This window comes from Muscardinus avellanarius, assembly GCF_963383645.1.
Source record: "Muscardinus avellanarius genome assembly, chromosome: 1".
NCBI classification, from domain to species: Eukaryota; Metazoa; Chordata; class Mammalia; order Rodentia; family Gliridae; genus Muscardinus; species Muscardinus avellanarius.
In genome coordinates, this window is record NC_137786.1 from 153,813,732 (window position 1) to 153,885,820 (window position 72,089).

Genomic DNA, 72,089 nt, shown 5'->3' on the forward strand with positions numbered 1-72,089 from the left:
AAAAGTTAATAAAAATTTCCAAACAATTATTTCTTCACTTGTTTTAGAAACAAGTATATCCGAAACGAGTATTTCAGAAGCATTAACTAGTTATGGCAAGGAGTGGAAAAAAATGTTATAATGGTGAAAAACAAATGTGGAAACCTAAAAATACATTTAATTAGAATTTTATGATGTATTTAAACATGTTAAATAAAATTTGTAGAGGAATATTAATAATTGAATAAAAACATTTCTGAATGATTCAATATTGCAAGATGGGCATTTTCTTCAAATTAAATTTAGAGATATTAGCCGGGCATGGTGGCGCACGCTTGTAATCCCAGCATTCGGGAGGCTGAGACCTGGAGGATCGTGGTTTGCGGACAGCCTCAGCTACTTAGTGAGGCCCTCTGCAACTCAGTGAGACCCGGTTTCAAAATAAAGGATAAAAAAAATAAGGCAGGGTACCATACTCATATAAAACTGAGTTTTTCATATGAATGTATAATTTAATAAGAAATGAAAAGTAAACAAAACATGAAAAGGAGAAAGGGGGAGGGATTGGGGTAGTAATTCGGTAAGGTCTAAATGAGTGGTGTGTGCATGTATGCCTTTACCATCTTGTATTCCTTTAAGATGGATGACTACAATGCACCAACAAAAATTTTTAAAAATGATATATGTGCATATATAAAGAAACACTATACCAATTACACACATATATATATTTATATATGTATATATACACACACACATCATTCACTCTCAGGAAATCTATTGGATAGCAACAGGATTATTTCCTCTTCAAATCTAACCAAAGATTTAACTCATGATACTTTTTTTGAGTTACTATATAGTCTAATACTTTATTTGGGGGCATAAAATGAAATTGATACTTGCCAATGTGTAACAATGATATTTAAATTCTTGCACTAATATTTTTGGCTTAACTATCAAGTGGGATGATTGAGAATGTTTAACATTAAGTACAGCATGTGCTTTAGAGAATTTCCCTCTTCCCCCTCCCATCCATAAACAAACATATCAAACTCAATCACTAAGCCAACCATGGGAAGGAGGATGGGGAGGGAATGGGGTAGGGATAGGGTAAGGGCTAATTGGGTGATGTGTGTATGTATGTTTACACAAGTGTTTTGTATCATTAAGATTTATGACTACATTGCACCAGTAAAAAATTATAAAAGAGAATGTTTAACTTGGAAAAACAGTTTGCTCTCTTCCATAAAGTAAAAGGTACAACAAAATGCCTAATTATCAAAGAATTATATAATTTTATCTTTTTGTATGCCACATTGTATCACTATTAACTCTTGATTTCCAGGAAATATATAAAAATGACAGTTTACTGTAGCAAGAACTATTTATTTAAATATTACTGTTTCACTTTATTTATTCTGTTTAGATCCTAAATCTATGTTAGAGAAGATAAAATTCACTTGCAGTCATTTTCATACATTTTTAAAAAGGTCCTATTCCTAAGTTACCAAGGAGTTTCAAAATCAGTCTTGATCAAGTTACAAAAACTCAGATATTTTCATATTTGGGGTTAGTGGAGAGCATATTAAAAAAAACTGTGACACTAACATGTTCACCAGAAGACATGTGTAGGCATTTAGTGCAGTCATTTTAGAAGAATGCATAAAATTAATAACAAATAAAGTATAAATGTTGTCAAAGTGTTTTTTCTCCTAAAAGTTATAATAATCCTATAAGTAGAAAGCCTTATGTGAGTATAAAGTACTTTTAAACATAGAACTTGTTATTCATATATAGTATTCTTATAATTGAGTCCTTGAAATCAGTCATGTTATAGATTAAACAGTTTTTATTTCACAATGTATCTATTTAAAAATTGTCTTGGAACAATAAAGAGTTCTTTACTCATCATGTTGGCAGTGCACACCAGTAATCCCAACTACTTATCAGACTGAAACAGGAGGATTCCAAATTTGAGGCCAACCTTGGCCATTTAGTCAGATCCGTCTCAATTTTTTTTTTAATATATTTGGGACAGTATCTCAGTGGCAGTGTTTCTGCACTTAATTCCCCGTACTGGGGGTGGGAGGAAGACTTTATCATTACCCATATTCTTAATATTTTTCTAAAGAATTGTATGAAGAGTGTTATTTGTGTCCAAAAATAAATAGTAGAAATTTTTACAAAACCAATAATATTATAACTATTTTGACACTATAATTAGTGTGTCTATCTGATGGCTTTAAACATTATTATTTCAAGATACCAAGTAGTACTTTAACTGAATTATCTATAAACACATTGATCTTAACTATTGACCACATATGTCTCAGTCTTGAAGTTGAGAAGAGGAAACTTGCTAGTTTTCATGTGATAACATTGTACTAGAAATGTGGTTGTTCACATAGAAGAAAATGTAAATATACACTATATTTCACATACAAATTATTCTTATTATATAGGACAGATGTTACTAACTTTCATTTCAAAGGGTTAGGAATTACTTTTGTATTCAAAAAAGGAAAATAATTTGTTTTATATTGGAGCCACATATTTTGTATGACTTCAAAAGAGTTGACAAGTGGGTGCATTTTTTTTAAATGAAAAAAATTGAAATTTAGCGACACATATCAAACACAATTCATTCTATTAGCTTTCACTTTAGATATCAAAAGATTTTTCAGGGTAATTACTAAAAGCAAAGCAAGTCTACGTAAGAATCAGAAGAAGCAATTTATCTTCATAAGGAATTTAGTGGAAGTACTGCCTCTTACTTTGTGGAATGGAAGGTTTATAGAAATAATGAAAATAAACATGTATACTTCAAACAAAGAGAGGTGTCAGAATTGCCTGCTCTGACAGTGTTAATTAATTCAAATAGTTGTGCTATGTCTCAGATTGTGTGTCAGTCACTGTGTTGGAAGGAACAAAACGATCAACATGATTTATAGCTTCAAGAGCTCAATTTGATGAAAGAATCAGAGAAAGAATAAAGTGATGTACAAAATGATCTTCGAAAGACACACGAGCAAAAATGTGTTATTTTTCATATGTTACCTTATAATATGAAGGCATATAAGCTGAAAGAAGGAGTAGAATTATTTGTAATAATAGTATTTTCAGAAATGAGAGAAAAGTATCAAAGGAGAGGAAGAAGATATATCTGTATAAATGAAAATATCCATTAGGGCATATGAATAATTGCATGCCTTGCATGTCTCTATGAAACCTGAGGCAATATTATTTAAAAGAATGAGAAATTCAAGTCCAGTGTGTTGGTATATGCTTGGAATCTCAGTATTTGGGAAATTGAGAGAGGAAATTCAGAGCTTCAAGGTCATCCTCAGCAATTTAATAAGACCCTTTAAAAAACAAAAAGGGCTGAATGACCATTTTGATGATATTTATTTTGCCTATACACGAGTAAGGGAGATCTTTCCATCTTCCAAGGTCTTCTTCAATTTCTTTCTTAAAATTTTAGAGTTTTCTTTGTAGAGGTCTTTTACATCTTTGGTTAGGTTTATTCCTAGGTATTTTATTGGTTTTGAGGTTATAGTGAATAAAATTGTTTTCTTTATTTCCTTCATTGTGGATTCATTGTTGACATAAAGAAAAGCAACTGATTTATTTAGGTTGATTTTATAACTGCAACTTTGCTGAATTGATTAATCAGCTCCAATAGTCTTTTGGTTGCATTCCTTGGGTCTTCTAGATAAAGGATCATGTTATCTCCAAATAAGGATTGCTTTAATTCTTCTCTTCCTTCTCTTGTCTTATTGCTGTGGCAAGAGTCTCAAGGACTATATTGAAAAGGAGTGATGATACTGGGCATCCATGTCTTGTTCCTGATTTTATATTTTTAGTGGTAGTGGGCTTCCTGGAAGCCCTTATACCTCTGGGATACACCCCCAGACCTATTTTATACTTTTAAAAAAAAATTTGGAAACAGGATCTCTTAAGCCAGAGCGTCTGGCTTCGAACCTGCATGATCCTCCTGTCTTCGCCTCCCAAGAGCGGGGATTACAAGTGTGCGCCACCACGCCCGGTTATTGTTCCTGATTTTAGAGAAAATCCTTGCAGTTTTCTCCCATTCAGTATAATATTGGCTTTGAATTTATTGTATATTGCCTTATGAAATACATTCCTTCTATTCCAATTTTCTGCAGTGTTTTTTAACATAAATGTGTGTTGGGCTTTGTCAAATGCTTTTTCAGCATCTATTGATATGATCATGTGGTTTTTGTTCTCAGTTCTATTTATGTGGTGAATAAAGTGTATTGATTTGTGTACGTTGAACCGGCCTTGCTTTTCTGGGATAAAAATGACTTGGTCTTGGTGCACAATTCTCTTGATAATGTTCTGAAAGCGTATAGCTAGTATTTTGTTTAGAATTTTTGCATCTATGTTTATCAAGGATATTGGTCAGTAATTTTCCTTTCTTGAAATTATTTGGTTTGGGGATTAATGTACTACTGGCCTCATAGAAAGAATTTGTGAGAATTCCATCTCTTTCAATTTCCTGGAGCAATTTGTGAAGTATTGGGATTAGTTCTTCACTGAAATTTTTATAGAATTCAGCTGAAACATGAATATCCATGTTTATGACAGAACAGTTCACACCAGCCAAATTAAGAAACCAAATTTAGGTGTACATTAACAGATAAATAGATTACAAACTCTGGTATATACATACAGTAAAATTTTACTAAGCCAGAAAGAAAAAACAAAATTATGTCTTTTGGAGGAAATTATAAGGAATTCAAGCACATTATGTAAGGTAGATTAATCAGAAATTCACTCAGAAAGTCAAGAAGGATTGTATATTTTTTCTCATACGTGGAAGCTAGAGAGAAATTAGGAAACAAGAAAGAGATCATTTGAATGGTAGAGAAGGTTTTGGGAGGGAGCAGAGGAAGATGAGGCTAGGTGAAGTAAAGAGTTTAAATAATGCTATGTACATAGGCAAGCTTATCAATACCAATCTCAATAATTTGTAAGAGGGAGAGGAGGAAAACAACGAAGTTCTCTGTGCATGTATGTTTCTAATACTGGACTTCATTATGATGTTAAATTAAAATGCACAAATAAAAGTATATATAAAATATCAAAGGTAAAGAGAGCTTCAGGATGGAAGACAATGGTGATACTAAAATAAAATTTATTTTATTTTAGTTTTTTCCATTTCCTCTAACTTTTTAAAAATATTTTATTGTTACATTGTAGCCATACATCTTAATGGAGTACAAGATGGTAGAGGCATACGAGCACACTTCACTCATTCAGCCCTTACCAATTCCCACCCTATTCCCTTCCACCTCCCTTCTCATGTTTGGCTTAGTGATTGATTTTGCTACGTTTGTGAATGTATATTAGGGAATTTCCTTCTTCCCTCTTCCCATCCCCCTCAGTGAGGTAGCCTTATTTGGTCATCTATGATTTCTCCCTAGTCTAGAGTTCCTCCTATGACCCTTTTTCTCCTTAGCTTCATATGAAAAAGGGTTTTGATTTTTAAAAGAAAAACAAATAACTTGCTCAAAGTGGTACAATTTTTAAATCACAGAGTTATGCAGAGGAGTAGTTTATACTCTTAATCCTTAGGTATTCTGCCTCTTTACTGCTGAAATACCAAATTTATTTATTTTTTGTTTATCTATTTATTTACTTATTTTTGTGGTACTGGAGACTGAACCCAGGGAATTCTATCTCTGAGCTACCCCTCTAACCCTATTTTGTTTTTTATTAAAACAGGGTCTCACTAATTTGCAGAAGGTCTCACTAAGTAACTGAGGCTGGTGGCAAACCTGTGATTCTCCTGTCTCAGCCTCCCAAATACTAGGCATGTACCACCACACCCAGCATGAAATAGCAAAGTTAGACTAGGAAAAAGAATCTTGGGGTAGTGAAAGTGGAATAACAGTATCAAGCTAAGTGAAAGCAGGGAGTTGGGAATATGATCAAGACAAAAGAAAAGTCAAAACTGACTTTTTTTTTTTTTTTGGTGGTACTGAGGTTCCTGGAAGCCCTTCAACCTCCGGGCTACGCTCCCAGACCTATTTTATATTTTTATTTGGAAACAGGGTCTCCTAAGCCAGCGCGCGCAGCTGGCTTTGAACCTGCGCGATCCTCCTGTCTCTGCCTCCCAAGTGTGGGGATTACAAACGTGCGACATCACACCCGGAAAAACTGACTATTTCTAAGAAAATTTGAGTGTGCCTCTGATTCCAAGTTCAGGATAAGAATAAAAATTACTTATATTATTTGACTAGGTTTAGAAGACATTTTACACTTTGGGAACAGATGGGCACTATTTATGGGGGGTAAAAATCTCACTATGTTAGTTTTATTGAAGTTTGAGGATAATATTATTACACAATATACAGTTTTTATATTTTTATTAGCAGCATCACTATAAATATAAAATGTACTTGAATATTCTGTAGAGTGGGATTGGTAGTACTTGCAATTTCAGCACATCTGCCTCATATTTTGAAAATAAACAATTATTATTTTGAACCCAGACCTGAAAAAGTTGCTGGTAGCTATATCAGGGATGATAGCTGACCTTGGAGTACAGAGGCCCTGAGCCACAAATCAAATACACATAACTTTTTGCTTATTTCAAATGATGCCAAATATAGATCTATTTAAAAGTGTTCTGGTAGCTGGGCATGGTAGAACACACTTGAAATCCCAGTACTTGTGAGGCTGAGACAAGAAGATCTGGGTTCATGGCCAGCCTCAGCTACTTAGTGAAGCCCTCCACAACTTAGTGAGACCCTGTTTCAAAATAAAGAATAAAAAAATCTGGCTGGGGTGTAGGTAGGAAGTAGAATGCCTCTGGGTTCAATCCCCAGTACCACAAAAATAAATAAATAAATAAATAAATAAATAAATAAATAAAATGTTTGACAGTGTTCGATTGTAAACTTTATTTGAGTATGGCTTTAATGAGTAAATTTTTTAAACCTTTACTTTTCTTTCAATATTTCAATTTAAATAAAAGTATGCGTTTTCAATATTTAGATTATATATTTTGTATCTTCTTAATATTTGCATCCATATTTTTTGCAGTAGTGGGGATGGAACCCAGGGGCATTGTACCTCTGTGCTACACCCCCAGCCCTAGTGTCTAGACTTTTTCTTAAAAATCTAGACACTAAATTTAAATTTAAATTTAAATTTAAATTTTTGAAACAGGGTCTCACTGAGTTGTGAAGGGCCTTGCTAAGTAGCTGAGGCTGTCCGCAAACCGTGATCCTCTGGTCTCTGCCTCCCAAATGCTGGGATTACAAGTGTGCACCATGACTCCCAGTGTGTCTATAATTTAAACTTTTGTTTTTATTTCTAAATCAATGTGAGTATCTACTTTGGAAAAAAGTGATAAATTAGTTAATATTTGTTTTTGAGGAAATAGAATATATGTCATCAAATATATTTTTATTATATAAAGTAATAAAAGAGAGTTATTTTAAAATTTGTCCCTTGGAATATAACCCAGTATAGACTAATAAAATAAAATGAAAAATGGCTTGATTTTTATTCATCCACTTCATTACAGAGTACGTACATAAATGAATTTGGGTGGGTAGTCTTGATTGAATTCATTGGAAAGAAAGGAAAAGTTATTTTGATTGGAGTAGAATGGAGGACCATAAAGATAAAAATATAAATACCTGACTATTAAGAACAATCATTCTAATTTACTAAGAGTAGAACCCAAAGGTTGGCAGGTAGATTAGGAACTTGAATGAAGAATTTGAAAAATATTCTATGGAGAATATAAAGTGAATTGAAAAGAGATGAATAAAAGACTATCAACTGGTAATTAAAACATGTATGAAATGATAGAATCTAATGAATTTACAGGAGTACTGAAGCCAGCTATCATATATCTATGTTAAAATCGTGGATCTACCACATCATAAATATGCTGTCTTAACTCATTTCCACTCGATTAAACAGGTCTCATTTAAGGATTAGTGCCTAGTGTATAATTGTAAAAGCCAAAGTTCAGGAATAGTTTATTACATGCTCTGACTCCTTATAAGTCTTCTTAAACCATATTCTTGGCTCAGATAGAGACAGGATGGGCCCAGTATATAGTTGATCTTAGACATTGTAGTATGCACAATGAAAGTGTCAACTATTAAGAGTGGGGCAGAAGGAAAGCCTACATGTGTGCTTAGTCAGTGTTATTACTGCGGTGACTCAAAATACCTGATGACCACAACTTAGAAGAAGGAAGATTTACTTTCTAATGGTTCTGGAGGTTTCAGAGGAATCAGTTCATGTTAGGCTGGGTGAAGTCTAAAGAGCTGAGGGCATGGTGATGGGAGAGGGAAAAAAAGAGGGAAAGGGAGAAGGAGAGGGAGAGGGAGAGGGAGAGAGAGGGAGGGAGGGGGGAGAGAGAGACAGAGAGACAGAAAGAGAGAAAACAGAGAAAAAAACAAAGGCTCTGCTATCACATAATGGAGACCAGAAATAGAGAGAGCTCAGAAGAGGTGAGGGTGGACATATCTATATTTCCCAAGGTCATAGACCCAATAAGCCTTCATTTTCAGTCACTATCTACCTGCCTAGGTTACCACCCCATAAAATCATTGCAATGGATTTATCCATTGATGAAATTAAAATTCCCATGATTCAGTTATTTCATCTCTTAACAGATCTTCAGGGGACATTCTATATCTAAGCCATAACAACTGGTCTAATAAGAACTCACAGGATGGAGACATAAATTCTTATCACACACCAGAAAGTGAACCAATAGCTATGTATGTTGTGTTTTGTTTAGCAGCATTTCTGACAAGAGTTCACCAGTATGCATACTGAGCAAGGCTAAGACAATCCTCTCTTCATTTCTCTATCTCAAAGTAGATATAAAGCTCACATCATAAGAAATAAAAATTAAAAATTAATAAAATAATTACTTAATATATTTCACAAAAAACAGTATTTGTGAAGCATTATCTTGATGACTCAGGGAATATATAACAAAAAGCAACAGGAATTTTTAAGTTTAAAAACAAAGAAGAACCAACATTGAAATATACATTAGTGTTTACTGAGAACATAATTAATTCTGAGTCTTAGAAAATAAAGCATAGAAAGCTTGCCTAATGCCACAAGATAAGCACAGTAAAATACTAATGCCTATTTAATACCTAAAATAGGCAAAAAAAATCTAATTATTCATATGAAAGAAGTTGAGTGCACATAAAGAGTTGGGCAAGAAAAAACACGGAGAGTGAACATTTTCTTTTGTGGATTACATATTAAGTCCAAAAACCTTAAAAAAAATAGTACAAATTGAAAAAGAGTGAAGAATTAACAACCTTTAGTTACAAATTATTATTCCTATTTATTGAAAATTTCTGGTTAATAGTGACAGAGATGCAGACTATTTGCTTTAGTCTATTGCCTTTAAATTATCTACAAAATGTACTTTATCTTCATCATTACCCAGAGTGTTTTTATTATACATAGTAGCCTAATCTACCTTCACAAATATGATCTAAAAAAGTTGCTTTCCTTTTGTATTCCTCACCAGGAATATGTGTAAGTGGGAATCATGCTAAAATAACAAAGATAACTACACCAAGAAAGAATACTACATGAGATTCCAAAAATAGAATGTCAAAAATAGGACAAAAGTACAGTAAATTTCCAGAATAATAAATATTTTAAAAATTTCCAAAATTGATGCTATGACAATTTAACTCACTTTCTATTCATTTAATAAATATGTACTGATTTCTACTATGAACCAAGTAATATCATAAAAAACTGCACACAAAAAGCCTGATTCTACAGAAAAAACAATGTGTGAAAATTAAATTCTAGGAATAATGTGCAAAACATTACAAGGAACTATAACAAAGTTAATAGATTAAATATACTTTATTTGAAATGTAAGCATTAAATATAGTTACACTGCAAAATACACTCTAAATGTGTTTGCTAGTATTGCTACTATCACATTAGGTATAAGAAATATTTGTTCTTGAAGTAAAAACAACAATTTAAACTATAATAAAATACATGAACGTTGATAGTCTTTTGGGAGCAACAAAGGAAGCTGTGGGAACCTCAAACAACTAGGAGGACAGTCAAGCTGTGAGAGGAAAAACAAATAAGTAAACAAATCATCTGTCAGCCAGCTTCCCACTTGACCCTCAGGTTGACTGGTTCTGAAAAAGGCTTCCATAGTTTACTCAGAGTCCTGGCTTGTATTTTTAATTTGCATTCACATTACTTTTTTGCATATATTTTTTGTTCCTCAAGCTATTTTTTAGAACAGGGGCATTCTACCACAGCTCTGTTTTTTATTCTTTATTTTGAAATGGGGTCTCACTAAGTTGCAAAGATCCTCACTATGTAGCTGAGGCTGGCTTGGAACCTGTGATCTTCCTGTCTCAGCCTCCCAAGTACTAGGATTACAAAAGTGTGCCACCATGACCAGTTCAAGCTATGTTATAATTTTTTTAGAAGAAGATCTTATAGAATATCTGGGTATATTAGGCATGGCTCTGTGTCTTCAAAAATTAAAAACAAAGCAAAATTCTGTTAATGTTAACTTACAAGCAATAAACTATGATTTTTATGATTAGTATTGTCCAGAGTCATCATTTGGAGTTATATATTTTGAGGTGGAATGGATCAATGACCAATCTCTAATCGTATCTAATTATTTTCCATAATTAGTATCTAATTATTTTCCATAATTAGTATCTAAATATTTTTCATAATTATTATTTATTGAGATCTTCAAATGGGTAAATAATTTTATTAAAACCTTTCAAATACCCCGCCCTAAAGCAAGAAAGCATTTGAAAGGTTAACACCAAAAATGTGCTTCACTGCCCAGCTCCACAGACAGGCAGAAGCTGACCTGTCAGCCTAAGATAAGATAAATTTAAAACCCCAAAGTTACAGATCCATGGAGAAGTAAAAGTATTAAAGAAACATTATGTATACTCTCAAAGAGTCACAGGTGATATTAGACAAAGAACAGACAAAAGAACAAAACTAGCCTCTTGGAGTATTTGGTAACAAAAATAAAAATGTTAAACCTTAGAAGGCCATGAGCTTGAGAACTGGACTTGAGAAGAAAAATTATCCTTTCACATGGATGCTGAAAAAGCGGGTTGAAATGGGCACCCTTATTTTATGCTGGCATAAGCAAAGAAAACAGGACTGGAAAAACAAGGTAGGGGTAATTTTTTTCAAGGGGTGTCTCTCTCTCTCTCTCTCTCTCTCTCTCTCTCTCTCTCTCTCTCTCTCCTGTCTTGCATTTAATTTCAACTGATCCCAGGTGATTAATTCTCTGTCCAAGGGAAGAGCTTACAAAAGGGTGGGTGGTATGACTACCTGAACCATAACACATTGTGTGTGTTCAGGGAGAAAACCACTCCATATTCAAATCCAAATGTCTCAAGCTATTAAAATTTCTACAGGCTTAATGTCCAGATCAAATCTATAGATGAGCCATACAGTAAACATATACACATAATTGTATATAGCAGGATTTCAGTGCTTATAATCCAAGGAAACCACCATATTTTTCTGTTCTGTTTCAAGGTACTAGCAAGACAGAGTCATAATATAGAGAGAATGAAGAAATGATTTTAATGCTTACCATGACCTGTGAATATGTATTAATCTATTTTCCAGTTTTGACGTATATCTTCATACTTTCCACTCTCAAAATACAGCATCAAAGAAGATGATTGGTCGGTAGATTTGTAATTTAAAATGAAAGTTTGAATCTCTTTAGAAAAAATTGAACATCTAACATTATATAAACCATTTCCAATGCTAACATGTGATTGTTTATCCCCAGTTCCCCTGGATGGAACAGCTGTTTAGTTTCATAAAATGAGCATACTTCAAAACACTGTGATTATGCTCAAAGTCAGAATATGATACTCTCAAAATGTATATGCTGAATACAGAAATCACTAATCGAGTCCAAGAAACACTGCACATTTCTGCTGGGTAAGCCACCCTGTATTCTTCAAGTCTTCTTTTAATGTCTGCATCTGTCTGCTTTAATATGGAGGAAAATTGCAAACCTGGTTAAAGAAAGTAGTAAAGAGAGCATCAAAATTGCACTATATTTATTACAATATTATGACTTTTGAGGATCTGTTATAGTTTTTTATTGCAGTTTCATAGGAAGAATTTTATTAAAAATCAACACATCTAATTTTATTTTTAAAATGTTATTTAAAGTATATAGGTGCATATTAAGACAAGGTTCTAAAGAAAGGAAGCACACATTTACCTCCTTGATTATTCTGTCTTTATGTATTCTGATTTATTTACAGAAAAAATTAATTTATAATATTACAGGTAAAAAGTTTCCATTTTATTATTTCAGCAGCTATAAGCACTTTCACTTAAATAAGTACTATAAATCATGCAAAGTAATCCACAATGTATTAAATATTGTTATTTTTTATATATATTTGAAGGATTGATTGTTTCAAGTATTATATACTCATTACATCATGACCATCCTGGAATACAGACATTTTTTTAAGTATACTTGGTCTAATTGTTTATGTTCTCTAGAATAATTGTTCCTACATATTCAGACCCAATCTTTATTTTATATAATTTTTTAACATATTTTTTGGTGGTACTGGGGTTCCTGGACACCCTCCTACCTCCGGGATACACTCCCAGACATCTATTTTTTATATTTTTATTTGGAAACAGGGTCTCTTAAGCCAGTGAGGCTGGCTTTGAATGTGTGCATGATCCTCCTGTCCCTGCCTCCCAAGCGCGGGGATTACAAGCGTGAGCCACCAGCCAGGCCAGTTCCAATCTTTAAATCAAGGATTCAGCCTCTCTGGCTTAAGAGACCCTGTTTCCAAAAAAATATATAAAATAGGTCTGAGAGTGTAGCCCGGAGGTAGAAGGGTTTCCAGGAACCCCAGTACTGCAAATTATATATATATATATATATATATATATATATATATATATATATATATATGATTCACCAATGAAGTAGCAGTTAGTGCAAATTATAAATTCCAGGTAGTAACAAAAAGTAGGTATATTCAGTTCTACCCACATTCCTTGGAGGATGTTAAATCTATCCTTCTCTTTCTTGAGAAACACTGGCATTCTTGATTTTCGAAAAGAAGAATGCACTTTATATATTTATGCTCTACTGAGCACAGTACTAATTGAGCCCATTTAATAATCATTTTGTAGTAGTGAAAACATGGTGAGCTAGCTTTTCTTCTGGGGCACAGCAATATAAAGTCCATTCATGTCAGTAAAGACACTGAAAATGTTTCTAAATCCATTCTTGCTAACGTGTGGAGTATTTTGCAAAATGTGAAGGAAACACAAAGAAAATTATTCACTCTTTTCTCCTCTAATTTTCTCTCATTTTCTCACTGAAAAACATAATACAGACTACCAGCTTCAATTAAAAGATGGCTGAAATGTTTTGAGAATAGATTTAATGGGTTACTAATCTTGATGGGAAGAATTATTACATAAATCTCAATGTATACACTTTACCGAAGACTGTAACTGCACTATAAAGTATGGTATCCATGAACCAGGTAAATTATTTAATTTAAAATAATTAATGCAATGTTTAGATACTTAGTCACAAGCACTATTCTAGTATTTCTTGGCTACTATTACTAATGACTATAGCATTGAACAATACCAACAGAGCATGTTTTGAAGTTGTAGACATAAGTTTAAAAAATGTCTCAGCCGGACAAGGTGGTGCACACTTGTAATCCCAGCATTTGGGAGGCTGAGACCAGAGGATCGCAGTTCACAGCCACCCTCAGCTACTTAGGCCCTTCGCAACTTAGTAAGACCCTGTTTCAAAATAAAGAATAAAAAAGAGGGCAGGAGGTATAGCTCGGAGGTCAAATGCCTCTGGGTTCCATTTTCAGACCAGCAAAAAAGAGTATCAAAATCAGAAGTAAATTGAAATAAAAAATGTGATTTATTCAAAATTAATTATACTTACAGAAATAATCTGGCATTTAGCCCAATTCTATTTTAAATTGCATTTTTAACAGGGAGTGCATCATAGTTTTAAGGAAAGTAATGTGTAAGGTGCACTTTGCACATTTTGAGGTTAAAAATTTCTTCAAAGTGTTAGCACGGTGAAATATTCACACATGAAAAACGTGTATTCTTTGTCAAAGGGAGCAAACTGAAACAGAATAAAATGCTACAACAAAAAATTTCATTTTATGAAGAAAACACAACTTTAGCAGGCTCTGCTGCAATTTATTACTGTACTGAACATCTCAAGGAACTACGTGATAGATTAATGCTTTCTTAATGAACCTTTAATTTCAGTTATTGAGCAAATGTTTGTATGGAAAGACATTTTAAATTGTTTTAGTAACTTGACAAATGTATTTTGCAGACATTTTTAGGTGAATTAGGCTGTACTCTCTTACATCTTTGTGGGTGTTAAAAGAGGAATTATTAGAGGAAATTAAAAATGTATATAAAAGATATGTATTTAAGTATAAGTGCATGATAGCATTGAAGTTTAGTAGATGAATACCAAAAAATATAAAAATACTACATTTCTTGACTAGATAAAGAATTATCCTCTTAAAATTTTGGTAGCATACCATAGAGAAACACCTGTTAAAGTTGTCTAGACATTACTATATATATATATATATATTTTAATTTTATTATATCCATTATATATTTTTATTTATTATATTATATATATATTCACATATATTTATATCAGTCAGGTGATTAAAAATCTAGCTAATATACTAGCTAACCAAACACTGTAGATTCCATAATGGAATCTGTAAGTGAACAGTAAAATATATAGATAGATAGACATATATATTTCTATAATAATTGACTACATAAGATGTAAATTGAGAATTTTTTACATAACCCAATTATTATGCCTAAATTCAAGAACTTGAGAAGACACAGACAAAATAAAAATGGAATGAATTAGACTAGGCTCTGTTAGATCATATGTCATATGTCACCACAATATTTTCTTTCTGAATTGATGTCTTGTTTCTGTTTTATATTAATAGTGAAGCTAGACATCTATAGGTTAGTACAAGAAACCATTAACTTGGAAAAAATCCTAATATGTATTTAATTCCAGGGATATATAATTGATAAGTATTTAATTCTCTCCCACACCCCAGTAACCACAGATCTGCTCCTTGTCACTAAATATCATTCTGCATTTCAAGACAGAATTATATGTTAAACTATATAACATATAATCTTTTCTTTAGTCTAATTTATTCAGATACCAGGAGATCAATATACTGTTTTTGGATGAATCAATAGTTCATTAATTTTGCTAAGTAGTATTTCATAATGTGGCTAAAGGATAATCTGTACAACAATTTGCCTGTGGGGCATTTGGACTATTTCCAATTTTCAGTTATTACGAATAATCCTGATATGAGTAATTTTATACACATCTTCATGTAAGCACTTGCTTTTATGTATATTAAATTCCTATAAGTAGAAAGAGTGAATAATTTGGGAGCTATTTATTTTACTCTTTAGAAAGAAATTAAAATGATTTCCAAAAATGGCTACATCAATTTACAGTCCCTAGTATCTGGGGATACTTCTAGTTTTATTTTTCTTTAAGAATTTATTATTTTAGATTTTCTAATGTCCTATCTAAGAATTTTTGGTTAATATATCTGTAAACTTTAAAAATTGTTTTACACAGGAGGCTAAATACCATTGGTTACTACATCTGGGCCAAAGTAGGTTTCTATTACTTTACCTTCTAATACTTTTCTTTCTGAAAACAGTTTATTGTATGTGGTACTGGGTATGGAACCCAGAAACATTCTACTTACAAACTACATCCCCAGCTTGATTTAATTTGTTTTTGAAACAATCTCACTAAGTTGCTGAGAGGATTGATATTTTGCTGAAGCTTTCCTTGAACCTGTGAGCCTCCTATAAGTCTCTTTGTGAGACTCCTACTTGAGTATCTCAAGTACTGGGATTATAGAAATATGCCACCATTCCAAGTTTCTCAATATTTAAAATATCACAAGTTTTGTCTAATATCCTGACTTTAATATTAAGCTTTATAAAACTATTTATTTTATACTCTGTATTTTTCATGTATTTGTTTACTGTAATATTCCTAATTCTAGATAGTAAAAATTAGAAGGTAGAGTAAGGTGCCTTAATACATAAAACAAAAATAATCCTTGACAATTTTTTAAATTTTTGTTCTGTTACAATATATGTGCTTACTGTAAAATGCTTCTTAAAGTAATTTCTATTGCTTTACATTGATGGTTTTATTTCTTTCTGGGATTTTACATGTCTTGGTTTTGCACAGCCTTCTTTATTTGGAATACAGCTGCTGTCTAACTGTTTTTAAACTCTAGTCCTATTTATCCAGTTGCTTAACTTGTAGTTCCTTGTCAGCACACTATCATTTTACACAGGAAAAAGAAATCCACCATTTTTCTCTAATAATCTGCCCTCCTAGATTTTTATTTTGTACTGACATAGGATAGCACTGAGTGCATAACTCAGCCCTTATATCTCAAGATTTAACTGATTTAAATTGCCCTCCTTACCTCTCAAGACACAGTTCTAATGAAGATTTTGTTAGTACTTCTTTCAAAAAACATGTCACACACACACACACACACACACACACACACAAGATTACATATGTAATGTCCTTCTTTATCCATAGACATAATCTCCATTAGGTTATAGACTGTGTCTTCTTCAATGCTTTCTACAAGCACAGTGACCAACACAACTTTGGTATAGAAATTAATTATTTCATGCTTATTTTGTAACACCTATTGGATCCAAATAATCTTTTTATTTCTTTCCTATATCCTGCTTCATGCTACTAGTCTTAAAAACAAAATTCATTTCTGCAATACTCTACTAGTATATGTAAAATTGCATATTAAAATATCAATGCTAATAAAATGTCATCTCTATCATGTCACTCACACTGCTTAAAAAGTTTCAAATGTCCCAAATACCTAGTGCATATTTTCATACTGAAATGAAATGATATTAAAAATCAACTATAAGAAGATTCAGAAAAACTTCATGAATACATAGAGATTGAATACTTGGAGAAATAAAGTAATTTCTAGAAACAAATGACAATAAAGATAAAACATAAAAATTTCTGGGACACTTTGAAATAGTTTTAAGAGGAAAAATTCATAGTACTGAGTCTCACAAAAAAAGAAGAGAAAATCACCAAATAAACTAATAATATACCTCAAAGCCTTTGAAAAATAGAAAGCTTCTGATTCCAAAGCTAGTAGAAGACAGGAAATCATTAAAATCAAAGCATAAATCAATGAAGTAGAGAACAAAACATACAAAAAATAGGAAAGTCAAAATCTGGTTCTTGAAAACATAAACAAGATAGATAAATCATAGCTAACCTAAACCAAAGAAAGAGAGAATTGACCCAAATTACTGAAATTAGAGATGGAAAATGTGATATTACCACAGACAGTGCAGAGACCCAGCGGATTTTCAGAAACTACTTTGAAAAACTATACTACAATAAAATGAAAAATCTTGAAGACATTGATAAATTTCTAGACATATACAATCTTCCTAAATTGAATAAAAAAATGAAAACTTTAAACTGACTAATAGCAATCAAAAAGATTGAAACAGCAAAGAAGAGCCTAACATCAAACAAAAGCCTAGAACCAGATGGCTTTCCAATTAAATTTTATAAAAACTTTATAGAGGAACTAACCCCAATATTCTTCAATCTACTGCATGAAATAAAAAGAAAAGGGATTCTCCCAAATATTTTCTGTGAAGCAAACATCACATTAATACCAAAATCGAATAAAGACAACTCAAAAAAATAAATAAATAAAACTACAGACCAAACTTAGATGCAAAACTTCTAAACAAAATACTAACAATGTACCTTCAAAACCACATCAAGAAACTTATACCACCACCAAGTCAAGTTCATTCCAGGGATATAAGACTTAATCACATTTAAAAAACAACACAGGTAATTCACCACATAAATAGAAGTAAGAACAAAAATTAGATGATAATTTCAATAGATGCTGAAAAAGCATTTGACAAAATCTAACATCCATTCTTGCTAAAAACACTGCAGAGAATTGGAATATAAAGAATATACCTCAACACCATAAAGAAAATACACAATACACAATAGGCCCACAACATACATCATATAGAATGGGGGAAAACTATGAGTTTTCCTTAAAATCAGAAAGAAAATAAGGATGTCCACTACCATTAGTCTTTTTGAATATAGTACTTGAGACTCTAGACAGAGAAATAAGGCAAGAGAAAGGAATCAACACAGTACAAATAGGAAAAGAACTTAAATTATCTCTATTTGCAAATGACAAGAAACTATACTTGGAAGACCCAATAAACGTAACCAAAGGGCTTTTAGAACTGATCGGCAAATCCATCAAAGTGTCTGGAAACAAAATCAATCTTAAAAATTCAGACATTTTTTCTCTTTTCCAACCACAAGCCCCTTAAAAACATACAGAAAACTTTGTCATTCACAACCTCGAAACAATAAAATACTTAGGAATAATTCTAACCAAGGAGGTAAAAGAACTTCACAAAAAAAATTATAAAAATTAAATAAAGAAATTAAAGAAAATCTTAGAAGGTGGAAGAGCCTCTCATGCCCTTGAATAGAAAAAATATATACAATAAAACTGGCCATTTCTCCAAAAGTTATCTACAGACTCAATGTAATACCCACTAAAATACCAAGGTCATTCTTCACAGATATACAAAATAAATTCTTAAATTTGTTTGGAATAATAAAAATAGAATAGCCAAAATATTTCTCAGCAAAAGAACCATTCAGCAAGCATCACAATACCCAACTTTAAACTATACTACAGAGCCATAGTAATAAAATAGCATAATATTGGCACAAAAGCAGATACACAGGCCAGTGGAGTAGCATAGAAGCCTCAGAAACAAATTTGCACACTTACAGCCAATTGTTGTTGTTTTTTGACAAATGGGCCATAGACAGACTTTATATGAAGATATCCTATTCAGCAAATGATGTTTGTAAAATTGGTTACTCATATGCAGAAAATGGAAACACTTTCTCACCCTGAACAAGAGTCAATTCAATATGGATCAAATATATGGAAATTAGAATAAAGACCTTCCAGTTACTTGAAAAGGACATTTGACTAATTCTCAAACATAGGCAGGGGTAAATGCTACCTCAATAAGACCTTCAAAGGCACAAGAAATTAAAATGAGGATTAATACATTGGATTGCATTAAACTGAAGAGCTCTATGCATCAAAGAAAATTATAATGAACCTCAAGAAAGAGCCAACAGCTAGGGTTTTCGTCAGCTATTCCTCTGAGAGAGGACTATTATCTAGAATATACAGGGAAGTCAAGAAACTTACCACCAAGAAAATTATTCAATCAAAAAATGGGCAAGTGAAATAAATTGATGGAACTAGAAAAAATTATGCTAAGTGATATTAGTCAAATCCCCAAAGTCAAGGATCATATAAACTCTCATATGTGAAAGTTACAGAGAAAAAAAAAATAGAAAGGATGCCAGTAAATGAGACGAAGAGGTTTGGCAGGGAAAAAGACAGGGGAAGTACTGGTCAATAAAATTAATCAAATTTATTTTGCTCATGTACAAATATATCACAATAAATCCCATTTTTATGTATAATTATAATTTAACCTTTGGGGAAAATATCTAAAATATTCCTTTAGATTATTCTCTAAAATATAAATCTTTCAATATTAAGAGGATGATATGTCATTTAATGAATATATACTCATACATTAATAATTAGTAACCTTAATTTATTAATCTAATATGGTTTAGTAACATGAGGAGTTTGTAAAAAAGTATCCATGCAAGCAAAACTGAGGCCTTCACTCTCAAATGTTAAAAGAACAAATAGTTAGAAAGGTAGCATAGTAAAATATAGGTCCCAGAGAAATATATTTTTGAGATGAACTTTTTTGTCACAATAAGCTTTTTTGTCATTTTAAGCTTTCTGAATCCCTTGCTTAAAACCATGACAAAACGTTTTCAATTTAGTCTTAGAGATTGATTTAGATAGATTTGCATTAAAGAGATTAATTTACTATTCACAATTCTATACAAGGTTTTCTTAATATTTCAAAATTGCCTCACTTTCTGATAGATAACATTCATTCATATTCCAGAAATGAGATTCAAAGGTAATAGATTAGCAATATACATATATATTTTTCTTTTTTTTTCAGAGTGAACCACCTAAAAGAATCTCATGTTTTCACTGAATAACACCAATTTTGTGGATGGCTTGGCAATCTTTTCAGTGTACTGTCTCTTGACTACTCATATTCATTCTTTTAGTTCTGGAAGAGTTTGAATTCAACTCAGCACACTAATTTTATTTAAAGAGTTTTTAAATAAAAGACATTTTCAGAAAGTAAGTTAAAAGAGGTTAAGAAGAAAAGTCAGCAATTGGAAAGTTCAATGAAAATTGTCTTTAGGAACTATAGAATTAGCTTCGAGATTAAATAGACTTTAGAGGGGGAAAAAATAGACCTTTGAGTTAACAGAGTCCCTGGTTGTCACAGTAACTGTTCTAGTGATGATCCATGGAAAGAGGAAAAACTATGCTGTGGAGACTAAAAAGCAAGTCATAGGAAAAGGTGGAGAAAAATAATATTTTACAAATCAAAGTAATATGATTCGGAACTAATATCAAAAATTTCTCTAATGGCTGGGACTAATATATTCACTTGGATAATTTTTCAAAGTTGTTTCATGTATTCCTGCTGTTACTAATTTTGAAGAAGGAAATTCAGTGAACCAGCCCCATTTTCACCCCAGTCCACTACCTGCCTTCTGTGGTTGCTTTGGTTGGCAAATGCAGGAGTATCTGCCAAGGACAGGCAGACAGAAGAGGAAGGTCAAACTGAATGACCTGTTATGCTATGATAAATACATACTGTCTATGTTCCTGAGGTTCTGTTGCAGGACACCATTGAACAGGACTTCTTCCTTGGCATGCCTGTCTTGATTTTAGCAGGACTATACTCTGATTATTTCTCCACTCTTTCACACACCCCTATTTCTTTATTCCTTCTTCGTGTACTGTTAGTTTCTTAGGTTTTTCTTTAAATCCTGATGATTTTTCAGAAAAATATTTTTTCATGTATCATGTAGTTTTCTCTCTTATATAACTTTTATTTCTAGATATCTACTAAATGTAAGAATTGTATATACGATTTCTGAATTTGGCAATATCTAATATTGTTTGAGAATTTATAATATTTGAATCTTGCTTCTACAAATGTTTACTCATGGTAGATAATTTCCTCAAGGGCCTTGATCTTTTATTAGGGTGAAATTTAGGGGTGCTTTTTCCAGAATGGATTTGCACTTGGTTCTTTATGCACTCAAAACCATCATTACTGGAGCCATTTAAAGAACTTCCCGCTTATTGACTTACAATGCGTATTTTAAGCTCAGGAGATCCACACATACCTTAAGGTTTAGACTCTGTATGTGGTAGGTATATCTGCCCTCAAAAAACACGTTGAAAACATACAAAATGGCTTTGTGTTTACTTAATGATAGTTTACTGTGTCAACTATTTTTCCTGTGTTTGTTTGTTTGCCAGTGAGGGTATTTGACTACTTGTCAGGACATGGACACATTATGGTTACACAAGTCTCAGTTGGATCCAAAGTATCCTTCAAAATAGTCAGTCTAAAGGGTGCAAAATGGAAGATCAGCTTTCTTGCTGTTTAAGGTCCTATATTAAAAAGTGTACATACAAGCCAGGCATGGTGTCACACACTTGTAATCTGAACATTCAGGAGGCTAAGACTGGATCATGGTTGCCGGACAGCCTCAGCTACTTAGTGACACCCTCTGCAAATCAATGAGACCTGGTTTCAAAATAAAGAATAAAAAATGGGGCAGACGGTGTAGCTCAGAGGTCAAATGGCCCTGGGTTTCATCCCCGGACACGCAAAGAAATGTGTGTGTGTGTGTGTGTGTGTGTGTGTGTGTGTGTGTGTGTATGTATATATATATATATATATATATATATATATATATATATAATATTATCAGGTACATGTGCAGAGCTAAACAATTAGAATTCACCTTTATTTTTTATTCTCTAAATTAGACTATTTTAAATTGCACTAGGGATTGAACCCAAAGACATTCTACCTCTTGAGTTACACCCTCAGCCCTTTCTCCTGTGTGTGTGTGTGTGTGTGTGTGTGTGTGTGTGTGTGTGTGTGTATTTTTGAAACAAGGTCTTTTAGGTTAAAATAAGTCTTATTAAATTGCTGATTTTGAAACTGAAATCCTCCTGTTTCAGCTTCTCAAGTACTGAGACTACAGTTGTGCTACCACAGCTGGATAGAATATTTATCTTTTTAATATTTCCTTTTTTTTTTTTTTTGGTGGTACTAGAGGTGGAACCCAGAGGCTTTCTACCTCTGGGCTATACTCCCAACACTATTTTATATTTTATTTGGAAACAGTGTCTCACTAAGTTGCTGAGAGCCTCACTAAGTAGCTGAGGCTTGCTTTGAACTTGTGTTTTTCTCCTGTCTCAGCCTCCCACACATGGGGATTACAAGCGTGCACCACCACACCCGGCTCTAATATTTACATTTTGTTGTATTTGTTGTATTTTTCCCTTTTCATTTAGTATATTTGTATACTTCACATATTTTATTTTCATTATTCTGTCTTCACATACTATTCAGATATGCATTTCACATAGATATACTGTTGATAGTTTCTTGTATTCTTTATCCATCCTAGTTCTTTAAGTTAAATGTTAGAGTTGAGGACTTTATATTTGTATATCTTTCTCTAGTCTGAGTAAAGTTCAGGATACTAAATCAACTAAAGTTTACAATACTAAATCAACATTCTTTTAAAGAATAATTGTGCTTTCTTTCTCTTCAGGGAAGTTCTTAGAATTTCTTTTTTTCTCACTAATTCACCATCTGCATTCCAATTTTTTCAATTAACCAAATAATGTTCTTTCTAGACTTTTTTCTGTCTCCAGTAGGTGGTCTATTCTAGGAGTTTTGTATGTTAAGTATACTTTAGCTTAAAACTTTTATATAATCTATTTTTGCCCATGTTTACGTAGACACTTTGAAGAATGCAACCCCTCTTTCTTGTGGAACTGAGGGATTGGACCTACAGAGGTTCTGACACTGAGCTATGTCCAAAAACTTTTCATTAATTTTCTATTGGTGCATTGCAGTTATACATCTTAATGGGGTACTAGAGAGTAGAGACATACATGCACATATCACTCATTTAGGCCTTCCCCAATTCACACTCCATTTCTCCCCCCTCCCTCCTTCTCATGTTTGACTTAGTATTTGATATGTTTGTGAATGTACATCATGTACATTGTGGAATTTTCCTCTTCCTCCCTCCCATCATCTCCAGTTTGGCCTCCTTGTTGACTCATCTATAGTTTCTCCTCCTTCATCTCGAGTTCCTCCTATGGCCCTATTTTCTCCTTAGGTTCACATATTAGGGAGATCACCCAATTTCTTATTTTTTGACTGACTAATGGCACTTAACATCTTTCCAGTTCCATCTATTTCCCTGTAAATGACATAAGTTTTTCTTTTTTATGGCTGAATAAAATTCCATTGTGTACATATCCCATAGATTTTTTAATCCATTCATCAGTTAATGGACATCTGGGCTAGTTCCATAGTTTGGCAATTGTGAATTTTGTGGCTTTGAATATAGATATGCCTGTATTAATTTGGTAGTTTGTTTCCATTTTTTTTTTTTTTTGGTAAATAACCAAAGTGGTATTGCTGGATTATATGGTAGGTTCCTTTCCATTCTCTATATTGTTTTTCAAAGTGGTTGCATTAATTTGCAATACCACCAACAAGGTATTAGTGTTCCTACTTCTCTACACCTTCACCAGCTTTTGTTGTTGTTTGTGTTTTGAATGATTGCCATTCGAGTTGGAGTTAGATGAAATTTCAGGGTAGTTTTGATTTGCATGTCTCTGATTCCTAATGACATTGAGCAATTTTTTCATACATTTATTGGCCGGCTGAATTTCTTTGTTGAAGGGATTAGACTTTCTATGCAAGGATTTCCACAATAAAGCTATATCCCTTCAAAGGAGAACATTCAAAGTTTATTTCATTCACTGAATAACCTTATAATATTGTCCTATATCAGAGAATCATTTCTTTTTCTGTTTCTGTTTTTTGCATTTCTTTCCCATATGCATTCCTATTATGTTCAACTATAAAAGAAGAGACCAAAGAGCATACATTCAATTAACTTATCTCCAGCTTGAGAGAGTAATTTTCAAGATTTTGTTGATTCATACCAGGATCTTCTGTTTTCTTACAAATTTGAAATTGTTTGAAGTCTAGGTTCCAAGCTAGGTGTGGTGGCTTACACCTATAATTTAAGTACTTTAGAGACTGAGACAGGAGGATTGCAGGTTCAAAGCCAGCCTCAGCTGCTTAGGAAGCCCTCATCTCAAAATACATACATACATACATACATACATACATACATACATACATACATACATAAAATTAGGACTAGGTGTATAGTTCAGAGGTAAAAATAAAACCCTACATTTAATCTCCCGTACCAAAAAATAAAAACAACAATTTATTTGGTTTTATATTTTGTTTTTGTTTTCAATTAAAAGGTATAAACAATATAAAAATACTTGTGGTTCAATCTTCTAATTCTTAAGTCAAAAATTGCTTTATTAATGATCCTTCCTACCGCTGGAAATTTAAAAGAAGAGGTTTCAATGGTGAATTAAAGAAACTGTTTTAAGCATTTTCTCAGTCACTATTCTTGGTTCTCCTTTTGAGTTCCTCTCTTTTCCTAAGGGTTCCCTCTCTTATGTTGTTACACAGTGAGTAAAAAAAAAAAAACTATGTGTAGCATGTCATTCTTTTATTTAGCCACTATATCTAAAAGATGTATAAAACACTTCATGAATATTTTAGATGAAGTATGAAACTTAATTTCCTTTCTTATATTTACTATAGCTATAGTACTTTTTAGTATTACTTTTTATGCTTGAAATCAATATGAAAAAATAAAGATAAAATGCTGTGATCTAGGAAGTACTATATGAAGTGACTGTAAGCCATTACACCAGGTTCAAATCCCAGTCCTGCCACTGCTTAATTTCATTATGTTGGCAAGTTGTATTCTAGTTATTATCTATGAAACAGATTATATAATATTCATCTCTCAGAACATATTTATGAATTATAGAAGAAAGTATGTGGAAATGCATTAGCAGGGCTACCTGTATAGAGTATGTGCCTAACAATTTAAGACTTCAAAAAAGAATTTTGCCATAACTGTCAGTCCCTTAACTCACTTGCTGGTATTGTCCTGGCTTAGTGAGATACATTACTGTCACAGTGTACTATAATACTTCAGGAGCTCTAAAATCTCATAATTATTTAAAAACTTTTACTTAGATGTAAATTCCAAGTTTGTGGCTAACAAATTGCTATCAAATATCAATAGACTGGTATCATTCCTTCATAGGCAGCTAGTTGTTTCCAGTTGCTAAAGAACTAAGAAATTTGAACTGGAAGCTGAAGACTTAACAGCTGACGAATTTATTTATATCCATAGAAACTGCCTATTTATATTAATTTACAAAATAATACTTATACTATTATAACCTCATACAATATTTTATAGTTCACTATTTGTTTTCTAATATATTCTACATCAATGAATCAAGACAACTAACATCTTTTTCTTTGATTTTATCACTTAAAATTCAAGGGATTTGAGCCGGATGAGGTAGAGAGCCTCTGGCTTCCACCCCCAGTACCACACACACACACACACACACACACACACACACAAAATAAATAAATAAATAAATAAATAAATAAATAAATTCAAGGGATTTGAATGAAGTAATCTCTATGGAATCTATTTGGTTCCAAGACTCTAATAACATTAATATTGAATACTATATAATTTCATTAGAATTATACAGTAAAATATTAGCACATGCCAACTTTTACTTTGGAGAAAAATTCTTAAAAATAAATATAATATTTAAAAATTTATTGATTCTATTTGTCTTCTAGGACAGGATTCATTAAATTTCTCTTTGAGGGAAATGGGGAGAGTATACTGATTTGAAAGAGTGATGTTTTATACAAATTGCAAAAACCATCCCATAGGCTGATTAAAGCATAGAAATATTGCTTTTAAAATTAATTTAGTTCAATAAAATATTGAGTATGTACAGTATGTGAGGCTTTTGTCCAAGTACTGGGTCTAAAATATGAATGAAACATTAGTTATAAAGCTTACATCAAATTTAAGCCTAATGTAATTTATTAAATCTAATCATTAGTCCCTCAGAAATGGTAACAAAATAATTTTGCTATGATGTTTTCTGATATATAACAACAACAACAACAAGAACAAAAAATGAAAAACAGGGCATATGATAAAATTTCATTTAGAATAGATAAGACATATTTTGACATTTGAGAGAATTTATTTGAAAATTTTGAGATTTGAGAATCTACTTAACATAAATTTAGATAAACTTCTAAATAATGGATTACAAAAGATTATACAGGCCGGGCCTGGTGGTGCACATTTGTAATCCCCAAGCTTGGGAGGTGGAGACAGGAGGATTGTGCAGGTTCGAAGCCAGTCGTGCTGGCTTAAGAGACCCTGTTTCCAAATAAAAAAGTATAAAATGGGTCTAGGAGTGCAACCTGGAGGTAGAAAGATTTCCAGGAACCCCAGTACCACCACCAAAAAGATTATACAGTGGAATTTTACTCATCCATAGTGAAGAATGAAACTATGTCTTTTTAAGAAAATGAATGTAACTAGAGTCTCATACAAAGTGAGATTTACTATTCTCAGAAGATGAAGGGTCATTTGTTTTATATGTAGATGCTTGAGCTTGATAGAAATTTGGAAACAAGAGTCTTTAGATTACTAAGGGGAGATAATAGTTGAATAATGAAGGGACATTTTGGAAGGGAAGTAAGAAGAAGAAAAAGGAGACTTCATCAAAGAAATAGTTCAAATAATGTTCCAGTCATATCTGAAGTTAATATCAATCTCCAAAATATGTACAGGGAAGTGGTGGGATATGAGGAGGTAGACTCACCAATCGATCTGTGCATGTATGTTTCAATCCCTGTGAAACTCATTATGATATATCATTAAAATACACCAGTAAAAGTATATTGCAAAGAAATAATGTTTACTGTTTCATAGCCAATGAGTTTTGCATTTTAAATATCTGATAGACTACATACTTTTAGGTCCTTCCTAACTTCTTAGAATATACAAATCTAAATTTCATCTTACGATTTTTGTAACATAGAATTCTGTCATTTTATTTAGTATAAAGCTTTTATGTTGGCTAAATTTTATTTTAAGGAGCTATTTGGTAGAAAAAATACTTGTTTTCTTAACAAGGAATGGCTCTAGGCTAACGTCATTTGTTAGCAATTTGCCTACTTTTAATTTAGTGTGTGTATGAGTGTTCCTGGGGATTTAATCCTGGGCATTATAACTCCTAGGTATACCTCCAACCCTATTTTATTTTGAAACAGAGTCTTACTAAGTTGAGGAGGGTCTCAATAGTTGCTGAGATTGTCCTTGAACCTGCAATCCTCCCATCTCAGCCTCTCAAGTACTGCAAACACAGGCATGTGCCATCACACCTGGTTTACTTTAAAATTTTTCTATCACTTCTCTTAAGTTTAACCTAGGATGTCAGATTTCACTGAGTACAAAATACTAAATTTCTTTCTCTGTGAGCAACTCCTTCCCTAACTCAATGCTCCGTTATTAGTTTTCTAGGGAAAATAGATAAAATTCTTAAAGACTATGGTCAAGATAACATGGACAGGGTATGCTTATGATTTCCCTTTTGTATTCCTTTTATATCTCATTTTGCTGTTCTGTTGAGCTCATTCATGGTAGAAAACCTTGTTATCTTGATATGTTCAATCCTCATTATTATTCATTCTGTATTTGCAAATTTGAGACTCACTAAAATTTGTTTGTATTCCTGAACTCAGTACTCAAGAAGTTTTCTGGTTATTCAACATGTACAGAGCAGTGAATAAGCTGAGTTACCCTAAAAGAATGTATCCATCTGAAGATCAACCATGTAATAGCTCACCTTCTTGTTTCAACATTCACACTAGAATGGCCAGAGGAGGAGGATGGTAGTGCAGAGCAGCGCAAGAACCTCCATGCTGAGGTTAGTAGGACGGGTTTAAATCCCAATCCCAGCAACTGCCAGTGGGATGGCCTTAGGTAAGACAATACTAAATTTTTATTTTTTGTAAAATAAAGAAATATGATTTGTTGTTATGAACTGTTTTCGAGATTATTTACATGCATAGATATATACACGCAAGTATAGATGTGTGCTGGGAATTATAATCTTAAATATATTTAATATATAATACATAACAAACATTATATATTATATAATCAAAACATATATAGATACATATCCTCCCTAGGGGGTAATAGTTCAATATTCACTAATTTAATGATTGTAGGGATATTACAGACTTTATAAAACATTGCTTATATAATGAAAATAGATTGGCTACACACACACACACACACACACACACACACACACACACACACATTTTTCCGGCATCAGTATGTTTTGTCACAAAGTGAGAAATATTCATTTTTTAACTTTATGAAATTATCACTGTTAAATAATTTGAAAGTGAAAAAATTATAGCTATAATAAGCATAAGATTTCAAATTTTGTATCATATTCCTTGACTATTCTATCTAAACACATATCTTTATTTGAACATTTTACAAAGACTTAACAATTTTCATATCTTAAATTGGATCAAGCTCAACCTAATTTTTAGGTTTTGTTCATATTTATTTATTTATTTGGAAAGGACCTCACTAAGTAGCTGACACTGGCCAAGAACCGCCATCCTCCTGTCTCAGCCTCCCGAATGCTGGCAAGCATATATACAAGACAGTTTTTTAATCAGTGTGGCAGAAATCTAATTGCTGTACATTTCCCAAAACCTGAATTTAATAAATGTCTCTCCCATTGGTAAACTCAGGAAAGTTTTTTATCTTTAAATAAGGTCAACATTTCTGTCCAAGTTACCATAGAATGAATGATGTTTGACAATTACACTATAAAAATACATCTCATGTTTAAAGAAATAAATCTTAACAAAAATAAATAATAAAACTTTAACAGAAACTAAGTTGTCGGGCATGGTGGCGCAAGCTTGTAATTCCTGCGCTTGGGAGGCGGAGAAAGGAGGATCGCGCAGGTTCGAAGTCAGCCATGCTGGCTTAAGAGACCCTGTTTCCAAATTTAAAAAAAGTATAAAATAGGTCTGGGAGTGTAGCCCGAAGATAGAAGGGCTTCCAGGAACCCCAGTATCACAAAAAAAAAGAAACTAAGTCAATGTTAGTCTATATCTTTCATATATATCTTTCATATATTCATTATTTTAATTTAATCCTTATTTTTAATTAGGTTTTGAGAAGTAAAACATGATAAACTAGAGGGAAAAAAGAACTTTTTTCTTTTTCTTTTCATCACATCAAACCAGCAATCTGCTGTTTAGTATCAATACTTAAGTAAATTAGAAATTGATGAAGTTAAATAACTATAAGGCAAATGACCTACAAAGTAAATTAATCTCAAATTTTAAATAATAATGTCACAGAATTAAGAAATATATATATATATTGATCACCAGGCTTCACCTTGTTGCCTAGCCTGTGCTTGAACTTGCCTCTTTCAATCTCAACCGCTGGAGTACCTGGGATCACAGGCATGTGCCCCAGACTACCTGTGCGTTCTCTCTCTCTCTCTCTCTCTCTCTCCATTCCTCCCTCTCTCCCTCCTTCCTTTCCTCCCTTCCTCCTTTTCTGTTTCAAAGGTTAGCATGATTTTTATGAAAATCATGTTTCTCTCTAAAATCATAGATCCACATATCACTACATTTCATCCTAGTTTAGTAAGTAGACTCTCTTAGGATGTAATAATCTCTGCATATAAAAAAAAGCACAGCACTAGAATCCAGAAATTTGACTATAATCCTGGTTTATCTACTACTGTCCATGTGATATATAATTTTATATAAAGTCCCCAACATATTGTATGTACTAAATGCTTATTGAATGGATAAAGTTAATTTTTTATGTCATAGTTTCTTGATTTTCAGAAGTAGGTCTTGTCTAAGGATTTCTATGTAAATAAATTAGATAAGTAATACAAATGAAATATCTAGACTGACAAATGGTGAATGAAAAGCCATTGTCTGGTAGCCACTATTATATGCAGTGTTGTTAAATTTTTGGTAATAATATTAGTAATTACAAGTAGTATTTAGAATGGAGATAAGTATAAAGATAGAACAAAGGACTAGCTACCTAGAATGCTACATTTGAGAGTACAAAATTGCATGAGTTAGTTGTTGTAAACTCATGCTGAAATCAGATTTTTTAAACATTTTTCTGTTTTGAATGACTAGCCTTCAGCACTACAGTCTCAATTAGTTTAATTCTTGGTCAATTTATTTTTGTGCCATTGTTTATTGGGCATCTATTTGCTATGTTCTTTGTTTTGTGTTAGTATTGAACACGTTAGTCAGGGGTTTTGCCCTCAGAGACATTACTGCCTAGTGGTAAATACAAATGGAATAAGAGGTCAACTAGTTAAATGTAAAATTACCAAATGTCTTGCATACTACAGGAGTGTAAAATAGATGGAGTTATAATAAAGACACAAATTAAGAGGCAACTTTTTCCAAGGATATAGGGCAAGAATGTAATGGAATCTTAATTTAAAGTCTGATTTCAGTACTCACATTTTTTTCTGCCATATTATGGTCCTTTCCTTTATACTTTCAAATAAAAATTTTGGAAATAATTTTTAAATTTACTTCTGCTCTATTGCCACAAAATTAGTGCTTTTCATACCCAGAATACCCCATCAGCAGAGGGAAAAAAAATGTAAACACAAGGGACAGAGAAAAAAAAGACTAGAAGAACAACCAGAGACCAGAAATCAAGCCCACAATGCAGCAGCAGGGCCACGCCGGCACCATCTTCCCTCACAGCACCGGGATAACAGAGAGGAAAGGTAAACAAGGAGCTGAAGTGAGCAGCTGCAGATCATTCAGGTGTAATTCAGCAGTTCTTTCAGTGCAAAGAACGTCAAAAACTCCCAGTGGTCAAGCTCATCACACCTTCCAGGAACTAAGAACAGAGCTCAAATCCAGGAAAGAAATACACCACCCTCACAGCTGAGGGCATGGCAGCGGCGCCATATTGCCAGCAGCTCCAGCCTCACGGCCGAGGGCTTGGCAGAAGCGCCATATTTCCAGCAGCTCCAGACTCATGGCCGAGGGCATGGCAGCAGCACCATATTGCCAGCAGCTCCAACCTCAAGGCCGAGGGCATGGCAGCAGAGCCATATTGCCAGCAGTGACAGCAAGTTCACCACACCCACAACAGCTTCTGATCAACACGCACAATAACCGTGAGTGAAATTGCGGCCTCCAAAGGAGAAATCTCTGTACTGCACACCCATGGGCTTTGATAATCTCCCTGGGTCTGAGATTTTGCAGTCCAACCCAGGGAAGGAGTAGTGGTGGCAGAGATTACCATAGACTCGAGATACAGAGCACCCTAAGTGAAGTCTTAGTGACCCAGGGAAGGCACAAAATTCTGAAATCATGGGAAAGAGGAACAACAATAGAACAATGAATGCCCATGACCCCATATTATCAGAACCTGATAACACAGAAATTCAGAGATCTCCAGAAGATCAAATAAGGAATATAACTGTAGAAATAATACAGGACCTTTGAAAAAAATTTAGAGCGAGTCAAAAAGACATAAAAGATGCAATCATTGAGGTAAAGTCCTCAATTCAAAGTATAAACAATCAATTAGACCACATGGAGAATAGAATCTCGCTCCTAGAAGAGGATCACTCCAAAAAGGAATGCATAATTTCTAATTTAGAAAAAAAAAATCAGACAGTAGGAATCTGACATTGAAGAAATATGGGCCCATTTTAAGAGAGCTAACCTAAGAATAATTGGAATAGAAAAGGGAAAAGAAGGTGAAAACAAAGGGATCAATAATATCTTCAAAGAAAAAAATAGCAGAAAATTTTCCAAACATAGAGCAAGAGATCGATACACAGGTCCAGGAAACGTATAGAACTTCCTTTAGACAGGATCAAAGAAGAGGTTCCCCATACCACATAATTGTCAAAATGACCAATGTGGAAGCCAAGCAGAGAATATTAAAGGCAACAAAAACAAAAGGCCAAGTGACATTCAGAGGCAAACCAATTAGATACACACCAGACTTCCCAAACTGAGTCATGAAAGCCAGAAGGGCTTGGAGTAACATATTCCAAACTCTGAAAGAAAACAAATTCCAGCCAAAAATTTCCTACCCAGCAAAACTATCTATCAAATTAGATGGGGAAATAAGAAGCTTCCATGACAAACAGAAACTGAAGGAATTTATGTCTTCAAAACCAGCGCTAGAGAAAATACTCAAAGAGATTAACTACAAAGAAGAAATAGGTAATACACACCAGAACCAGAGAAAGAAGATTTTCCAGCCAGCAGACAACTAAGCAAAGAAGAATATATTCATGTGTTTATTGGTTAAAATCTTTGGAGATTCATTATTTTAGTCTTTTACCGATTTCTAAATTATACTGTTGCTAATTTTTAGGATTTCTATTTGGAATATTAATATACCTTTAGATATAGCATTTGGAAATATTTTACCCCATTCTATCAGTAACTTTTAACTCTGTTTACATTGTCTTTGGATGTACAATATTTTTTTTATTTTTTAGGAAGTTTGTTTATTCTTTTGTTGCCTGTACCTTTGAAATCATATCCAAGAAATCACTGCCAATTTCAGTGTTGTGAAGAATTATACCCAGGTTTTCTTCTAAAAGTTTATAGTCTTAAGATTTACATCTAGGTCTTTTATCTATTTTGAGTTAATATTTGTATGGTGTTAGGTAAGGGTCCAACTTTATTCTTTTTCATGTAATTATTCTTTTTCAATAATATTTAGTGAAAGGATTATTATTGCCTTTACCAAATGTTCTTGGAAACCTTGTCAAAAATAACTTGACCATATATGGAAGAATTTATTTCTAGGCTTTTTCTTTTACTCCACTGATTTATATATCTGCCTTTATGGCAGTACTATACTGTTTCAATTAATGTAGCTTTATAAGGTTTGAAATCAGAAAATGTTCATCTTGTAGCTTTGTTCTTTTTTGAGATTGTTTTGGGTATTTAGAGTTCATATTTCATGTTAGGATAGATTTTTTTCGGAAAAAAATGTATGATAGTTTCACCTTAAAAAAAAAGAAAAAAATGTCCTCTAGTAAAAAGAAAGCAAAAAGAAATATTGAAATGTTATCTCTAAGTGATCAAAAGTTTGATATCAAACAAATGAATTTGTTATGTGAGATTATCATTGTTAATTTTGGATAAATTGCTATAATATTAGATGTCAACCACTAAGCCAAGCATGGGAAGGAGGGAGGGGGAGGGAATGGTGTGGGGTAGGGGCTAACTGGGCTATGTGTGCACGTATATCTACACAAGTTTTTGTTTTGTTTTGTATTGTTTTGTTTTGTTTGGTGGAACTGGGGTTCCTGGAAGCCCTTCTACCTCTGGGCTACACTCCCAGACCTTTTTTTTTACATTTTATATTTGGAAACAGGGTCTCCTAAGCCAGCGCACGCAGCTGGCTTCAAACCTGCGCGATCCTCCTGTCTCTGCCTCCCAAGCGCGGGGATTACAAGCGTGCGCCACCACGCCCATCTCTACACAAGTTTTTTATCCCATTATATGTATGAATACAGTGCACTAATAAAAAATAAAAATAAATTTAAAAAATTTACTTCTGCTTTATTACCTAACATGAAATCATTTCTCCCTGTATAATCATACAAATATTATTATATTAACATATTTAATGATTTGGGATGATTTTTCTTTTAATCATGGTTTGAAAAAATAGAATTTATTTAAATTCAAATAATATTTTCAAAAGTAATTCTATGTCTATTCTATGGGATAAAGTTAAGCAATTATTGTCAAATAGATGTGAATAGATGCCAATCAATCTGGGTACTCTGTATTGGGAGGAAGAGAAATGTGGAGGGGGGATCAAGATCGTGTGTATGTATGTCATTGTCAAAATGAATTATGTTATGTGAAACTATAGTGCACCAATAAAAACAGAAAAATATCATTTCAATTTTAAACATTTTAAAACAAATCTTTATTTTCTTAATTAAATAGCATAATTAACTATTTGCTATAATTTTTTCTAGTCATTGGAGACTAGACCTAATCCTAAAAGTGTTTTTAAAATGGATTTAAATGTATTAACATGAGGCTTTAGCTTTATTTGAAGTGTTTTACTGTAATTACTGAGTCCTCCAATACATTAAAAATATATAGGGTGTGCTGGTGACCTTGTAATCCCAGCATTCGAGAGGCTGAGACAGAAGGATCACAGTTCTTGGCCAGCCTCAGTTACTTAGTGAAGCCCTTTGCAACACAGTAAGATCCTGTTTCAAAATAAAGAATAAAAACTAGGGCTGGGGGTGTATCTCAGAGGTAGAAATTCCCTGGATTCAATCCCAGTACCTCCACCCAAAAATATGTACATATCGTATATGTATATGTACATATATATGTGTGTGTGTGTATACATGTATATGTATACATATATGTATACACACATATTTGAAGGTGCATTGAATTACAAGTTCTTATAATTGCCCTAATATGAAATCTGTTTCTTCATATAAAGTGATTTTTTATTCTGGACAATTATCTTTACTTCTGTGTCAATTTTTTCATTCATAAAGTGCCAACAGCTCTTAACATTATTCACAATTATTTTCAAGTTTTTTAAAGTGCCAACAGCTCTTACCATTATTCACGTTATTTTCAAGTTTTTTTTTAAAGTGGACAATAACATTGTCTGTGGTCTTGACCTGTGTGATTTGCTTGGTGCAAATGGACATCAACCCAAGTGACCCCCCAAGAAACAAAAAGAGCTTTGAGAAGTGTTTAGGGGATTGCCTTTTGGATTCTGCTGCCACCAGAGGAAAAAGCCTGAGTGAGCCACCCTATAATATGAAGAGGCCCCATTATACCAGCTGTCTCAGGAGTAAGTCCTCAGCTGACACTCCAGCTGAAAGCAACCCATGAGTGAGGAGATGTGGGAGCAGCAGTGGAACCTCCACTAACCCACATCATCATGAGAAATAATGATTTCTTTAAATTACTAAGTTTAGGGTGGTTTGGAATCTTGAAAAAGCTCACTGATATCAGTAATTATACACAAATTCAGCAAATCTCTCATTATATGATTATATTTGAAAAGACAATTGAAATATTTAATTCTCAAATCACACAAACATAAGTTTCGAAGAAGCAGTTAAAGTTCCTTAACATCTTCACTTGTTCCCTACCAGGAAAACAGACTGCAGCAGAAGATCAAAATTCATTAAAATCTATTTAGCTAATGGCTTTTATTTAAGTCAGCACTAAAATTAATGGTCAAGATAATTTATCATGAACTCTCAGTATAGTTAGAAAAATTCACACATGTTCAACGTGCTTCTGAAAACTGTGATAACCCATTTAAAAATTTATTAAGCTTTTGGAAGCTCCTTGAAGGAACAAGAAAGTTTTTGTTTGTTCGTTGTTCATGTCTGGGTCAATTAACATAATGGAAAGCTTATTTTGGATAGTTAGAAATTATTATATAAAATGGTTTCATAATTTTAGAAAATCATGGAATCTTTTGAGTTTCAAATTTCACATTTAAAAAGAAAGAGTAAATATCTATCCTAGAAACATTCATGTGCATAATTTCATGAAAACAAGTAATGCAAGTTGTTGGGGTTGGAGGATACTTCTGGCAGATGCAAAAAATTTAGGTATATCCAATTTTAGCAGGATTATTTTTAAATACATAAATGCTCAAACATTATAAAATATAAATATTTCCAAGTTCTGTGCCTTTTACTATTTTCCACAAGTTATTTGAAATATTTGTGACAAATTGTGTATGTACATGATGCTTATTAGCTATCACAAAAATATAAATGAACAACTTTAAGCCTCTCTTGATTTATGTAAACTAAACTTATTTAGTAACTTAATCAAGTAAATTCTTATCTTTCTATAAATAGCATACACAAGAATTTTATTTATAACTTATTTGGACTCATAACAATATATGGCTGGATTCTGCAGGGTCTTGCCAGTTATTTTTATCAAACAAAGGGCAAAGGATAAGAGTGCTTTCAAAACTAGCAGGCTCTTTAATATGTAAAACCAAAAACTGACTAAGCCAGGTGTGATGATACATATCTGTAATCTCAGTACTTGGGGAGCTAAGATAGGAGAATCACAGATTCCAGTCCAGTACATGGCAAGACTATGGAGAGGGAATGGGATGGGGATTGGATAAGGACTAATTGGGTGATGTGTGCATGTATGTCAACACAAGTCTTTTATCCCATTAAGATGTGTGACTACAATACATCAATAAAAATATAAAATAAAATAAAACAGAAAATTAAAAGAATAAAACAATGAAAGTTTACATTTTCAAAAAAATAGAGCTGGGAGAATTAGGGAGACTGAGACAGGAGATTCTAGATTCATGGACTTTGAAACTCAGTGAAACCTTGTCTCAAAATAAAGAATAAAAAAATAAGTCTGGGGGTGTAGCTCAAAGGTAGAATGACCCTGGGTTCCACTCCCAATACTAAAAAAAAAAAAAAAAAAAAAAAAAAATAGAGCTGGGGCCATAATTGAGTAATAGAAAACCCTTGAGTTCAATCCTCAGTACCTCCCTCCAAAAAATTAACCCATGTTAATGTTAACTCAGCATTGTAAAACTTTTTATTCAATAAATGAGCAGCATAATTATGAAATAATTTATGCAAACTTTTCATGTTAATTTTAAAGACTGATTTTCTGCATGATTATGAGTTGACCCTTACATGATAATTCCTACACAACTGGTTCTTTTATAAATGTTTTATACATATTAATTTAATCTTCCCAACAACCCTTCGGTTAGGAAATAAAGGTTGAATTAACCTCCAGTGTCATGGCGGTGATGTTCTTGCTTTATGAATATTTATAGCAAGAGGGAAAGACTAAACTTATTTGTGGTAAAGCAAAATTACTTTTAAAAGTATTCTAGAAATATACCTAAATGTATGTAACACATAAACATGCATATGTGAAAACCTATTTGAGGAATATAAAGCTGAGTTTTACATCACTCTTTTGAGATAATCGAAATTTCTAAGCAATGTATCAAAATTATTCAAAATGATCCAAACTTCTCAAATTCATTTTTATATTCTTTATATTTTTAAGTTCACTATAAATGACATCCTATTTTCCATGTCAAATTTTCAATAATAGAGAAAATTAAATATAAAAAGGAGCATACATGTTTAAATAAACCTAACATTTAAAAATGTAAATATAAGCAGCTGAGTAATACATTTTCATATAAATACACAATAATATACTTACATATGCATATAAGTATTGCTATACCACACTCAGGCTTTTGAAGGGTTTATTCAGGTAAAGTAAGATAAAGGTGATATATTTAGATATATGTACTTACATTTTCTCCCTTTTAGAAGTGATGTTGAAAAGTAGGCAGTGAATTTCCTATCTACTTATAAAAGAAGTGTAGAATAGATAATAATCAAAGAAGTTTAAGTTAGGTGTCTTCACACACTGTTCTCACTAGTAAATGCACCAAAAAATTAATCATTTCAGCTCTTCACTTTCCTCACATAACTTCCTCCTTTTTTTTTTTAACATGGTATAAACAAAGATCTTTACCCAGATCACTGGTATATAATACAGATTCCAGAAACACACCAAGAGGTCAATGTTTGATATATATGACAGAGTCCAGAGTCACGATATAAATCAGTGGAGAAATGACAGCCCTTTCAAAAATGACCACAAGTAATTAGTTATTCATATAGAAAAAATAAAATAGAAACTTTCTTTTTTTAAGGTGAAATTATCATACATTTTTTTCAGAAAAAAATCTATCCTAACATGAAATATGAACTCTAAATACCCAAAACAATCTCAAAAAGGAGCAAAGCTAGATGTAAATTTTCTGATTTCAAACCTTATAAAGCTACAATAATTGAAACAGTATAGTACTGCTATAAAGGCAGATATATAAATCAGTAGAGTAAAATAAAAAGCCTAGAAATAAATTCTTCCATATATGGTCAAGTTATTTTTAACAAGGTTTCCAAGAACATTTGGTGGAGAAAATAATGTTTTCACTAAATATTGTTGAAAAATAATAATTATATGAAAAAGAATAAAATTGGACCTTTACCTAACACCATATACAAATATTAACTCAAAATAGATAAAAGCCCTAAATGTAACTCTTAAAACTATAAACTTTTAGAAGAAAACCGGGGTCATAAAACTTCACAACATTGAAATTGGCAGTGATTTCTTAGATATGATTCCAAAGGCACAGGCAACAAAAGAATAAAAAAAAACTTCATAAAAATGAAAAAATATTATACATCCAAAGACAATGTAAAGAGAATTAAAAGTTACTGATTGAATGGGATAAATGTTTCCAAATGCTATATCTGAAGGTATATTAATACCTTCAGATAGAAATCCTAAAAATCAGCAGCAATAAAAGCAAACAATACAATTTAGAAATAGGTAAAAGACTAAAATAGATAATGAATCTCCAAAGATTTTTATATGACCAATAAACACATGAATATCACTCATCATTATTATAATATAACTAATCATTAAGGAAATACAAATAAAAACTATAGTGACATACTACTTCACATTTATTAGGATGGCTACTTAGCATGAATTACCTTGCTCCAGCTTTTTACCTTAAGTTTGTTACTATTTTTACTTGTAAAGTGTATTTCTTGTAAGCAGCAGATGGATGAATTCTGGTTTTTAATCCATTTTGCCACTTTATGTCTTTTTATTGAGGAATTGATGTCATTTACATTCAGTGTGATTATTGAGAGATAACTTTTAATTCCTAACATGTTAAGATTTTATTCCTGTTTGAAATACTGTTTATTCTTCTTTGCTTAGTTGTATGCTGGATGGAAAATCTTGTTTCTCTGGTTCTGGTGTGTATTACCTATTTCTTCTTTGTAGTTAATCTCTTTGAGTATTTTCTCTAGTGCTGGTTTTGAAGACATAAATTCCTTCAGTTTCTGTTTGTCATGGAAGCTTCTTATTTTCCTGTCTATTTTGATAGATAGTTTTGCTGTGCAGGATATTTTTGGCTGGGTGTTGTTTTCTTTCAGAGTTTAAAATATGTTACTCCAAGCCCTTCTGGCTTTCATGACTTGGTTTTTTGGGAAGTCTCGAGTATATGTAATTGATTTGCCTCTGAATGTCACTTGGCCTTTTGTTTTTGTTGCCTTTAAGATTCTCTACTTGAGCCAGGAGTGGTGGCACACGCTTGTAATCCCTGCACTTGGGAGGCAGAGACAGGAGGACCACATAGGTTCAAAGCTAGCCGCACTGGCATAAGAAACCCTGTTTCAAAAATATAAAATATGTCTGGGAGTGTAGCCCAGAGGTAGAAGGGCTTCCAGGAACCCCAGTACCACCAAAAAAAAAAAAAAAGATTCTCTACTTGGCTAATTGGCTTTTACATTGGTCATTTTGAAAATTATGTGGCATGGGGAACCTTTTCTCTGATCCTGTCTAAAGGAAGTTCTATAAGTTTCATGGACTTGTGTATCAACCTCTTGCTCTATGTGTGGAAAATTTTCTAGTATTACTTCCTTGAAGAGATTATTGATCCCTTTGGTTTCACCTTCTTTTCTAGTCTCTATTCCCATTATTCTTAGGTTAGCTCTCTTAAAATAGGCCCATATTCTTCAATGTCAGACTCCTGCTGTCTGACTTTTTTTAAGTTATAAATTTTGCGTTCATTTTCGGAGTGATCATCTTCTAGAAGCGAGATTCTATTTTCCATGTGGTCTAACCAATTGTTTATAGTTTGAATTGATGCCTTTACTTCAATGATTGCATCCTTTATTTCTTTTAGATCTTTCTCTAAATTCTTTTTGAAGGTCCTATATTATTTCGACAGTTATATTCCTGATTTGATCTTCTGGAGATCTCTGAATTTTTGTATTATCAGGTTCTGATATTATGGGGTGGTGGGGATTCATTGCTCTATTGTTGTTCCTCTTTCCCATGATTTCAGAAGTTTGTAACTTCTCTGGTTTCTTCTCTGGGTCACCATGACTTCCCTTATGGTGCTCTGGATCTCAAGTTTGTGGTAATCTCAGATGCCACTATTCCTTTACTGGGTTATATCACAAAGACTCAGACCCAGGGAGTTAATCGAGACTGTGCGAGACTGTGAGGATGCCGAGCTGGGTGTTTTTCACGGGGAGCTGTGACTAGGTTGTGGTATCTTTGCACCACTACTCTTTCACTGGGTTGGACTGCAAAATCTCAGACCCAGAGAGATTATCAAAGCTGCGAAAGTTCCTGGGAGTGTAGTGCTGGGATTTCTCCTTTAGGGGGTCACAATTTCATTTATGGTTATTGTGCATGCTGATCTGGAGCTGTCGCAGGAGTGTTGAACTCCCTGTCACTGCTGGCAATATGGGGCCTCTGCCACGCCCTTGGCCATGAGGCTGGTGTATTTCTTTTCTGGTTTTGAGCTCCATTCTGAGTCCCTGGAAGGCGTGAGGAGCTTGACCACTGGGAGTTTTAGAAGTTCTTTACGCTGAAAGAACTGCTGAACTACACCCAAATGATCTGCAGCTGCTCGCTTCAGCTCCTTGTTTACCTTTCCTCTCTGGAGCCTGGTGCTGTGAGGCAAGATGGCACTGGTGTGGCTCTGCCGCTGCAATGTAGATTGGTTTCTTTTCTAGTCTCTGGTTGTTCTTCTAGTCCTCTTTTTCTCTGTTCCTTGTGTTTACATTTTTTATTTCTCTGCTTTTAGTGTTTTCTGGCTATGAAAAGAGCTGATTTTGTGGCAATAGTAATTGAGTGTTATCAGGACTCGTAAACAGTGCTTTTTTCGGTCACCATCTTCCCGGAAGTCCCCCAACTGCCTCCTTTAAACTAAGCAGTGTGCTTGATATTTAAACATTACAATATCACTTAAGCCTATGCATTTTATTCATTTATTCGCTTCCAAGACTATCTTCTGAAGAGTAGAAAAATTAGGAATCAGAAGTCAGTTTATTCTCTTTTTATGGAATAAGTGTGACTTTAGTAGTTATTTAATGTCTAAATAGTTATGATCTATTTTGAGAAAACTTTAATGCCACTGGCAGTTCTATTTTCCTCAGATGGAGAAAAGTTAATGATCCATAAGCAAGTTATTTAAGTATAATATTTAGGTCTTAAATATTATTCTGTATCTAATTTTTTTATTTTATGTAATATTGTTTTAGGAAGTCATATCTGTGTATACTACATCCATGCACATGAATTTACTGTAATGTGTAGAGCAAATTTTTGTTTGACCCATTGGTATTAAATATTTATAAATTCATAATTTTCAAGTTTCTTACAAATGAGAAGTGACATAAATTTGCATTTCTTTTGGAGTTGTGGCTTTGCTGTCAGCAAAACTGACTTATGATATTTATTGGAAAGAATTTTTGCAAAAAATGCCATCAAAATGCGCATATGCTACCCAGTACTTTAAAAAATCAATGCTTAAATATTTACATAAAAAGCATCAATAACAACAATTCATTTGAGCCTATGCAGCATCTTGAATAATTAACTATAATCACACACAGAGATAAAAAAAGGAATAAGGGCAACAGCTAACCATTCCTGAATGACTTGCATTCATATCTACCTGAGTTAAGATCAAAAAAGGTATTTCCATGTTTTCATTGAAATGAGCATTTTGATGAGCAGATCCAGGCATTCTTTTATCCAATAAGCCAATAACTTTAAATCTTGTATTTTAGTCTCCTATCTCTGACCTCCATTCATTTGTTTTACTTTTCAAAGAACTTTCCTCCTCAATCTATAATTCTTATCCTACTCAATCTATAATTCTTGTCCATGGATTTTACTGTTTTAGAACACTTACTCTGTTAGTGGCACAGTGCTTAGACCATAAAAGAAGAAAAATCTATAAAGCTTTAACATCTTGAATGGGCAATGATACTCAGGTAAGACTGGTCAATCCTAAGCCACCCTTGTAAATCAACATTCCCTGAAATGTTACCCTTCCCACAACCCTCCTCTGGCCATTCCCAGGACTCACATTTTTAAAACTTGATTCATAAGCACAGATTTAGGCCACGGATTTCTCATTATGACTATTTTATATTAAAGTGCCTCTATTTCTTTTTATATTTTACCATAAAAGTTTGATACACAATTTGTTGTTGTTGTTGTTGTTGTTGTTGTTGTTGTTGTTGTTGTTGTTTTGGAGGTGTAGAAGCCATGGTAGAGGAAGAAAATGAAAAGCCAAGTTTTACAAATTTAAAATATCAGTTTTGAAGCTGGGCATGGTGAAGCATGCTTGTAATCCCAGCCTTTGGGAGAGTTAGACAGGAGCATCCTGATTCAGGGCCAGCCACAGCTACTTAGTGAGGTCCTTTGCAACTCAATGAGACCCTTTTTCAAAATAAAGAATAAAAAACTAGGGCTGGGCGTGTAGCTCAGAGGTATAATGCTCCCGGGCTCCTGGGTTCCATACCCAGTGCCACAAAAAAAATTAAAAAAAATAAAAATAGTATTAAATGATCTTGCTTTAACCTCTATCAGCAGTGTTACAGATTATATATAATCACATCAAATTATCAAGATTAAAATAAAAGAGATTGACAGGATTTAATGAACTCAATTCTCTATAATGCCCACAAAACTCATTTTTTTTTGATGGATACAAACATAATTAAACAATAACTGCCATAGCTAAAGTAGCCTAAATGAGTCTAATACTTGCCATGGAACAACATTAGAAAGATATATGTTCAAATAATTACAAAATGAAGGGAAAATATAAATGTTTTGTATTTATTCCACAATAAAGTAGGAGTGTAATTCTTTTTCTTTTTTTCTTTTTCTTTTCTTTTTCTTTTTTTGGTGGTACTAGGGATGGAACCCAGGCAGGGGCATTCTACCTTCCAGCTATACCTCAACTCTATATTTTAATTATTTATTTTGAAACAGAGTCTCATTGAGTTGGAAAGGGCCTCATTTAGTAGCTACGGCTCTTTGTAAATCTAGATCCTCCTGTCTTAGCCTCTCAAATTCTGGGATTACAATTGTGCGCCACCATCCCTGGCTTTATGAGGGAAATTCTGCTAAAGATAATCAGGGAAGCAACCTGTAGGAGATAACAGCTGACTCAGAAATGGACTGCTAGCACAGTGTTGTTGTTGTCTGAAATTGACTCCCCACTCCTATTCAGAATAAAAAATAGGAAGTCAGGAAACTCTGATGCTCACTTCAATAGTCAAGTTGGGCTGGACAACGAGATATATTCATATTAGTTATATAGCAAAATATACGAAAATAGATTTAAAGATTTTAGATGTTTTTCACAACATATAAAAAAGTAAAAGCAGAGTCATGAGTCATGTGGTAAGATTCCAAACTCTGTTAGAGTTATTAATATGAACTAATATTCTGCTAATGTGCAAGAGCCTGCTTTACTCCAATGTTTACTATTTATTAAGTAAATGATCTGAATGGATCAATTCTTATTTTAAATCAACTTCTTACTCTACTTTGACTTATATAACTATAATTGGCAAAGTGGAGGAGGAGGTGTTAGTTCAAGGCTGCCACTTATCAAGAGCTCATAATATGGTGGTCTCACACTGGAAGAATTATGAGCTACACCATACCACAACTAATATGTCAGGGTAAGGGACAACACATTAAATTCTATGTTACATATTTATTACTCAGGGAGGATTTCAAAGCTGACATATATTCTGAAGATCAAGAGAAGATTCAGACAAAAATTAATACAAAGTAGAATTTGTGTGATTTGGAGATTTTTTTTTTTGAATAAAGTTCTTATTCAAAGAAAAACAGAAGAAAATACCTATATAATTGTTTTAAATAAAGAGAGTTTTATGAACCAGAAATTACCTCAATATTTTGGCACTGTTTCGGGAAAGCCAGTTAGAGCTGCATTTATAAATAGATTTCTAAGCAGCAAACACAAGGGTGAATACATAAGGAGGAGGTGTATTCATTTCGAGTCACCCCTCCATGCCAGTTTGGTATGGAGCTGTAATTCTATTTTCAGTATTTCTATCTTTCTAATAAACTTCTTTAAATCTTCAAAAAAAAAAAAGAAAAAGAAAACATAAGGAGGAGGGATGGGGAAGGGAATGGGGTAGGAATTTGGGAAGGGCTAAATGAGTGATGTGTGCATGTATGTCTCTATCCTCTTGTACCCCATTAATATTTATGACACAATGCACCAATTAAATAAATAAATTAATAAATAATAAGTTAATGAAATTTCAGCCTTAAAATAGGTTGTCAAATACAGTGCTTTGCCTATCTTAGTCTGTCATGACATTGTCTGGATCGTAGAAGTTATTGGAGGTGATTAACAATAGTATGTGATTGCAAGGCACTCACAGCTAATGACATTCTCTAGTCTTCTTTGAAAATCGGTGTGCTGATCCTGTAATTACCTTCGCCAAGGAAATGTAACTTCCAGTGTGGATACGTCTGCTCCCCTGCTTCTCTCAAACTCACTGCTTAATATTATTTGCATTTTTGCTGATCATTCCAGTCAACATTCTACTTTACCAACTATGAAGCATGCAGACAAGGAATAATATAAGGAATGGTATAAGGAATGAAAGAAAAAGAAGAGAAAAAATGTTATACAAAGTTACCACAGAATCTAAGCCCATTTAATCTTGTGTAGCTTTTATCAATCCTGTCTAAATGGTGATTATCAAAATAAATAGCTACACAACAAATAATTCTCAACATATTTCCAGAAAGCACACCTTTGTTGAAAACGTAAGTCGACTGCTTAAGTTGAGTATAATAGCATCTAAGTATGCCTTTAATAAAAAAGCATTTTAAAATATATAAAAAATTTCAATTACAGAGACCCAAATGAAGAAAACAAGGAATTATGTTTTGTGTTCAACAAAATAGTTTAGATTTTAATGTCAGTAATAATTCCCGTTGTCATTTTAGTTGCACAACAAGTCATTAACTTAATAAGAAAATTTCAACAGAAAAACATACCCCTTTTAACTCAGCAGTATCCTAATAAACCTAATTCACTAAAAATTAGCTGGTGTAATTTATAAGAACACTTATCAAGATGAATTACATCTAGATGTAATTATCCCTATTTATTGAAAGTTATGAGAAAAAATGTGAAGGAAACATTTTTTTTTAATCTGAAAGAAGCATGCTGGAGTAAATGAATTACTGAACATAATCACAAAAAATACTAATACATTCAATAACATATTTAATCATCTTACATACTCTATTCTAATTTATTTGATTTATATATTCTGCTTTGTACATTTTATTTTTATTTCACCAGATTTTCATTTACCTAAATATTTTGTGTATATTTTAAATGCTATTCCCACTTCATCACTAAATGTAAATGCATTTTCTTGCACAAAATAATTTGCAAATCTTAACTGTTGGAAAGGGAAAAGAAACATTTATCTATATTTAAATATATGAATTCATATCTAATTTTAGGTTAATATGTCCAATATTTCTAAATGCTAAAAAAATTCACAATTTAAAAAGATATGCCTAAAAATAGGGACTCTGAGTTTTATTTTGACATTCCTTTCAATTCAGGGTGCATATGTGGTTTCTAAATCTTTACTACAGACATTGCCCTACATGTCTACCTGAGCCAGGTCATGAACCTGCCTACTGATGTGATCGCTTCTCCCCCTCTTTGTGCTATACTAGTGGTATTTTTTTTTAATTTCCTGAGTAAATAAAACTTGAGCTTACTTCTCTTTCTCAGACATTTTGTGTATGATTTTTACACGTTTAACTTCCATCATTTAGATCACTCTATCTAAAGGATAAACTTTGTTCATATCACTTTGTATCACATTTTTTATTTATTGAAATGAGAAGTTATTTAACTTGTATATTTAGTTATCTTCACATATTTCACCAACTATCAGTAATAGCAAAACCTTGAAGTAGAAAAGCTAATACAGAATTTTTATTTTTTTGTAAAAATGACACATATACATATATATTCTCTAGACACAAAAATTCTGGACTGATGTACAGAAATTAGTGAGTAAACTATGACACTGAGTATGGGACTTCAATGGATAGGGAATCAGGGCTTTGTAGAGAACACATGATTGACCAGTCATTAGGCATGTTCCTATTTTCAAAGAATGCTAATATATAAGGTGTTACTCAAGTAAATGAAACAAGCTACATAGGTTATATATTATGTATATGTGAAAGTATACACGTGATATAGAATGAGAACGAAGGAGAAAGGGAGGATGAAAAATATGAGGAAATGAGAACATGAAGAGGCAGAAAGCTACCCAAGGATACTCTAGGTGACCTAAAGTAACACAAAAGCTCTGGCTCTGAATTCGGGTTTCCAAGTCTCAATTCCTATCTTATGATTACTAGCTGTGAGCTATAATGCACATAACTCAATGTCTTTTCCCTCTAGAATCTAATTAACAAAACAGAGATAATGGTAATACTTTTTCATACTAGACTTATGCCTGCAGCAAACATCAATGAATGTTCTCATTTATTATTCAAAAATTCTGAATTTTACGAAAGGATTTCTAAAGTATATTTTACAATAAATACGACATCATTTTCATTATGTTACATTAAGTGTTCACTGAATTAACCAGGATTTGTGAAGATGATATCAATCTTTCAGGAACAAATCGTTTTTATTTGATCATTACATTTCTAACATGAACAATTTTTTTGGCAGTACTATGGTTGGAATCCAGTGTCATTCTACCTCTGAGCTACACTCCAGCTCTATATTTTATTTTTTATTTTGAAACAGGGTCTCACTGAGTAGCAAAGGGCCTCATTAAGTAGTAGCTGAGGCTGTCCGTGAACCACCAACTGCGAACCACAATCCTCTTGTCTCAGCCTCCCAAATGCTGGGATTACAAGCATGTGCCATCACACTGGCTTAACATGAACAAATGTCTACTTGTTACTTAAATATTGAACCAATAAAGTGGTCTATAACCATTTCATGGTACATAAACATTTTTATGCTAAGTGACAAGCAGGATATCCTATTGTACATTGATTATGATCCCATTTGTGAAATATAGAAAAAAAGTGAAAGAGGGAACACATTAGCACTGATAGGTGGTAAAAAAAAATGGTGGATTTTATGATTTTATCTGGAATTTTGATTTTTCAAATTCATCACTTTTGAAATGTTTTGTGGCCAGATAAAACAATGATAATACTATATTAGATAAGAAATAATGTATAAGTGTTTTATATTATGGATATGAATGTTGATTTCATATCATTTAATCAGCTTGGATAAGTGATATCCAAAAGTTAATTTTATCAAAAGAGGCATATTTTTTAAGGAAAATAATGTATGATGCTGGGTGCAGTGGCTCATACCTGTAATCTCAATACTTAAAAGGCTGAGATAGAAGAATCACATGTTTGAAGCTAGTGTGTAGTGACTTAGTGAGAACCTGCTTCAAAATAAAAAAATAAAATAGGGTTAGAGTTTAGCTAAGAGGTAAAAGCCACCAGATTCAATCTATAGTACCACAAATAATAAGATTAAGAATGTATGGAAACAAATTTTAGGTGATTATGTTGAAGGAAGAAGGATGTTAGAAATATATACCAAAACAACCTAAAATCGCTAGATGTATGATGTTAAGAAAGTCTCATATTTATATAATTTAGGATCATATAAATATATCTGGCATAATTTGAGCAACTATATTCTTACATATAAAGCACTAGATACTTAGGCCTACAAAGTCTTCATTTCATTTTCAATTCTTTATTTTAAGAATTGGGAAAACCTTTGGTGAGAAAACTCAGGGTTCACTCCTGAATATTTGTACTTGAGATATTCAAAGAACAAAACCGAGTAAGAAACTAGATCTAGACAAATGGACATCAGTGGACAGACCAGGGCTAAAGATGCAAATGCTAAAACGTTAAGCATATTAATGAAATTACCACCAAGAAGGAAAATCTTTAAGGGAAAGATTATTAATAGAAAAGAAATAGGCCTACTTTAGTCAACTTTTCTGTTACTGTGTCCAAAACACCTGAAAAGAACAATTAAAAAAAAGATAGACTCATATTTTCAAAGGTTTCAGTCCATAGGACTAGCTCCAATTCATATACCATGGAGGCCACAGTAGTGGCAGCGGTAGCAGGATGCCTGGATGAGGGACCTGGCTCTCACATCATGGTGTCCAAAAGCAGAGAAAGAGAGAAGGTAACCTGTGGCCATGTACAGTCCAGGACCACACCCTCAATGACTCATCTTCTCTAGTCATGCCCAACCTCTGAAACACGCTGCCTTGGGCACATGCTTTCTACGCATGAGCATTAGTGGGACATTTTAAATCATACTGTAATAAGGCTGATGATGTACTAAAATATCTACATACTGATGAGTAGGTAAAGGATATCCTGCAATGAAAAACAGGAGTGACTGGTCAAATAAGAGAAAAATTAATGTGAGAAGCCAAGGAACCTGTTACAAAGATTGTTGTGAGGAGGCAATAAAAGGTTAAATTTTAGCATATTTTGCAAATATCATGTGCAAGTCATGCAAATTATTATTCCCTCCATTAGATAAGAAAGGCTAGAAATTATCTAGAGATGATAGTAAATATTTTGGGGTAAGATATTAAATGAAGTAAACCCAGCATAATATTTTCCATGATCAAAGTAATCTTGAGAAAAATTCCCATTTCTACAAAAGAATGGGTAGAAGAGGAAAATAGTTACTGTCTTTGCAGAAAGTTTGGATCAAGTGTTGTTAAGTGATTAAGACTCAAAAGGAAGCTGTCTAAGATGCTAGGAACTAGTTAGTGGTCCTGGCAGTAAAGAAGAAATAGAGCTGAGCGAGGTGGTGCACGCTTGTAATCTCAGCATTTGGGAGGCTGAGACCAGAGGATCACAGTTCACAGATAGCCTCTTAGTGAGGCACTCTGTAACTTAGTGAGACCCTATTTCAAAATAAAGAATAAAAAACAGTCAGGGGGTATAGCTCAGAGGTCGAATGCCCCTGGGTTTCATCCTCAAGCCCGCAAGAAAGAAAGAAAGAAAGAAAGAAAGAAAGAAAGAAAGAAAGAAAGAAAGAAAAAGAAAACCAAGAATATGACATCTGAAAATCTCATTCTGAATCTCAACACAAGTAGTTTAATCTCTGGCTATTCATTTATTCATATACAAAATAAAAATAATTATAGTACCTACCTCAAAAAGCATTCTGCAGAACTAATTAAATTTGTAATGCTTATCACAAAGCCCAACACAGTCATTGACATCACTCCCAACACTGTGGTCAATCTGGACTAAGATGAGGGGCTGCATCCAAATAATTTCTACTTACTTCTTCAGAACAGTGAAGGCATATGGAAAGAATGTAATAGGAATTCATGCATTTGTAGTTTTATATGAAATGGGAAAAATCCACAAAAGATCAGAAGACTTAATTTCTGAGTTCTCATGGAAAATACAATTGACTTTGAAATGACTAAAATTTCATGAAACAATGCATCATTTTTTACATGAATTCCACCTTTTCCTAAAAACTATAAAATTTTGTACCATGATTCGGAGTATTTCTGTGACAGAGACAGAATTTCAGTTTGTAAGCGTATTTCTCCCACTTCTCCTCACATAGAATAAAATGGCTTATATGCTCATTTCATAAATATGAGAATCAATGACCACCTTGTTCACACTCTTTGATGTACATTATCCCTCAATAAAGGATGTGAAGTCTAGTTATAGACAGAACCAGCCCAACTATCAGGTACTATGTATTGTTAGCTATACACTATAGGCAAGGTGTTTGGCTTGAGACTTAAGTATTTCCCTTGTTTGGCAGAGTAACTAATGTTCACCAAAATTTTCTGTTTCATCATGTCCAGACTTAATTACAATGAGGCAGATACATGCTATTAGATGTGTGCAAAAAAATGATATGCCATTCTAGGCTAAACAGTGAGTACCAAAGTATGAGTTTCAAAATAAAGTGTCCGCATCTTCTATTTCCTGTTACTGTTCATAAGGAATATTTCTATCAAGAGCAAATCCACAAAATACCAGAAGACTTAACCTCTGAATTTTCATGGACAATGTTTGATAGGTACCTAGATAACAATAGAATATTCTTGAGCAAGAAATTAAACTTTTTTTGGACTATTCATGTCCATTGTATTCATATTTATACTAATCCTGCGAAAATTATCTTCTCTTTCTAGATGAGATATACACTTGTCAGCATAATCTGGCTATGCTAAATCACAATCTACAAACTATCACATACTCATATTTTTTTTTTTTTTGGTGTACTGGGGTTCCTAGAAACCCTTTTACTGCATGGCTACACTCCCAGACCCATTTTTATATTTTTATTTGGAAACAGGGTCTCTCCGAACCTGTAGGATCCTCCTGTCTCAGCCTCCCAAGCATGTACCTCCCAAGCCTTACAAGCGTGCACCACCAAGCCCGGTTGAATCCTTGATTTAAAGATTGGGTCTGGCTTGGCCTGGTGGCGCATGTTGGTAATTCCTGCGGAGGTTCAAAGCCAGCCTCGCTGGCTTAAGAGACTCTGTTTCCAAATAAAAATATAAAAATGGGTCTGGGAGTATAGACTGGAGGTAGAAGGGTTTCCAGGAACCCCAGTACCACCAAAAAAAAAAAAATTATGAGTATGCGATGGATGTTTGTAGATTGTGATTTAGCATAGCCAGATTATGCCGACAAATGTATTTCTCATTTAGAAAGAAAAGATCATTTTTGCAGGGTTATTATAAATATGAATACAATGGAAATGAATAGTCTATCAAAATGAATATGTGTTAAATCAAACTGACTTCCTTTACTACAATGAAGGAAGAATATAACTGTCCTTTCAATATAACATGACAGTAATCTATTTTAGGAGCATGCCTTTAAATTTTAAAAAGATGGCATCAGTCCTAACGGAGGACCTAGAACTATGCATAAGTAAATTTATCTAGACTTAAGTCATATCATTTTCAAGTGTTTTGATTATGCAGTTGAGATTATTTTCACTGCTGAGAATTACATTAACTGTGGTTCTGAAATTGAACATGAGATTAAGTCTTAAATAATACTCTCAATTACAGAGTTGGCTGAGAAATTGGGAAGTATGGTGTTCATTTTAATTAAGAAATTTTTCTTAAATTGTCAAAACAACATGCCTTGTATAAATAGGACACTTCTAAATATGTACACTATTTTCCACAGCAATTTCAGGGCACCTGTTATATGGGAACATGCTTTTGAAAATGAATAATAAAAACAAACACAGCTGTTAAAGCCAAATTGTTTTATCTCTCTAGTTACTATCCGTCAATTTCAAAAGTCCCTACTGTCAAGAAGTTATTTAAAAATTCTTGTTAGAAAAATTATCTTTCATTGGGGTAAACTTACCTTATGCTAGTACTTAAGACATTTCAAAAAGTAGGAGAAAACTTAGATTATGGTAAAGATTTCTCAGCTTAGCAAAGAAAATTAAGAGCTATACATTTTACTTTCTGTTTCAGAGAACCAGAGCAAATGAAAGGATTTGGCTTTACCTGTGATTCACAATATAATGTGGCACAGTTTCTATAAAGCAAACCTTTCAAACCTCAACTCACTAAGGCAGATTTACTATGCTAACTAAAACATGTAATCTTGCCACTTTCCTTATATCATTTTTTAGAAGTGGCAAAATATTTTCTAAAGAATAAATGCTATCTACTTGTTACTCAGCAACATGCTATATGACGAATAGAACATTGACATTGCAGAAAAATGTATTTTTCAATTTTCCCCCAACACTGACCAAGAAATAAAGACTCTGGTGTCAAATGTGCCGTATATTCCTCATCCTGCTGCATTCAATGACTTTATTGGGGCAATTAAATAATAAAACAAATGAGACCACCTGTCTTTGGCCTAAGATTGTCTCTGGGCTTACTACTATAAACTTGATGATAGAGCAGTGAAAACATTGTGTCACAGAATGTATAACAAAAAAAGCTATAATGATAGCAGCATTGCCTGACAAGTCCTTTTTGATGTGTTCTTCACTTTCTGAAACAAACTTTCATTTCTTTTAGCCCTCTAAAACACAGTAAAACACCACCTGTTTTAGTTAAGTAGAAGAGCAAGCACATTCCTGCTCCATCAAACATGGAGGATTTATAATCGTTGTTCATTTTTCAATTCCCTCCTTTAAAAAATTACTTGGGGAAACCATCTGTTTCATAAATCACATCTGTTAGCATCATCAGCTCTCCTGCATTGATGGAACTAACTGCATGCTCTTTTCTGATCTTAAGAATTACACGAGTTAGGAAAGCGCCGTCTCGTGTCTTGAATATTATTGTAGCATTCTATTTAATAATGGTCCTCATTGGAGGCCAAAGATTATATTTGATGACTGCTGCCATTCTTTAACTGAATACTAATCAGATATGACTAAAAATAAATTCAGAAATACTCTTCATGTGTTACAAGAAAATACCCTTAATACTTAGCTTGTCAATAGACGTGTGAACATACACATATTTAAAGTAAATGATATCATTACAATGCAGGTAGAACATAAAAGTCAAATTGTAGTAGACACTCATGCACATAGATGTACACACACATACACACACACTCACACACACTTTCTATTTACTAAATTATAGAAAAAATGCAATTTGCAGTATTTCTTCTGTTTTTCCTGAAATCAGTCGTTAGGAAAATTATTTACTAATTAATTACATTTCTTTCGGAGCCTTCCCTTTACATTTTTGTTCTCAACAAGATTTGTTTCTCCCCTGAGGACCTGCTTCTCTGCTTCACCATAAAGGCTTTTCCTCAGACCCTCAAGTTTGCTGGGCTAGGATATAAGTGTCAGCTTTGAAGGTCCGGCTGTCAATCTATAATGCCTGTTAAACCTTCACCTGGTAACTAATTAGTAATCTGAAGTCAACAACCACATTCTTTGAACATTTAACTTCTAGTTACTGTCTTTTCCGTCCCACAAGAATCCACAGGCATCCTTGGTGGTATCAGTGCTGAGACAGCAAGCATTCCAGCACTACTTTTCTCAGTCCCGTAACTGCCTTCAATAATCAAGCTCCTCATCACATGCCAGTAAACCATTTTGTATTATATATTGCATCACATCAGAACCCAGAACCCACAACCTTCATCACAGCAAGTGAAAACACTCTACTCTACCAGCCAAGATATCCCCAAGATGAATTTCACTTAAGAAAGTTGTCAACTTACCAAAGATCTTGTTTTCACTGTTCTGTTTTTCTCTTTCTTCTCTAAAAGTGTGAAGTAATATTCTCTCTTTTTTCTTTCTTTTGAGGTACTGGGGATGGAACCCAGGGGCATTCTACCTCCAAGCTACACCCCCAGTCCTATTGTTTAGTCTTCTTTTTTATTTTTGAAACAGTATCTCACTGAGTTAGGAAGGGCCTCACTAAGTAGCTGAGGCTGTCAATGAACTACGATCCTCCGGTCTCTGCCTCCCGAATGCTGGGATTACAAACATGTGTCACCACACCCAGCCTTTGTTTTGTTTCTTAATTATCCTGATGTAAACTCTTTTCTTCCTATCTCTAAGGCATTAATTAGAACAGTTCCCTTTATATCAGTGTACAATGAATATTTGTAGACGAAGTTAGTTTTCATTTATATGTGTTAGTTATTCTTAAATGCTTAAAACATTTTTTTCATTTCAAATAAAATAAAACTATCAATTCAATTAACCTGGATGATTTTAATTGACTATCATTATTAATCTTCAGCATAAAATATTAAGGAATGACACTTCTTCCTTGTCATCTTTCAAATTTCAATTCATGATTCTTCCCTTTGTCTCCTTCCTTACTCCCGTTTTCATCTTCTCCCTGACTTGATTGCTCTGATGACCTCAATCAAAAGGCAATTACCTGGTGAGGGTGGAAGGTAATTATTCCTATCAAGTAGAGATTGAGCACACCTGAATAGACAGATGCAGTTCTTTCCAGGATGACATTATTACCACAAAATTTGACTCTGAAAATTTGTGATGCATGTAAAATCTATGATAAGTTGTTGATTTATTTGCAAGGTCTGTAGCACAGCAATTTTTTTCCACTTAAAGCCACATTTCTAACAGCCAATGTAAATAAGGCAGCAAATTCCATTTAGAGAAACCAGTAGATTTACTTGAGTTTCTGAATTAAACTTACAAAGCACACAGCATCCTGAGATCATTTCATTGAAGTAAAAAAATCTTATGGATATTACTCCAGAATATTGATTTATAAAGGTAATAAAAAAACCCTCCCAAACATGCAATGTACTAAACAATTGAAAATATAGGAATCTTTAGAAATAGGGGGAAATAAACCATAAAATGGCAAGTTATTTTTTATACCTTGAGATTGTAATAAGACAATGTCATGCAACTGAAGCACATTGTTTACAAGTTTGAACTGAGTAGATTTTTTATACAGTACCAGTTCTATTTGGAGAATTTCTAAGATAGCTACTTGGAATAAAGAAGGAGAGAGGATTTCCTGTTTCCATTTTTGGAGTGTCTTTCAATAACAGAGATGAAAGTCCAGTCCCTTTTTTCTTAGTTTCCTAGTCTCTTTAAAATGAAGTTGGAGCTCTGGTCATTGAATTATTGTCAAAATTCTTTATTATTAAAATTCTCTCTTTTTTTTTTCTCTCTCTCTCTCATACTGGGGATGAAACGCCGGGGCATTCTACCACTGAGGTACATCCCCAGCCTTTTTATTTATTTTTTTAAATAGGGTCTTGCCAAGTTTCTGAGAGTACCTTTAAGATGCTGATGCTGGCCTCAAATCTATGATCCTCCTGCCTCGGCCTTTTAAGTACTGAAATTACAGGCATGCACCACCAAGTCTGGTTATAAAAGTATGTATTTTTATTAATTTATTTTATCTTTATGTCAAAAACAATTGGTACTGGATATTGAACACAAGGGCATTCTACCTTTGAAATATACTCTTAACCCTTTTTATTTATTTTTTAATTTTGATACAGGGTTTCACCAAATTGCTGCGGGCCTCCCTAAATTGTTGAAGCTAGTATTGAACCTGTGATTCTCCTGTCTCAGCCTCCCAAGTACTGAAATTACAGGTGTCTGCCACTTTACTCAATTTGTAATGAGATCTGACATATTTTGTAGTGCTTAAAACTGTATCCAACAAAAGTAAGCACTCTGTAACTATTATGAGAAAAACTCCCACGAGTAATAAAAAGTTTGGATTATACCTTACATATAAATGAAATTTCTTTCCACATGACTCTGATTACTCTTTCTAATAAAAAGATGAAGTTATAACTTTCAGATAAGATGGGAGGAAGGGAGGAGAGGAAGAAAAGAAGGCATAGGAAGGAAAAGTCCTGCTCTCCATACCTCTCAGGGCTATACCTCTACAACTCTGTTCCTGGGGAACAGTCTGCTCTAAGTGGATAAGAGCAGGAATACTGAGACGTACTCAGTTCCCTGTCCCCCTGAGGATAAAATTTTAGATACAGAAGGAAAATACTTTCAGAATTTTATTTCAACCAAAGAGAGGAAAGGTAAGTCTTGCAAACCTTTTCTCTGTTAACCATGAGACCTGAGAGTTTCCAGCTAGACTATGTAAATTTTGATTGGTTTCAGTATATCAGGCATTTAATGAAGTACTCTTTCATCATTACCTTATTTGGTATCCCTACAACTCACTTATGTTAGCATTCCTGCACTATCTTTTCAGTATTTTCAAAAATAATTCTGAAGCTTGGAGGGTGTTCTCCATGTTGCTCAAGTTCTAAATGGGCCACAATTTGATCTCTTGAAACTTGCTCCTTTTATGTCAAGACTAGAGCATTTATTTGTTTTTGTGTTTTATGAATTCCCATAATTCATTTTTACTGACACTGAAATGAATTAAGCTAATTGTTTTGAATAACATTCTAATGGCTACAATACAAAACAACTTACCACACAACATAGAGAAAAGAAGATTTTTTGCTCACAATTTGCTCGCAGATTTTGGAGATTTTAGATGTTCAGTTTATATCAGGCAAGGTCTGCATTGCCAAGGGTATGGTGGTGGGAAGAAAAAAGAGGGAGAGAGCAATGGCTCTGCTCTCACATCGGGGGGGGGGGGGGCAGAAGCAAGAGAGAAAAGAGGTAGGGATTCAAAGACAAAAGCACAGTCACTAAGACCACACCGCCAATGACCCATGTTCTCCAGCCATATGCCACATGCCCAGGTTACCACCCAGTAAATTCAATATAATGGATTTATCTGGTGACTAGATAGTGATCCTCATGATTTAACTATATCAACTCTGAACATTAAGACATGAGTTCTTTAGGGGACATTTAGCCATAACACTAATTATCTTTAAAAATCAGTCTTTGTACATACAATATTTATTTAAAATTTTACAGATGATACATTTCTTTGGGGGATATTATTCTCCTAATACATTTTGATTTAATTTTTTCTAAATACTTCCCATTGATGTAATTTTCTTTCTGTAAATTAGACTGGAAGGCTAAGATTCTATTAAAATGGTATTTAAATCAAAATAAAATACCATCCAATGGAAGTCATAGTTTTGTACCCTAATATCCAGGGAATTAATAATCAAATGCAGGGTTTTACTAAATCATCCCAATCATCTTTCAACATTATATATCCCTAGCACCTTAGATTAACCATGACTGCAGCACTTATCTTGCTTTATTTAATTATCTGTCTTCCTTGTCAGATAAATGTCTTGAAGGCAGAATGTACATCTTGCTCACCACCAAACATCTGGTGAAGATCAGTATGCTTGGAAAAGAGTGTTTTTAAAATATTTATCGAATTAATAATAATAATTAACAAGCCTCTCTGAGTTATACAGGAAGTTAATTCACTGAGCATATAAAAACAAGAATGTATGTAACTATTAGATAATCACATAATAAGCCAGAATAAAGACATCGAAAAGAAAATTGCCAACTCGATTTCCATAAACTTGCAGTCCTTCTTCCAGCATGCCAGTACACCCTCACTATGTAAGCTAATCTACTGTAAGTAAAAGATACTATTTTACAACTGGGCATGATATATACCATTCATTAGCCACAGTCCATATAACTCTGGTTTAGTATTGTCCCTAATTTCATTGCTGTCAAGCTCTGTATTTAACACTTCCAGCCCTAATAAGCTAAAACAACCAATTAGCCCTTCACTGCACAGCATGGTTTCAACATTTATTCAGAGTTTGTTAGAGGATAAAAGCAGAAGCAACTACTTAACCCCAAAATAAGGAATTACAACAATTTATTTTAATTTTTTTCAATGATATAAAATAAATCTTTCAACTTCTGAGGAGTTCAATATATCTTTATCCTTTTAACCAGTCAGCAAGTATACGCCAAGTCCTGGAACACGAAGGATGCCTTTACAGAGATCGCAGTCACCGGCTACAGTTTGGATAGCATCCCCTGAGCTGTGTGGGTGGCTGGTCTCACATAGGTGACTTGACGAAGGTGAGATCTCTGCCTTTGCTTAGTTGATGAGATTTTCTAAGAAATGGTGGTGATGATGTGGGAATACACTTTGTTGTTTGTTTCCTTGGTGGTTGCTTAGTGGCAGGCACTATGGTAAGCAGACACTTGACATTCTCCATCATGCATAATCTTCACACTTTATTGTGGAAGTCTCTGAGTATTAGGAAGCCTAAGTAAATTGCGACAGACAGCTAAGTAGCAAAATATATGTTAACATTTATGATTTATCTGCCTACAAAATATAAACTTATCTACAATTTGTAAAGTAATTTTGTAATAATTGCAAGACTTGTATATCATGAAGTAGAGCACTTGAGGAATCATGACATGACCAATACTTTAGAAAAATCACTGGCAAGAGTATGTGGAACAGGTATTGGATAGGATTTACTGAAAAGACCATTGTAAATTACATGAACATCTTGGATAAAAAGAAACCCCATGCAATTCTTGCTAATGACAGTTGATTTTATTTCCAGAACAAAGTACATCAGACTTATCTCAATAATCAGAAATCACTGTTTGTACAAAAAGACCCAAATACGAAAACTAATTTTAGCTGAAGACTAAATAATCCATTCAAATGATTTCTACATAGAAACTTCAAAGTTAAGAATAGTAAAAAAAAAAAAAAAAAAAAAAAAAACCCAGAAATACATAAATATTTAAGCATCAGGAAGGTGTCCCAACCCCAAAGCTACTTGAAACAGCTACTTGAATAACAAGGACTGTCTCATCCTTCCTTGGGATCCTTGTGTCCTTTGACCTGGACCCAAAATATTCTAAGGATAACCTTCTTGACATGAATTGAAAGATCCATATTTTAGGGGATAATAGGTAGAAGGAAATATTTAGAAAGTCTTTATACTTCTTTTTAAAAATATGAAAGCGATTGAGAACATGGCAATCTATCATTTCTATCCATAGCCAATAAACATTTTCACTACCAATTACCCTTTTGGACTCCATATTGGATCCTAAGAGCTAACACAATGACTCTTTTCAGTTTTTTGCCTTGATGTTAACTTGACTTTTTCTAGTATTTTCTTGATAATAAATCTAGTAAAACAATAAAAACAAGCCAAAGCAAACACTTTGCACTATTTCTTTTCCATGTGAAGTAAGAATAACACCACATATATTTTAAAGTTGTTTTCAATTTTATTATAAATTTTTTTTTCTTTCTATTCAGAAGCTGAAAACAATTTATTTCTGGCAAAACAGTCATTCAAGTAGGATTTTCTTGAATATTCTTTTCTAATATTCTGGTAAAAGTTATATAGAAATTGCAAGTGTAATCTTGGATTAACCTTTGCAAGAATGACTTTTCTAGCACTATTGCAACCAGCAGGAATACAAGAGTAGGGCATTAGATACTTCAAAGAGCTTGTACAGTTTAATATTTAAATTACTTCTGTGTCCAAGACTATATTTTCATAAGTCTAAAATAGTCACCCAAGTAAGGATAACTTAAAGGTGACAAAACTTGCCTCGCAAACACTACTGCTTTGAACAAAATTTTCTACTATTAACATCTCATTACACCCAGATGAGTACTTCAACTCTTCAACTTATGAAAATAAAAACAATAACATCTATTAAGTCAGGTATCACTTAGTAATCATTGTAAGATTCAAAGAGTATGTTATAATTTCTAAAGGTTGAGGATTAAAATCATAAATAAAAATTTCCCCAATAATGCCATGAATTTGCAAAATAAGAAAACTGAGGAGTGGCTGCCTTAGAGTATTAAGAATTGAATGTACATATTAGATTCTGTAACTCAGCCCTTTATTTTCCTGGATGAAAATACAATTTAACATAAAATTGATAGAAGCCAGGCGTGGTGGTGCACGCTAGCATTTGGGAGGCTGAGACTAGAAGATCGCGATTTGTGGACAGCCTCGGCTACTTAATGAGGCCCTCCGCAACTTAGTGAGAACTTGTCTCAAAATAAAGAATAAAAAATAGGGGAGGGAGTGTAGTTCGGAGGTCGAATGCCCCTGGGTTACGTCTCCAGACTCGCAATAAATAAATAAATAAATAAATATGGTAGAAAAATTGAGTACTTCAAATGAACACAGTGAGACTCTCTTAAAAATAAAATGAATTTGAATTCTTAATGAAATATTTGTATGTATACTTAGTATAATCTAAACATCAACACTAAGTTGATATTTTTATATGGTAGATACCTTTTATTGGATACTGAAGTACATATTTATATACTCATTCATGTCATTATTTAAAATTTGGCAATTTCTTCCCTAGAATAAATAATCACGGTAGTATTGACAAATCAAGTGTTGCATACTAAACATATGTAATTAAAAAAATAATTCATTAGCATATTGTTAAGGTAACAAATTTTGGGCTAATGTGCTCCAAAATTATGGGGGAAAGATTTATTTTATCTTGGTTATACTTTTATTGACACATTATAATCTTACATCATAATGCAGTTCATAGTGATGGTGATGGTCACTATAATGAGCTTTCCTCTGGCCCCCATCCTCCTTCCCTATACAAGGTATTGAGATTTGCATTGGTATTTTCTTGTATGCACATGTCATTGGAAATATTTTCTTCATTAATCATCCTTCTCCCTTCTCCCATTCTTCCCAAGATAACCTTCCTCCCTAACTTCATTGGAGGTTCTCTTTCATTATCTAAAGTCCCTCTTATATCCAATTACTCCCTACTTTCCACGTATAAGTGAGAACATATGACCCTTCACTACCTGTATCTGGCTTATCTCACTTAACATAATGTTCTCCAGGCCCATTCAGTTTTCTGCACATCAAATAGTTGTGTTCTTATTAATTCCTCAATAGAATTCCATTGTGTGTCTATTTCATAAACATGTAATTAATTGATCTGTTGATGAATGCCTGAGTTTATTCCATAATTTGGCAATTGTGTTTATGCTGCCATAAACATAAATATGCATATATTGCTACAATATTCTGATATTTTCCACAGTCCCTTTGGAAAGGTACCCAGGAATGATATAGCTGCAGTCAGAATACAGCAAAGTAGAATATAACTTTGCACATATACATAAATAGGTCAGGAACCGGGTGTGGTGGCACACACTTATAATCCAAGTACTTGCAAGGCTGAGACAAGAGGATGGCAGGTTTATGGACAGCCTTAGCTACTTAGAGAGGCCTTCTACAACTTTGTGAGACCCTATTTCAAAATAAAGGGAAAAAAAAGAGCTGGGTGAGTAGCTTGGAGGTAGAATGCCCCTAAATCCCTAGTAGCACACAAAATAAAATTAAATAATATAAATAAATCAATAAATAAATCAGTAAATACATTGGTCAGTCTCTGCCTCTTGAAACTTACTGTCCCCATAAAAAATACTTTCAATCTAATGCAAGTGCAATGTAGATGTAGTATTAGAATGTGCCTTTTTCATGCAAAAGAACAGATAAACAAAATTGCCTATAGTTACCAGTGGTAATATAAAAGATAAAATCAAAGAAGTCTTGATTTATAGCATTCTTCTGTCTCCATGGTATATGTGCCCAACTGTGGCCAGTGTGATGCAGCTGAACTTGGAGATGGGAAGAGAAGCTTATACAAATGGAAACTCATGTCAAGCTTGGTGGTGCCTGCCACTAGGTAACCAGAGTACCTCGAACATTGAGACAGGAGGATCACAGGTTTGAGACCAGCCTCAAACTCTCTGTTTTTAAACAAATAAAATAAAAATAACACAAAAAGGAGGGAATTCTAGGGATCTTGCTCAGAGGTGAAATGCCCCTAGGTTCAATTCCTAGTACCAAAAACAAAGAAACAAAAAATGGAAACTCAATCAGGTAGGTACTGATTCTGATACACCATTGTAAAACTTTATATTGCCTGATTTTAAGTGGACTTATGTTTTTTGTTGAAAGAAACAAACACTCAAATCCAGATCAGAAATAATTGATATTTATGGTTACCTAACTTGTATGAGTCTTCATTTTCTACTTCATAGTATTGTTTTGGTGTTCTCTACCATTATACTGTGTTAAAAACTATGCAAATCACAATAATAGAAAAGGCTAAACCAGGTGTGGTGGAACACACCTGTATTCTCAGTATTTGAGAGGGCAAGACAGGATGAGCACAGGTTCAAAGACAGCCTTAACAGCTTAGACTCTCAACAAACTAGTTAGATTATTTCAAAACAACAAACAAACAAATAAATAAGTAAATAAATACATAAATACATAAATAAATAAAAGGGCTGGGATGTATTGCTGAGGTGGATTGCTTTTAGGTTCATTTCTAAGTATTACAAAAATGTGGGGGTCTGATTGCACAATCACTTTTAACTAGTTCACATTTTGGTGGTACTATCACAGAATTCACATTTTTCTGTGTTTTCTGGACATAATCCATAGACATAATCAATGTGAACAAATATTTGGAGAATTAAAATATTGAGTTCCAGTTTTATCTGAGCTTTCTTAAAAATTTATAAAACAGTTATTAACAACATTGAGTTAAAGGCAATTAAAAATTCACAGACAATACCATCTTCTGAGGTGTGTGTGTGTGTGTGTGTGTGTGTGTGTGTGTGTGTGTTACTGGGAATAAAATCAAACTGCATTCTGCCTCTGAATTACACCCCTAGCTCTTTTCTTTTTCTTCTTATTTTTAAAGAGTTTCCCTAAATTACTGAGCACTGGCCTGGAACCTGAGATTTTTCCTACCTCAGTCTCCCCAGATAGCCCCTTACAAGAGTGGGTCACAATTCCTGGAAGCCAGCACGCTCAGCTAAAAATATTATGTTCTTACTGCTTTCCTTCCCTGATGAGATGAATTAAAAACCCCTACCTTGGTACCCTTCAACTTCCTCCCATCCTCTTCTGTGTCACTTGCCCAGTCTCAAAGGTTTTTGTGTCTTTCTTCAAAAAAAAATAAAAATAAAAATAAATAAATAAATAAATAAATAAATAAAAAGACAGCCAGGAGTGGTGGTGTGTGCTTGTAATCCCAGTATTTGGGAGGCTGAGATCGGAGAATCGCGGTTTGCGGACAGCCTCAGCTACTTAGTGAGGCCTTTTGCAACTTAGTGAGACCCGGTTTCAAAACAAAGAATTAAAAAAAAAATAATAGGGCAGGGGGTGTAGCTTGGAGGTTGATTGCCCCTGGGTTCCACCCCAGACCCCGCAAAAAAAAAAAAATAAATAATAATAATAATAATAGACTACTCTAGGCTCAGGGTTTTGGACCTCCTCCTTCTCCTCCGCACACTCAGAATTCTCCCTAACATCTGTGTTTCTTAATTCCTCCCATACTTCAGATCTCTGTTTACATGGTGTCTTAGCAGATAGTACCTCTAAGAATATCCCTCCTTCCGGAAGTGGTGGTGCACGCTTGTAAGCCCCGCGCTTGGGAGTCAGAGACAGAAGGATCGCGCAGGTTCGAAGCCAGCCTCGCTGGCTTAAGAGACCCTGTTTCCAAATAAAAATATAAAAAGTAGGTGTCTGGGAGTGGAGCCCTGAGGTAGAAGGGTTGCCAGAAACCCCAGTAACACACACACACACACACACACACACACACACACACACACACACACACAAAGAATATCCCTCCATATCACTGCTCTATCCACCCTCTTTGCATAACTTTATCATTTCCATGACATACTGTATGTGTATTTTTTGTTAGATTTGTTCATTTTTGGATTTGTTCATTGTTGGATTCTTCCTTGAATGTTTAGAACTTTGTTTTTTGCTGTAGTTACATGTCACGGTGCTTAAAAATGTTTATGATATTCAAGAGGTACTCACTAAATATACTTGTGTGCATACATACACATGCATGTGCACAGGTATGCATAAACATCCACTTTTTGTGGGCAGAAGAGGGACATCACTGGCATGCACTCATTTGTATTTTAGATTGAGTATACTCACACTGTGATATCAATACTTCAATATAAATACTTTTTATTCTCTCAGTGTTTGTTCAGCTGGATCTAATACATTGTAAGACATAGCTGGGGAGAAAGATAGTATAAAACAGCTTACCTCTCCATGGTGGTTAGCAGAGAGGAGGAAGAATTTCTCTTCATGTATCAACTAATTAATACTGACATACTTGGGATCACTAAAACTCCTTTTCTTTGTATCTATTTGTTGAGTAAACAGAAGATTCATTTATTTGTATTAAATTTGTTTTCCAGTTCAACAATCTGGTTTTTGGCTGCCATAAGTAGATTTGTGAGAGATGTGTTGACATTTAATTTATGCACAAACAAAAATCAATTTATTCTAGACAAGAAAGCATTGGTTTTGACAGGATAGTAGAAATTATAAATGTGTTTTTTTTTCCTTCTTGGAGATGGGGATCTCTTTGTTACTTTTGCAAACTTTAACAAATGTTTTATAAGAAAGTCATGGATATTTGCTTTGCTTTATGTTTTTGTCTTCAACAGAATCCAGAGACACACAAAAAGATCTTTAACATTGAATTATTTATATTATACATTTTGACTGCTTCTTTTGTTAAGCTGTTATATGCTCTTTCATTCTAAAATTCAAGTTCATGATTTTTAATGTTTAATTGTTCATAAATACCTTTCATTGTAAAAAAAAGAAAAATACGGATTGTACAATTGTGTAAGTACAATAAAGATTTATGAAAAAGATGCATTTAGAATAGGATAATTAATATTTTATTCCTGCTCATTATCCTAGTAATAACTTGCCACAGTATCAGTTATGCCCTACCAGAATATTTGTGACTAAATCTCTTGCTTCTGGGTTGGTTTTCTGCTATGCATCAATGATTCTCTTCCTTGCTCTTTTGAAAGCTGTACCTTCTCTATTAATATTTGACTTTATTTTCTCCAGGATGCTTTTGATATAGACTTATTTGCCTGCAGAGCAGCAGCAGAGGCATATGCTACTCTGACTTTGAGTTCTCCCTTTAAAGAAGAGTGAAATAAAAAGTTAACAAGGTGCAGACAGATAAACTGTGCATTGGTTTTAGAATTTGTATTCTATAATACAGCCATACAATCAAGGGTGCTTTGGTCATTGGATTTTACTGGATGAATTTACTTTAGCTAATAAGGCAAATTAGTTATGTTAATTCTAGCCTCTATGTTGATAATCTTATAAGTAAAATTTAAACTTAGTGATTCATTTATACCAAAAGGTGAAAAAGCACAGTCTAACTTACAGGTCAAAATAATTATCCAACTTGCCGGGGGTGATGGCGCACGCTTGTAATCCCTGCACTTGGGAGGCAGAGACAGGAGGATTGCACAGGTTTGAAGCCAGCCGCGCTGGCTTAAGAGACCCTGTTTCCAAATAAAAATATAAAAAATAGGTCTGGGAGTGTAGCCCGGAGGTAGAATGGCTTCCAGGAACCCCAGTACCACAAAAAAAATTAATAATTATCCAACTATAAAAACTAAAGTCTTATATTCTGGATATCTCAACAGGTTAGGGGGGAATTTCAGCTATATGAAAACTAGAGAACATATGAAGATAAATTTATATCACTATTACAAACTTACTATAATTTAACATTTATTATTGCATAAACTAAATTGTTTGCTTTGAATATAATAGAATAATTCATTAAAATAATAAAAAATAAGTTTTATTTATTAAAGTTAAAATAAATTCTGTACAATATGTAGCTCAATGCCAAGAAATAAATTTTGGTAATCTGCTTATTTCTATTACTATATAAGGTGATTCAGAAATCTCTAAATTTAGATTGTTAAAGGATAGTGTGCAAAACTGCTGAATCATTACTTTTCTAATAATAAACTGTGCTGAGTAACTATAAATGATTATCAGAGAATAGAGGGAGCAAAAGCTATAATGAACACAGAGGGGGCACATTTCTAAAATAGCATGTGCCATATGTATGCACAAAACCAATTACCCAATAAGGTAGGCATCCTTCATGCCATGTTTTTTGCAAATCAGCAAACCTTTTACAGTTCCTTTTAATGAGAAGTTTGCTGATTGTTGTCCAGGGAAGATCAAGGAGGATTTCAGTAATACTTTGTGGAGCCATTTATAGCTGTTTAGTTTATCTTTCTGTTCTTGTCTCCTTCACTATGTCTCTTCCTTTATAATGCTCAGTCTCTTTCCTTATGTCATTAAGAAAAACATATTTGGAAAGAAAATACATTCAGATACATTCTCCTGCCATAATTGGAACTCACATTAGTCACCTAGGATGCCCGTTTGGGAAGCCTTTCATGGCTCTAACTATATCCAGCTGGCTTTTTGGCCTTCATGGAGAAAAGTAACGTTCTTCATGTTTCTCCCAGAAGTTGATTCTCAACACTGTTTATACCTATTGCTTTAACTATGTCAGTTTAAGTTTATACTCTAAACAAATGCCTTATGATGCTATAAATTGATACAAATAAAACAAAATTGCAGAGTTTGTGTCTTGAATTTAAATCTTTGCTACTTCATCTTCTAGAAACGAGACTCTAAGATGCAACCAGAGTTTACTTCTTATAAGTCACCACAAGATATGCTATTACATCAGAATATTTATGCCTATTTTGGGAATTATTTGCTTATGAGTATATTTTACAAACTAGACCTTGCATAAAATATGTTATTATATTTAACAAGGCCTTTTGCCTTCTAGAAAATAAATGTTTGATGAGATAACAAGACCCTTCATCATAAAATTACTATAAAACTATATTCTGAGAGAACCAGGCACAAAAGTAAGTGCTTAATAAACAATAGTTGAATTTGCTTCTTCATGGCAATTCACTAATGGGCTTTTCCAGTATCATTTCTTTTTTCTACTAAGTAGCCACAGTATTCTAGAAAGTTAACTCCAGTCCCTGGCTCAGTTGTCAGGCCATTTTGGGACAGTAATCAAATGCAACCCACACTTGTTGCAATGAGTTCTGCAAGTGATTCAAAGAGTTCACCCCTTTTCACTCTAACCACGTTTACAACCCCCTTTCTCTCCTGTTATACTTGACTTTGCAACTTTCATAATTTTTCTCATTTTCCATTATGTTCATGTCACCATACAAAATAAACCACCAATATATATTCATTCTTAATTTACTTTTATCTGTTCAGAAATCAACTTAATCTCAGTTAAAAAAAATTTCAGATGTAAATAATGGCATTCAACAATAACAATTAACAGTAACAACTCAGTGCCTTTGAAAAGAATGACTGATAAGTTTCTTTTGAAATAAAATAGTAAAAACTACTAGATTATGAACTACTGTATCCACAAATAAGAATAACCAAATAATTGGTTTTTGGATAACATAATAATTTAGTATTACTGAACTAAAAAATCTACTAAAGATGATCATGAATCAGGTTTAATATTTAAAATCACAAATGATGTTTTACTAAAAGAGGGAACTGACTAAAGGATTATTTCAAAAACTGCTATGGAAATAGATGATTGAAAATGAAATAAAAAATGCCCATAATAGTTTAACAGAGATTCCATATTTTTAATCAGTCAACAAACCTTTGCATAAAACTGTGTGACATTTCACTGTAAATTAAAGTGAGAAGTTTCTGATTCAAATTTAATTACATGAACAAACACAGTTAAGACACAAACTTCTATTTTACTATATATTAAGTTTGAGTCCCAGGCATGGTGGCACACTTGTAATCCCCGCGCTTGGCAGGCTGAGACAGGAGGATCGCACGGGTTCGAAGCCAGCCTCAGCTACTTAGTGAGGCTCTCAGCAATTTAGTGAGACCCTGTTTCCAAATAAAATATAAAATAGTCCAGAGCTAGAAAGCCTCTTGGTTCCACCCCCAGTATCACACACAAACAAAAATTGAGAGACTACACAAACTTTTGAATTTCTGAAACAAAATAATGTTGACTGGATATTTACATATATAATGTAAAAGTAAAATTTATATGCCTAACTTAAAGAAGGCTTCAGAAAATTCAGGAAATTTAAGAATAAAAACCAAACAGATTCAGAATATCTAACATCAAGAGAATAAAAGTATATTCTAATTGTACAACTATAAAAACAAATAATATTTACAACAAATATTAACATAAATATAAATTTCATTTGCATCTTTTGTAGTTCGTGGACATATAAATTATTTTAAGGTAACACTGTTTTAAGAACTACTCTATCAATACTTAATTAAAAAATAAGGCCAGCATGGTGGTGCATGCTTGTAATCCCAGCATTCTGGAGGCTGAGACCGGAGGATGGCGGTTTGTGGACAGCCTCAGCTACTTAGTAAGGCCCTCCGCAACTCAGTGAGACCTTGTTTCAAAATAAAGAATAAAAAATAAGGCAGAAGGTGTAGCTCGGAGATCAAATGCCCCTGGGTTCCATCCTCAAATCCACACATACAAAAAAAGGGCTTCATCTCACTTCCAATTATATAAAGTTACAGAGAATTCAAATGTTTCAATATATAATCAAGACTTATATTTAGATGGCATGAGATAATCATAAAGAATACTGTTTTGTGTTTATAAAACTTTAAAAATTGATTTAATGATAATGTCTATTATGTAGACCAATGTCTCCTTTAAAAGGATTGAATATGCCAGGTGTGGTGGCGCATGCTTGTAATCCCGGGGCTTGGGAGGTGGAGACAGGAGGATTATGCAGGTTTGAAGCTAGCCATTCTGGTTTAAGAGACCCTGTTTCCAAATGAAAATAAATATAAAAATAGGTCAGGGAGTGTAACCCGGAGGAAGAAGGGTTACCAGGAACCCCAGTACCACCAAAAAAAAAAAAGGATTGAATATAAATGTTTTTCCTATATAATAATTTTGATTTTTATACTCTTATTGGTGCATTATTAAAATTATGAGATTCAAAGTGATATTCACCAAATGATGTGTGCATGTATGTATGTATCATTCAATTTTTTCTTCATTAACCAATATTCCCATTTATCAAACAACTAGAATTGCATAATTTGAAATTATTCAAATTTTATTTGAAATCTAGTAAGTTTAGAATTCTACTGACTACTATTATACATCCTTACACAGATCTTGCTATTTTGATTACATATTTGTATACAGAAAATTCATATATATTATATGTGTGTAATTAAGTACTATGCATTCCCATAGTATCATGTACATTGTACATTCTTCTATTTATTTATGTTGGTACTAGAGATTGATCACAGGGCCTCCCTTTCTTTGCAATTGCTCTATTACTAAGCTACATCCCACCTTATTTTTTCCACATCTTCCCTTATGTAGTATGTATCTTTGTCTGGATATGTATAAAATTAAATTTTGGAAAGTGTCACCAAGGAATCATTTACTAAGGAGGTTAGCATTTTTCATTGAAGAGAGATATTTCTACTCTCTGGGGAAATTGGGAAAGAGATTAAAAAGAATAAAAATTGCATGTGGAACTGGAAAGATATTTAGGTATTTGCTAATTGGGGTTAAGAGGAAAGCTGGGATTGGAGCCTGCCAAGGGATTAGGCCAGTGTTGGGGCCAGCAAGGCTGGGATTGTTGCCTGCCGTGAGGCAAGGCCAGTGCTGGGGCCTCCGAGGCCTGGATTGGAGCCCGCAGAGGGGTAAGGCCAGTGCCGGGGCCAGCAAGGCTAGGATCGGAGCCTGCCGTGAAGGCAAGGCCGGTGCTGGGGCCTCCGAGGCCAGATAGGAGCCTGCTGAGCGGTTAGGCAGGTGCCAGGGTCAGCGAGGCTGGGATCAGAGCCAGCTGAGGGGTTAGACCGGTGTGGGGGCCAGCAAGGCCAGAATTGGGGCATCCCATGAGACATGGCTGGTGCTGGAGTCAGCGAGATCAGGATCAGAGTCCTCCGGGTGGCCAGGCCACTACTGGGGCCATCAAGAGTGGGATTGGAACTTGCAATGCAGCATGCACAGAGAAATATCACAGAAAATAAAAACCAGATACTTCCCCTAATTAGCAAAAACTAGGAGGAAAGGGGTAACAGGAGAAGGTCGAGTTATAGAAAGGGCTCTATAGCGAATCAATTAAGGTGACCAATCAGAGGGGATGGGATGGGAGAGGATGGAACCTCTTTAAAACTCAGGAGGTACATAAACAAAATGAATCAAAGATAATCACCAATCAAGCATGGGATCGAGGGGGGGGAGGGAATGGGATGGGGATTGGATGAGGGCTTACTGGATGATGTGTGCTTGTATATCCTTTCAAATCTTGTATTCCAATGTGATGTATGATTACAATGCACCAATAAAATATTAAAAATAAATAAATAAAATATTTAAGGAAAATAAAGATTTACCTTATGAAACACCAAAAAAAAAAAAAAATAGGAAAGGTTAGATGACATACAGTGTAACTTTCAGCAGGAGAGCAGCGGAGCAACATGTAAAGTGAATTCTTGAAGGAGGGAGAGAGGTAGCATACCCATAAAACCTGCCCAAAGCTGTTTAAAGTCATTGTATTCAAAACTGCCTCAGACTAGAGGCAGCCAGGATGGTCTTCAAAAGGAAAATTGTCAAATTTGATTGCCAGTGAATATTTTTGGGATGGCAAATGAATTATCATTCCTTAAATAGGCATAGATGAAAGTTAAATTCATATTCTTTAGGCAAAGAAGGCAATCTCAAAAGCTACATGCTTTATAATTAAAATCATATGAAATTCTGAAAAAAGCCAAAAAAATAGAGAAGGTAAGTAAATAAATGTTTGTGAGTGGGCTTGAAATTGTGAAGCACAGAGACATTTTTCAGGTGGTTAAACTATGATACTATATTAACAATACTATAATAATGAGTAAAATATGCATTTGCCAAAATGTATTAGAACTTATAGCCCAAAGAGTAAATCTTAGTGTATGCAAGTAAAAATTGACGTAAGGTGTTAGAATTCAAACTGTGACAAAAAGTCTAAATATATTGCAAATATAGAAGTACTTGAATAAAGCAGGAGAGGAATAAGAGGCTGACCATAAATAACTCTGGAAATGAATCTGTGAGACTAAAGACAACTAACACCTAGTGTACCCTAATTGATAGTTTTTTCCCATAGGGTTGGTATGGGTTCCCAATTTGGGAACCACTGTACATTTATACCAGAGATAAGCAATCAAGCCAATGGATGCCTGATAGTGAGAGGCAGAGTTTTCTCTGGCAATTTGGTTATGGGAAAACAAAGCAAGAGCCCAGAATGTCAATGTGGTGATGAGTTTGGTGGGAAATATCAGAAAGTACTAGTGATTAGCTTAGCATTCATATGGGTGAGTATAAAATATTTATAGATATTTATATAATGTGGGGTAGTATACACCCATATACTTTCTGTCCTTATTATCTGAAAAGCCCTAAAAGTGATAATACCCAGTAGTGTTAAGTTGTTTTAGTACTCAGATCCTGGTTTCTAATATATTTTTTATAACAGTAACCAAGGATCTTTGGAGAAATAGCTGATTTTAAGACCAAGTATAACTTCTTATAGTGCCACAAAGAAGAAAGTGCAAATAAATTAATTAATAAAGATGATAGTATGTAAGAAGTTCATGGAATCCACCTGAAAGAATTCTGAATCAAAAGCTGAAAAATGTGAACTAGGAAATAAAATATTTTGAATAACAATCAAGAACTTACAATAAATATCCAATTGATATAAATATAATTAAATAATGAATGAGGAAAAATAAAAAACTGTGCAAATTCCAAGTAATGTATGATAATATCAGTACTGCCTACCCTAGAAACATGGTATTGAACAGTGACTTTCTTATTAAAATCATAGTAAAGAAAGGGGAAAAAAAGTAATTTTATGCAGGGTAACCTAGATAAATTGATTAAGTCATTTTGATAGTACATAATCTTGAAATGATGTGATTGGTAAGAATTGTACTTTACTTTTGTAATTTTTTTCTTTCCCAAACTTACAACTTTATTCCAATCATGAGAAAAACATCAAAAACATTTTAATTATAAGATATTCTACAGCTATATGTAGGCTTGTAGGCTTGTTATCATGGTGATTCAGGAGGCTGAGGCAGAAGGATTGGAAGTCTGAGGCCAACCTTGACAATTTAGTGAAACCCTGACTCAAATTAAAACAAAAAGAAAACAAAACAAAATAAAGCTAGGGGTGTAGCTGGGTTCAATCTCC